The 72,089-nt window shown below is 30.4% G+C and overlaps 3 protein-coding genes across 3 annotated transcripts; all 3 read right to left on the reverse strand.

Moving 5' to 3' along the window:
- Positions 1-21,828: 21,828 nt before the first annotated feature.
- Positions 21,829-42,954, reverse strand: LOC145327643 (uncharacterized). The gene is made up of 15 exons (XM_080171181.1): positions 42,893-42,954; positions 42,031-42,120; positions 40,895-40,978; positions 36,408-36,470; positions 33,998-34,075; positions 31,873-31,920; positions 31,140-31,166; positions 29,928-29,986; positions 28,855-28,960; positions 28,362-28,429; positions 26,523-26,605; positions 25,538-25,584; positions 23,149-23,229; positions 22,599-22,653; positions 21,829-22,222 (listed from the first exon to the last, which is right to left on the reverse strand). The coding sequence occupies exons 1-15, from the start codon at positions 42,930-42,932 to the stop codon at positions 22,084-22,086; spliced, it is 1,068 nt and encodes a 355-aa protein (XP_080027307.1). The 5' UTR covers positions 42,933-42,954; the 3' UTR covers positions 21,829-22,083.
- Positions 42,955-54,460: 11,506 nt separating this feature from the next.
- Positions 54,461-57,379, reverse strand: LOC145327644 (uncharacterized). The gene is made up of 6 exons (XM_080171182.1): positions 57,247-57,379; positions 56,747-56,869; positions 56,375-56,413; positions 56,003-56,035; positions 55,793-55,905; positions 54,461-54,684 (listed from the first exon to the last, which is right to left on the reverse strand). Exons 2-6 carry the CDS (start codon positions 56,843-56,845, stop codon positions 54,621-54,623), a joined length of 348 nt encoding a protein of 115 aa, XP_080027308.1. The 5' UTR covers positions 56,846-56,869; positions 57,247-57,379; the 3' UTR covers positions 54,461-54,620.
- An 826-nt stretch (positions 57,380-58,205) lies between these two features.
- Positions 58,206-68,786, reverse strand: LOC145328383 (uncharacterized). The gene is made up of 12 exons (XM_080172017.1): positions 68,292-68,786; positions 64,538-64,550; positions 62,129-62,233; positions 61,618-61,729; positions 61,354-61,450; positions 60,839-60,948; positions 60,419-60,477; positions 59,169-59,252; positions 58,897-58,973; positions 58,726-58,814; positions 58,294-58,379; positions 58,206-58,210 (listed from the first exon to the last, which is right to left on the reverse strand). The coding sequence occupies exons 1-12, from the start codon at positions 68,784-68,786 to the stop codon at positions 58,206-58,208; spliced, it is 1,332 nt and encodes a 443-aa protein (XP_080028143.1).
- Positions 68,787-72,089: the final 3,303 nt, after the last annotated feature.

The following is a 72,089-nucleotide window of genomic DNA, read 5'->3' on the forward strand; positions in this document are numbered from 1 at the left end:
TGAAATTAACAACAAATGTTTATGTTATGTAATTCCCCGCGATTGATCCGGTCTTTTTACTGATTACTAGGACAACTAAGTACAATGTTATAAGAGAAGCATCTCTAAGTCCAAGAAATGTAGGTATGTTCTGTACATTATCCCATATTTAAACAGTTTTACCACAAATTTACTTAAAATTTTGTTTCAACCTTCATACATATTTTGGGTATAGTCCTTTCCACGACATCCCTCCATAAGGAGCGATTCTTCGTATTTTTAAAATGGCTTTTTATAGGTTATTTTAGGTTATGTAATTAGCCCTGCAGGGTTAGAGCCCCCCGCAGGGGCTAGAAATAGGAGAAAAGCTACTGTGAAAAATACGAAGAATCGCTCCTTATGGAGGGATGTCGTGGAAAGGACTATACCCCATATTTTTTCTGTTTTTTTGTCCTACCGTTTCAGAGCTTCGCTTTTATGGATGTTGTCATTCTTTTTAAATAGGAATCAAGTGAATAAGAAAAAGTAAATGGATACTGGACCTTCTTGTAACGATTATACAGTTGCTATGCTTTCTAAATCGTATCTAATTTTTAAATGAATTATCATCTTAAGTTTCAAATCTTTAGGCTAATTCTAACCTGTTTAAATCAACGAAAACAGCTAACTGTCACAGACACACAGACGGACGGAGGAACCATAGTTATAGAAAACTTTGCTTTGAAAAATTATAAAAGCTAACAATTATCGTCTATAATGAAATAATAACAACCAGGGATCTTCATTAGATACGACAGAAGTCGATAAATTAATTATTCACTGATTATATTATTAAATGCAATTTAAAACACTTTTAGAAAGAACCAATAAATTAATTTAACTACAAAAAGTATCAACAACAATACATAAATTTGAGAACGTGAATTTATATACAAGACTTCCATTTTTTAAATTAATTTTTTAATTATAATTAAAATGCTAAACAAAATATGTATGGTTACTGGCAACCTAAAAATATGACAAAGATGGGATTTTAATTTTGCTTCTCGGCAATGTAGTTAATTTTTAAAAATTTTCATAGAAGCATTGAAATTCTTTCAAAAATTCCATGTAACACAAAATGCCGTTTTAGAAGGTCCATAACTTTTTTGTTATTGAAGCTTGAGGCTTCAAATTTTGTGTATGGGGTCTACTTGTGGCTGTATTTCTTGCAGGCTTCCTTTAAGAACCATTGGTTTTAGGCAAGGAAAAGTGAATGTGATTCTGACAAACAATTCTGAGCGACAATTTTCATAAAACCCCTTCACATTTTAAAATACTTTCTTAACTTTAGGCAATTTCAAATGGAATTAATTGGCTGAATAGCAGTTCCTGGGTTTTAGGCCCTTTTTAACTTTGAAAAATTTAAATGTTTTTTTTTTTTATTTTTGAAGCTAAAAGAACCATATTAGAATTCTCTAAACAAAAATTTTGGTAGCAACAGCTGTACTTGGCAGGTCCAGCTGCAGCATTTAGTGGTCAGCAAGGAAACTTAAAATGTTATGTAAACTAAGGCTAAAGTTTAAAACTCAATGTCCTTAAATGAAAAATTACGTTCACAGGAGCTATGACCTCGAGAATTTGAACCTGCAGGATTTTACCTGGAACCTGAAATTGACTTGAATTCATATATTTGATAATGGGATGTCCATACAACCTTTTATCATTACAGCTTTGATTGGGACTGGAATTTTCTAGTCCAGGTCCATTCAAAAATTGTGTTCACAGGAGCCATGACATGTAGGATTAGGACCTGCAGGATTGCACCAGTAACCTGAAATTGACTTTAACTCATATATTTCATAATAGGATGTTCTATGCTTTCTTTTATCTTCAAAAACAAATGTGTGACAGCTTGGATTGTGATCAGAATTTTCTACTATTATCCTTCCACCATGTATATATCTGTTTACAATTCCTCTTTTTCTGTCCATCTTATAAATGGCTAGATATTTAGTTGTGAACATTTGTTTTATATAAATCAATGTGTCTAGGTTACACAGTACTTGACTGGGCAATTCGTGAAGGGAATACTGAAACTGCAGAAGTACTAAGAGAAAATGGTAAGTTTTAATAAAGTCCCACATTTCACATTTTTTGTTTTTACCCTAATACACTAGAAACTAAATGAGTTCCTAATCATTTGTAGAGGAAGAGAGGGGTAGGTCTAAAATGACAGTTGAGCTAAAGGGCTGAATGTGTATGTGCAGTTTCCTTTTTTATAGTTCTGACTTGCCTCCTTGCCCATACTATCTAGCAACCCTTATCTGTACATAAAGAAACCTATAAATTGTCTCCTGGTAGATAACAAATAACAAATTTTTTGTATGGTTTCTTAATTTTTAGAGAGACAGAGCAACAGATAGACAGATAAAAAAATAAAGTTGTTGAGGCTACAAATTTAAGATTGACATTGACAATCTTTTTTTTGTACTAAATTGCTATTTATTAATGTTTTTGAGACACTTTTGTAACTTAATTGGTCACAACATAACAGAACATAAACAGATATTCATTAATACATTTTAATTAATTTAAATATTTTAATTAATTAATTTAAATATTTCAGGAGCTAAGAGAGGAAGAGACGTTGAGTAAATGAGCAACAGTAAAAATAGGTAAAAAATTATATAAATTTGACATATGAAAACATGTAAAAAAATTAAACCCAAATGGTGAAATATTCTCTTTAAATCATTCAAGCTAAAATTCCTTACTATGTTTAAACAAAGATTAATATACCAAACTCGCAAACCTTTTTTCTTCATTTTCTGTTGTAAATATTTAAATCATTGAATAAGTTAAGCCCAGCAAATCTTTTTGTTTGTTGATTTATGTGTTATTTTCTAATGATATTTAAAGTTAATACTTCAGAATAAATATCAGCAGATAAAGATCCTTCACAGAACATATTTTTTTTTAATATATTACTATTTAATCAATTTATATCCAGTTACAAATATTGGACATACTCTCCCTTAATGCAATAATATTATTTTTCGCATCATATTATAAACAGCTTTCCACGGATATGAAATGTATCATTAAAAAACCAGTATGTATCAAACTGTATCAAAAAATGTATCAAACCAGTTTTTTAGCCTTAGATGTCAAAAGCATGGGATAAAAAAATGATTTTAATCTTATGATTGTGCATAATCTTAATAAACCGGATATAATATGTTGCTTGACATAATTTTTCAGTATGGCTGAGAACCAGAAAAAAACTATTAAACAACTGAATGTAATTAACCACCATTTGAGAAAAGATTTGTATATTGGTTATAATTTTGAATATTTTATCAAAAAAGGAAATAATTATATCTGCAAGGAGTTATCAAATAAACAATTTTATTAAATATATATGATCCATTTTTGGAATTTTTCTTTTTGTTCTAAAATTATTTCAAATTAAGTGAAATTACACGTAAGATTAAAACATCTCAAAAGACACAGTTTCAATATTTTAATCTATTGAAGATATTAATCTAGTTTACTGTCTAATTGGACTTTTATGACTTGTTGAATATCTTAATTACATTAAGGGACAGAGTGTCTAATATACATGGTATTTGGTGCAAAGTTTAAAATATATCTAAATTTCAAGGATTTTTACAAATATATTGGAAGATTTTTTTGTACATAATAATTAAAAATATTTTTTTATCATATATATTCAACAGTATCTTCAGTTTTAAGATGCAGTTTTTTTATCCAAATCTCCTTTATATGAAAACATTGGCATTTTTTTATACTAAAATTTGATATAAACTAAAAGTACTTTTAGCTAGACTAATCTTATTTTAAATATAAAAATACCTATTATTTCCTTTTTTCCAAATATCTTTAGACTATAAATATTTATTTGCTATTTTTTAAAATTTAACATTATATAGCTAGATATAATAATCAGATATAATAATCATTGTCACATATTAATTTAGTTTGTAACTTTATATTTTGTTAATTTGTATCAATTCAAATCTATAAATTTTTTTCTTATTAATTTGAAAAGTAATTTTTGATTCAAGTTTAATCTAAAGCAATTTTAGATTTGGATACTCTAAACTTTTTGATTATTAACATTTATTATAATGGATTAATTGTCCTTGATATATAACCAATAAAATTATTAGCATTCAATGTTTTTATTTAACCTTTTTATTACTTTGTATGTCTGTTATGAGTCTACTTTTTTATTATTCTGTTCATGTTATAGAAAGTTTTCTGCTTCCTCTTTATTTTACACTAGAGGCTTTGCCCCTAGGATTCTAGGAGCACTATTTATTTAGATATTAGAAATAAGTAAAAATTAAGGAGAACCTGATTGGTTCAGCGATTAGTAAGATCCTTTGGTACAAAGAAACAGACAGACAAACATTGTTCTACTTTGTATTATAGACTAGTGGCTATGCACCTAGAAGCCTCTAAGGACACTTAAAGTTGAGAAAACCTCCCCATAAATAGTTAAAAACCTTTTCTGAATATATTAGAATCTTTGTTGTTAAGGAGAACCATATCAGTTCAGTGGTTAGCAATATCCTTGGCTTCAGACAAAAAAGCTTACAACTTGAGATAATAGGATTATATTTCAAGAATATTGTTATTACATAAAAAATCTAACATAGTCATTAAATTAAATCTGAGTAAAATTGACATTAAAAATCATTAAACCTCTAAAAATAAAAAAATATTTTATGCCACACATAATTTAATTAATGGATTTAAGGCATATCCATTTAGTGCAGTCAATGATTTTTTTTTTGTGGAAAATGGTTGCAGCTACTTTAAAAAAGGTAGTTAAATAATAATTAGTTTATGAAAAAGTAATTTTATGGTTAAAGGTCTATCTAAATCACATTTGTAGTTCAAAAATTTTCTTAGAGTAAAATTTTCATTTCGAAGACGACATTATTATATTTATAATATACGCAGCATTTATAACAACTTTAAAATCATCGTTACGTGACAACCATTGGACGGATTTTAGATTTGAATTTATTACGACCAGGACTATTTTTTTGCCACCTTGGCCGACTAAATCGGCCAAGGAAGAACCGGCTACGGTATTTTTAAATTTTACTTCTATTTTATACAATTATTATCATGTCTACAACTTTAAAAACATTGTTACGCAACAACCAGTGGACGGATTTTAGATTGGTCAACGGATTTGAATTTATTACGACCAGGACTATTTTTTTGCCACCTTGGCCGACTAAATCGGCCAAGGAATAACCAGCTACGGTATTTTTAAATTTTACTTCTATTTTATGCAATTATTATCATGTCTACAACTTTAAAAACATCGTTACGTGACAACCAGTGAACGGATTTTAGATTGGTCAACGGATTTGAATTTATTACAACCAGGACTATTTTTTTGCTACCTTAGACGACTAAATCGGCTGAGGAATAGCCGAATACAATATTTTTAAACTTAACATGAAGAAAATTTGGGCCGATTATGTTAATCGGCCGAATCCGGCCGATAACAAAAACAGCTTGCTAATACTGTTCCAATTTGGTTACACTTTTAAGGGAAGGTTTATAAATGTCTTAGGGTTGGTTTTAGGCTTTGTTCCTGACCTCCATCAGACTCCCCAATAGGATAAGAATCAAACAACTAATATTCTAATATTATAGCTTCTAAAATCCTTATTTCTGAACCAATTTTTAAAAAATAAAGGTCTAGCAGCACAGTTATGGGACCTGGAAAAGATTAAAGCAATTGTTATATGCGTGGATTGAATCATAACAAAGATATTAAAAACCGCATGAAGATTTAGGGTTGGCAGAGTTATAAAATTAAAAAAAAATTTTAGCTCAAGGATATAAACTTTTCAGATAATTGGCAATTAAAATCCTTATTTGTATCATAAAAGGTAATAGCTCCACTATCATTCCAAATGTTATAGCCATTTTAGAGAATATTGACTGCACTTAATATCCATTCATTTATTACACTAGTCACCATAGTAAAGTTCAGTAATATAATATCTAATTAAAATAAATAGGTATTTAAAAATAGGGATATACAATTCAAATAAAAATGAAAATAAATTTGCTTTTCAATGGCTGATGTTCAATGTCGGACATACAGCAAGAATTCTAGAGAAGCTCCACTACTAAAACTAATATCTAGAAACATATAACTGTGAACAGCACTAGATCCAAATGTTTTAATCACCAAACCTTTGTCAAATTCATATGATTTTTCATAGATAAAAAGGATTAAATGGATAGATAGATAGATAGAAAGATAATAATTCTACCATTCATCCATTGTCATATCCCTATAGGGAGAAGGGGAGGGGGCATTAGACTTTAATTAAAGTATATAGTTAGATACAAATGAATTCTTAAGCTTTAGTTAGATAAATATATCATATATATATTAAACTGTTTTTAACCTATTTTTAAAACGTATATAAAAAATATACTATGATACAAGTAGAATCAGACTGCAGAGCCTAAATTTGAATTAAGTCCCCAATAAACTTTTTTTGGGGGATTTAAGTATTAATTTTTACTGTTGCCGTGATCATTTTGATCACAGCAAAAGGTCTTTTTTTATTTGGGTAAAATTCGTAGCTTCTAGAGTGTTTTGCTTCATAAATATTGTATTCTGGTATAGAGTAAAATTAGGCCTTATGATTTTACTATAAAAATTCACTAAAAAGTTAATTCTTTATAATATATCAATGAATTAACATTAACATGTTTGTGTTCTCTCTCTTATTTTAAAAACATAAAAAATGGCTGTAAAGGGTTAAATGACAACAAATGTTTATGCAATACAACAAATTTATTTTTGTCACATATACAAATGTGTTATAAAATAAGATTATTCAAACTAATTTTTTAAAATAATTTTAAAAAGTATGTATCTTTTATGTGCATGGTTTTCATTCTTTTCATTTTTATTAAATAAAAATTATTTAACTACATTGGAAATAAGTCACTTTGTGAAAACACTCTTTTTTTGAATTGAAAGAATTGAAATAGAACAAGTCTTCTTATTGGTTAGATTTCAGAATTATTTGTTTTATTGTAAATGTTAGATTTTTCAATGAAATTAATTGTTTCGGAAAAAAAATTGTTTCCAATGAACAGAGTAATGTTTTTTTATTGTATCAATATAAAGTTAATTATATAAAAATGTTCTGTAAGCCACAATATTACCCGAAGTAAGAAAAAGAGCTTTTGCTTCGGTCAAAATGATTACAGCAATACTAAAAATTAATTTTTAAATCCCCCAAAAAAAGTTTATTGGGGACTTAATTCAAATTTGGGCTCTGCAGTCTGATTCTATAGGTGTTCTAGTATATTTTTGACCCCCCATTCAAAAATAGGTTAAAAACAGTTTAACAAAAATATTTTAATCTCTAAAACTTTATCAAGTTTTTGGATTAATATTAGATAGATAGATAGATAGATATATAGTTGGATAGATAGATAGATAGATGGGTAGATTTTCATATCCCTATAGGGAGAAGGGAGGGGGTGGGCATTAGACTGTAATTAATGTAGATTGATACAAGATAGATAGATATATAGAAAGATAGACAGATATATAGATAGATAATAATTCTACCATTCATCCATTGTCATAGGGAGAAGAGGGGGTGGGGCAAATAGATAGATATATTATCGTATTATAAGATAGATAGATAAATGGATAGTTAGAAAGATAAATAGATGTTCAGTTCAAATAGCATGTGGAAAATACTATATATAATTTTTCAGTATGGTGGAGAACTGGTTCTAATCTAGAGTACACTATTCCATCCTGGGTAGGTTTATATTTGTTAAAATTATAATTTAAATATTTCTTATAAAATAGATTAAGTATGATGACATTTATCATTTACACAATTTTGGAATAAGGATGACAACATCCATAAAAGCAAAGCTCAAAAACAGATTACAAAAAACAGTGTCTGAACTGAATAAGTAGAATATATATGTATAAGTTGAAACAATATTTTAAGTAAATTTGTTGCAAAACTGAATAAATATATGGACATATATACATTTTTAGGACTAGATTATAGAGATGCCTTTTATTCATACCACAAATAATTCTAATGAAATTTTTAAAAGCAAAGCTTTTCTATAGTTAAGGTCGGTCAGTCCGTCCATAATGTTAAGCTCTAATTGTTGAATTAGGCATTTTAGAGTTATCCTATTGATTTCAAACTTTGCATGGTGATTCCTGTAGTAGTTAGGTACAATTTTGAGAGCATAGCAATTTTATAATCGTTACCAGAATGTCCATACGTCCATTTTAAACATTTTGAATTTTAACTGAAATAAAATGAAAATTAGGTTAGTAATTTTTAAAGAAACAGATGAATTGGAAATTAAAAGACAAAACAAAAATTAATTTTTTAAATTAACCTCTTTTAAATGGATGTATGGGTAGGTTTGTTAATCATCATTGGGGATGTATATTAATTTAGCGTCCCTTGTCTTATCCCTTAAGATACATGAATAAAATTCTTTTCTCTCTCTCTCTCTATCTTATATCAATCTATCTAAATATTTATCTTTCTCACTCTTTCTCAGTTTTCCTTCTTTTCTCTCTGTTTATCTCTCTCTCTCTCTCTGTTTCTCTCTCTCTGTTTCTCTCTCTTTCTCCTATCTTTCTCTCTCTCTCACTCTCTCTCTCTCAGAGTTACGTTTTTAAATCATTTATATTGAGAATACACGGCCTCCAAAAAAAGCTTATGGGGGGCCCCCCATACTCTTTTTCACTTCCCACTCCCCACCTCTCTTTTAAAGGCAGACGATAGGGAAATCAAAGAGGGAGGTGTGAGCAAGGGATATGAATAGGGAGAAAAGGGGCAGGCAGGCATGTAGGGCCAGTTTCTTGCCACAGGCAGGCAAGCGTGATGGGACACAGCATATGTTGATTGGGAAAGGGAGAAGGGAGGTGAAAGTAAGGAGCAAGGGATATGAAGTGGGAGAAAAGGGGTAAGCATTCAATAGTTGCCAATTAGAAATTACTTTTTTATAATAATGTAAAAGGATGTGGTATTAAAATATTACTCATAAGATATGATAGTAAAAGAAAGCTAGAAGGATTATAAAAAATATTAGAAATCTTATTTTTATTTTTAGTTGGCAACCATTACTAGTATTAATGGCACCTTCCCCTTTTCTCCCTGTGTATATCGCTTGCTCCTTACGTTCATCTCCCTTCTCTCTTTCCCAATCAACATATAATGTGTCCCAGCACGCTTGCCTGCCTGTGGCAAGAAACTGGCCCTACACGCCTCCCTGCTTGGCAAGAATATGAGATGGCACGTTTGACTATCCCTTTTCTCGCTGTTCAAATCCCTTGCTCCTTGTCTCCACCTCCCTTCTCCGTTTCCATATTCTCTGCCTCTAAAAAGAGATGGGGGGTTGAGGGGAGTAAAAAAGAGTATGGGGGGGCCCCCATACATTTTTTTGGGGGGGGCCGTGTATTAGGGCGGGTTCATATCGGAATTAGACAAAGAGGGGATATGCAACAGATAAAATTAACCTTTAAAACATTTCTGACCACTAAAAAATATATTTGATTACTTATTAATATGCAAAGACGACATTCAAAAAAAATTTTGAATCAGAACTATGGCTTCGTGGTGCTCCCTGAAAAGGCCTTGAGGAGCTAAATCAGGAACTTTTGTCCGTTTTAAAATATCTCGTTCCTAGTCTTAAAAATCACTAAAAAAACACATTTTTTAAAGGTCTATTGAGAATTGTCCAATTTGTAGAGGTTTTTTAGATTATCTCAGGCTAGGAACGATATTTTTTTTAAATGGTCAAAAGTTCCTGATTCTACTCCTCAATGCCTTTCCTGGGAGCACCATGAAGCCATAGTTCTGATTCAATAAATTTTTGACTCCCATTTACAAATAGCTATACAATTGAATGTCTGGTCGTCAGCGGTTTTGAGACTTAGGATAAATTTTAAATCATCCAAAGGTGTATTATACTCATACAAATCATTTGCAGATCCCCGCTTTGGCCTCAGAAAAAAATGTCCAAAATCGACCCACCCTACCGTGTATTCTCATTTTAAGCTATTTAAAAACTCCTCTCTGTTTCTCTCTCTCTCGTATCTACATTCTGGTGATTACAGGTGATGACAGGGTAGGTTTGAAGCTATTTTTAAGGTTTTACTTATAACTCTTCACTTGGCTATCCCAGAATCTTTGTAGAGGTCATTATGGAAATGGCGCAACATGTCCTCCAGCGACTTTTTAATGTACTAAAGTGAACCTGAATATTTCAATCATGAAACCTTTGTCAAATTTGTGTGATTGTTTGTAGATAGATACAAACAACCTTACAAATTGGGCCCCAATTCGCACTTTAATAAATTGGCGGAGTTGGGGTTGGGGGTTGGTATAATTATGCCCACTTTTCTCAGATGCTCAAAAATATATAAGTATTCACCATAAAAAAAATTAGGTCTCTATTTTAAATGTCATAATGTAGAAAAAATCCTCTAGGTATTTTTTTTCAATTTAAAAAATTTTTATACAAACTTTTATAAAAAAAATATTTTAATCACTAAACCTTTCTGAATTATTTGTAATAATGAAAATGACCACTGCGTCTACTCTATAAATAACCGTCAGTATGTCTGTAATGCTCTAGATGCAGAGAGAGAGAGGGGACAATGGGCTGTTCATTACACAAGTCCCCAATGTTTTATTTTTACGTTTTATTATTGGTTGGCTCAACAACTTTGGGGACTTTTGATTTATCAAGTTGAGTGTCCAAACGTTTCAACCACTAATTATAATCCAAAAAAAGGGTGATTTTGTGTAACATCATTGGTAATGTAAAACAATTTATCAGCCATTGTCTTATCCCTTAAGATCCTTATTTAGTATACAATATCTTTAAATTTGAATCACCAAAGCTTTCTAAAATGTTAGATTAATTTGTATAAAGCAAGTATATAATTGAGTACAAGATGAAATCAGACTATGGTAATAATTTTTGAAAATGTATGAAAGATAGATAGATAGATAAAAAGATAGATAAATATATAGATAGTTAGATAGATAAATAGATAGATAGTTAGACACACCCCACCCAAAGGCGCATTAGGTTAGAAAAAAAACCCCGCAGAAACGTTTTACACAGGATGTACTGGGACCTTATGGTGAGTTCAGAACATGCTTTCCCTAAATTGAGTTAGTACCTTCCCATAGTAGAAAATTTTAAAATTACTTTTGGTGATCAAATTTTACTTTTATTTTTAGACCACCTTCACCTAACCTGCTTTATTGTCTTATTTTGCCTTTCATGTTTATCATGCAAATTCGCTCACATTACAATTGAAATGACAGATATTGGAGCTTTCTAAAAAGGTCTCTAACATTTTTCTAGCTCTAATACTTTTTGAGATATCTTATTTCAAAGTATTGTTGTAAAAACATCTTTTACACAGCAAAAAGTTGAAATAAAAAATTTGTTATTTTAGAGAAAATTTAAGTATCTTCATGTAAATCTCTCTAATATTGCTCCAAATTGACCAAATTGGACAGTTAAGGTGCCTAAAACTATCTACATTCAATGGACAATCCAAATCCACACTTTTTAAGACTTTATAAGTCAACAGGAGCATGATGAAGTGAATTTTGAAAATGCTAAAGGAAAAAATATTTGCTGTTTATTTAAACAAATTGAAATTTAATCGACTTTAGCAAGGATTTTAAGATAAGTTATTGTGTATAAAGTTGTCACTTTGTAATGAGAAAGCCAATAAAACACAATCATATGATATTTTGAACAAATAGAAACATATCGTAAGAAAAATAGACATAATCATTGAAAATAAACAAAAAATTTGTTAGAATTTTAAGCATTTCCAAGCAGTTTACAAATGTAATCTACTAATTCTAGTAATTTTTTCTAAGAATAGTCGATTGGCCTTTTAAATTTTTTATAACCTTATGAAACAAAATTAGTTTTTGCCACCTTAAATAAGAAATCATAGTATTTTAAAGACTTTCATGGATGATCTCATATATAATAAAAGAAACAATTTATTCTTAAGCCACATTTTTTTTTGTCAATATACACTATTAGGTACTCTAAACTAATTCTGAGATTTTTTAAAATAATAAATTATAATCAATTATGAGTTTCTTGTACCTTAAAACACATTTTACATTATTAAAAATGCCTTAAAAGTGATTTATAATTAAAATTAAATTACATTTGTTTCTTTGATATTACATTTTAGCCTTCTCCTGTTCACTTATAAAGTCTCAAAAAGTGTGGATTTGGATTGTCCATTAAATGTAGATAGTTTTAGGCACCTTAACTGTCCAATTTGGTCAATTTGGAGCAAAATTAGAGAGATTTACATGAAGATACTTGAAATTTTCTCTAAAATAACTAATTTTTTATTTCAACTTTTTGCTGTGTAAAAGATGATTTTACAACAATACTTTGAAATAAGATATCTCAAAAAGTATTAGAGCAAGAAAAATGTTAGAGACCTTTTTAGAAAGCTCCAATATCTGTCATTTCAACTGTAATGTGAACGAGTTTGCATGATTAACATGAAAGACAAAATAAGACAATAAAGCAGGTTAGGTGAAGGTGGTCTAAAAGTAAAAGTAAAATTTGATCACCAAAAGTAATTTTAAAATTTTCTACTATGGGAAGGTACTAACTCAATTTAGGGAAAGCATGTTCTGAACTCACCATAAGGTCCCAGTACATCCTGTGTAAACCGTTTCTGCGGGTTTTTTTTTCTAACCTAACACGCCTTCGGGTGGGGTGTGTAGATGGATAAATAGATAGATAGTTAGATAGATAGTTAGATAGATAAATAGATAGATAAATATATACATAGATAGATAAGATAGATAAATTGATAGATAGTTAGATAGATAGATAGATAGATAGATAGATAGATAGATAAATAGATACATAGATAGGTAATAGGATAGATGAATAGATAGATATATAGGTAGATAGCCAAATAGATAGATAGATAGATAGATTTGACATCAAATTTGGGGTGCTTTTAGTTCTTTAAACTGGTACCCAAAGTATATTATTAAAATCAGACTTTGGGTTTTTTATTAGATTAGTTAGTACAAACTAACAGTGTTTACCTAAGCTTTGCACTAATTATTTTACCAAAGGGGTAATTTTGTGGATGATAATTGGAAGAGTTCACTTAAATAGTCATATTTATGTAGGGAGAGGGAGGGGACATTGGACTGTAATCTAAACTGGTACCCAAAGTTTTATAGACACATCCCATTTTTTACTTTGGGTACTTAATTGGTTGGTACAAAATATCAGTTTCCAAACTTTCCCCCTACTTATTCTATCATTTTTCATGGTAGGGTGTTTGTCCTCCTACCAATAAGAAGCTACATTGTAAAGGAGAACCATATCAGTCAAGTAGTTAGCAAGATCCATTTTACAACAGACAAACAACCTTACTACTTTATATATTAGGATATACATTTGAGACATTCTGACACTATCACCCTACCCTCCTTTATTTTGAAATAAATTGAAAATATTTGGGTGGTGGGGGGGGGGGTAGTTTTTCATTTGTTTATTTAATACTTTATATTAGGTTAGGTTGAGTACTGGGAAGCCTCGCAGGCAGGGTTAGAACAACACAGGTATAGGGCATCGGCCCTGTAGGGTTAGTTCATCCCATATATTTTAAGCTTCTCTGTCCCCTTCTTAATTTTACCAACAATGGGTGGATACATTCAGGGAGGGAAGAGACATTGGGATGTTAATTACAATGGTACACAAAGTTTAAAATAACGTTTCATTATTCATTGGCCTATAAACTTTGATAAGACAATGGCCGATAAATTAATGTACATCACAAATGATGAAATTCAAAATTACCCAATCTGTAGAATACAATTAATGGTTAAAATGCTTTGACACTCCACTTAAAACCAATTAAAATTCATTAAAAGTCCACAAAGTTATTATACCAACGTTATTATAAAACTTTGGAGACTAGTTTAACCCTTAACAGTCGGGCCCCTTGCCGCACCTTAATCAGTCGTGGAGGAGGGGGGGGCGTTCAACGCCCCCCCATATTATCTCAGTTCCTATTAGAGCTAGAGGGCTAAATAAAGTCCCCTGTGTTATGAAGAATTTCCGACCTTAAGTAAGTCAAAGTCAATTTTCGCTTCCTTCACCCTTTTATTTAACAACCTTTGTTTTAAGGTCCTTTTTTACTTAAAAATTTCAAACGGCTGTAATTTTTTTATTTTTGAAGCTAGAAGAAATTCTTTTTTGCAGAAAATGTTTATCTTTATATAAATTTTATATTTGAAATTTAAAAATATAAATTTCAGCGGCCACAGCTCTACTTGGCAGCTGCCAGCCGCCGCAGTCGGCGGTCGGCGGGAAAACGGCGGCGGATCTTTATGAAAGTTAAATACATTATGTAGACATGTAAGAAGGGCTTAAGTTTAAAATTTGAAGTCTCTAAGTCAAAAATTGCGGCCACAGGAGCCTTTTAAAGATTTCTGGAGACCTGGAGGATCAGGACCTGCAGGATCATAAGATAAAATGCTTTGTTTAAGTCAAAAATTTTTTTTGCTCTTTGCTTCCTAAGCTGAATACTTTGTGACTATCATGATCCTTGAAAATAAGTGGAATAGAATTTTTTTTTCAGTTTCCACTTCCTTAAAAATCATAGTAAGGGGGGATGGAGGGGTGTTAAAACTTTATGCAAGACAAAAATAAAAGGAAAAAACATGACTTTATTATAATGATTAAATAAAATACAGCCATCTTTAAAAAAACGAAAATATTATGATATTTGCTAAAAAAAATATGTTGTATCTTTTTAGATATCCTTTCTGGCTAGTTTATTTCCAGGTTATCGTTTATGTGGTTAAATTTACGTGCATTTTGATAGGTTTACCATTATTGTGACTTAAAAAATAAGAAAGTTAGGATTTTGAGCTTCTACACCAAAACAGCGAATTTTAGAGTAGCTGCTCGAAAATCAAAAAAAAAGGGGTAAATCAACCCGCCTTATTAATCATACCCTATATTCCTGGATAAATTGTTAACCTCTAATCACTGGCGTTCACAGGTTTTTGTCAGGGGAGTGCGTTCATATTGAGACTTCCTTTAAACAAAAATCAAGGGGGAGTTATACAGACATTTAATGTGATGTAAAAAAAAACAAATGGAAATTTTTATGAAAATGAAAGATTCTTATTTTGGCATACGAACCATTTTTCTTGTGACAACCTCCTTAATTTTACGGCAGGTTTGCAGGGACAAAAAAGGGTAAGACAATAAACAATAAATAAATAACAATGGCAGATAAATTGTTTAACATTCCCAATTATGGTACACAAAATTACTCCTTCTAATAGTGGTTGAAACGTTTGGACACTCAACTAGTTTAACCAACCAATTAGAATTCGATAAAAGTCACAAAACTGTGAAGCCATCTAATAAGAATGGTTTATTATAAAACGTGGGGACTAGTGTAATAAACAACCTAATATCACCTCCCTCCCTGGGAGGTTTAAATGTTTGTAACCTAACCCTCTAGAATTTTTAGGAGGGTGGATATGTTATCTGAGTACTCGCCCCTTCGGCACGTCACTGATTCTAATGTTTACTTTAAAGATAAAATAAAAATTTTAACACGAAAAACTCAAATTATAATTATAAGCAAAAATAAAAATTGCATGTTTTATTTTACTAAAGACAATTATGCCCATACTCAGATTTGAATTTCCGCTGGATTAGAACTGGTTCTGATCCATACTAAAAAACATGTATCATATTGTATTACAGACAAATTTCTCCAAGATTTTGGGCTACGGATAGACATCATTTTTCTTTTTTAAAAGCAAAGTTTTTCTATAAGTAGGGTCAGTCTGTTTGTCACGCGCTCACAGATAATAAGGTTAGTATTGTACAATCAATTTCAAACTTTGCATGATGATTTCTATAACAATTATGTACAATTTAGGAAGCGTAGCAACTCTTGGCCACTTTTATTGTAAAAAGGAGTTACAAAGGATAAAGATAAAGGAATATAGTCTAGTCTAGCCCTCCACTAAAAAAATAAGGATTTCAACTTCCATAAGTAGCGAAGCATAAAAATAATCATAGATAGGAATACGGATCAGGAGATTTAAAGAGCAAGAATATTTATATAAAGGGGGGAATAATTAGTAGCTTCGCTGATGGACTGACGGACGGACAGACAGAGTGATATATATATAAGGTTGCTTCACTACTAAAATAAGCCAATATACAAGTATATCATCGAGATTATTTTCTTTTTAAAGGGATAAATTAAACAATGAAATGATATAATATTACATTCTTTAAAAAACAGCTTCGCCCCTAGAGGCAGTATAGATAATGGGGTTGTCGATCCTGTAATTTTAATATTTACCTTTAGCAAAAGTTTTAATTTGGGAGGGGGGGAGGGGGCTATATTTTGTTGGGGCCGTTTCTCTTGGAAGGGTTGTGTTAAAACCTGCTAATAGATATAATATTTTTCTTCTTCTAAGCTATTAAATTAAACAAGGATGACAACATGTAGAGAGCTGAATAATCAGTATATAAATGTATAAAAGTTGAAACAAAAATTGTAAGTAAATTTGTTAAAAAACTACTGCTTAAATACATGATAATATTTAAGGACATGCATACAATTTTAGGATGCTTTGTGTATAATTTTGTACCTTGTTGTCCTATGAATCAGTATCTCAAAAATCAGATCAATCAGATAAATAAATCACATAAAAATTTGTTGTTAAAAAAATTAAAAATCAACATGACGTACGGATAATCTTGTAATGATTATAGAGTTGCTACGCTTTCTAAATCATACCTAACTACTACAGGAATCACAATGCAAAGTTATATATATGAAATCAATAGGACAATTCTAACATGCGTGTGTGTGTGTGTGTGTGTGTGTGTGTGTGTATGTGTATGTGTGTGTGAGTGTAAGTGTGTGTATGTGCGTATGTGTGTGTGAGTGTGTGTGTGTGTGCGTGTGTGTGTGAGTGTGTAGGTTTGATGGTTGTGTAATGCTGTAAAGCTCGTCAAATTTGGTTTACACGATGATTACATTTTTTAATTTAGTGTTTTTGCTTGAAAATAAAAATACAAAAACAACATCCAAAAAACAATCTTCTTAAATTCTAAATATTCAAAATGGTTAATGGACATGTGGACTATTACGTGAAGATATAAAATTGGAAAAAATTTTCGTCAATTTACTATTTTGATGGCTAATATGGATTTATTTTATTGGTCCCTTCGTTCATCCAGTAGCAGGGAAACTGATGGGTTTAAGGGGGTTGATTGGGGTTATCATTCTTTTAGCTTTTAGAGTATAACTTTATAAGAGTACATAAAATCTGGTCTAACATCCAAGTAATAGTATATCGATTATTAAAGTTCAAATAATTGTAATATTGTTTATTTTTAGTATTGAAGCTACTCTATTTATTAAAAGCTGCTATTAAAAATAGACGGCTTAATTTTGTTATAGATTATAAAAATAAAGTATCTTCTATAGAAATCACTTGGTACGTCAGTATTTTATGTCTTTTAAACATAAAACATCCATAAAGTGAAGAATTTTATCAGTATTTATTATTGGATAGACTTTCCAGTATGGCTTCAAAACCAATTCATATACGCAGGAATAGAACAGGTTCTCTGTAATCAAAAATCATATTAAATTATATACAATATTCCACTAATACTAAAATAAAAATTATAAATAAATACCAGTTTTGTTAGGCAGCGCCTTCAGCCTCTCGGGGGCTAACAAAACTGGTTTTAATTCTATAATTTCTACTTTTAATATCCGCGGAAAGCTGTCTATAATACGTTGCGATAAACTATTTCAGTATGGCTTCAAAACCGATTTAAATGATTATGTATTGCAGGTATATATTATACAAAATTTTAAATGCCAGTTTTGTTGACCACAAATGGCCCATATAATATATAGTCTTTTATTTATATGTTTCGCAACTTAAATTAATAGATGATGTCATCCTTGCTATAATATAATCTCTCTTTAAGTTAAGTTATTATTTCTTCATACTACAACATTTAAAACAGTTACCCTTATGTAAAAGTATCAGGATGTCTCTTGTGTGTGTGTTTGTGTTTGTGTGTATGTATGTGAGAGTGTATGTGTGTGTCGGTTTGACTGAAGAAACAAACTTAAAAAGAAATATAATAAGGGGTGAGGGCAACTTTTTCCTCCCCACTATAGAGGCCTCTAGAGGGCGTAGGCGCTAGTCCTTTTATAAAGTGAAATTTTAGGGGTTTCATTCTTTTTTAGTGTTTATTTTTTCTTAGAAGGGTAAATCTACCCTCCACCAAAATAGTTATCAATCTTTACAGGATCTACATTTGTAAATGAGAACCATATCAGTCCAGAGGTTAGCGAGATTAGTATACAAGACTGTTGCTTTTATATAAGGATTATCCTGTTCTATTGACTTAATTATGTGATACTTGTGTGATATTGAAGTTATAAACTATTCAGGGATCTATATGCCCAATGATGATACACTAAATTACCCTTCTATATATTATAAATAATTGATGAAACTTAATGAACCAACCAATCAAACACAATAAAACAATCTCAAAAAATATTGAGCCAAAAAATAAGAAAGCATTATTATAGAACTCCGGGGACTAGTGTAATAATTATCCCAATGTCCCCTCCCTCCCTGCTATAAACTGTTCAGGGATGAAGGAATGGCCAATGAAAGATACTTTTATCTCCATTCCAAAGATTTAAAGCTATAATTATAACATATAACATCTATATAACATTTGTATTATTAGCGGCTTGGCACCTGGAGGCCACTTAAGTAAGTAGGAGGGAAATTCATTCTTCCATTTTAAATTTTAGTTTTAAGAGAAACATAAAAAAAATTGAGGGTTGTCATTTTCTATGGGCGATTTGTCATGGGAGGATGTAGACATAAACCTTCCCTGGACCTTTAAAAAGCTTCTCTGAAAAGGAAAACAATATCTATACAGTGGTTAGCGAGATCTTTGCTACACACACACACAGACATATACTTTTTTATTAGAATGTAATTTTAATTTAATTAAGCAGTTTATTGTGCCTTATTAAAACGACGTCATACAATACAAATGACCAATGATAGGCCAGTAAAGCTATACATTTTACCATTGGTCAATTATAATGTATACTGGCCTATCATTGGTCATTACCCTTGATCTTGATAGGTTTGAATCTCGGTCCGACAACGCATCACAACTAAAGACATTAAAATATGGTTCCTACTGCTGCTATGTCAGATGTGCAACAAAGATTGTTAGAGCAGGTGAAATGCCTTTGTCCAAGACAGGCACAAAAGGTCGTGCAGTCAAAGGAATATTTGTCTGATTGGTGTTGGTTAGCCTAGGCAATTGTGCCTGTTACACAGCCATTCAAAATGCAGATTAAGGTTACATGGAGAGGACTTGTACCTGAAGCGTAACCCCTCCCCCCCAACCCTGTCAGCATCACCATCATTGATCATTTGTATTGTGTGACAACTTTTTATAAGCACTATAAGCTGCTTCTTTTTTAAATAATTAATATCCCTATATCTATGTCCCTGGAATTATTATGTTTACTTTTAGAGATAAGCAGAAAAATTTAACACCAAAAAATTTAAGGCAAAATTAAGAATGCATATTTTAACTATAAGGAGAACGATTGTGTCCAAAAGTATGGCAACAACCTTATTATTTTCTAGATACAAATTATTGGTTAAATAGTTAGGACACTATCAGAATTATCAAAATTCAATTAAGTATCCAAAGGTTCAGAAGATTATTTGGTTATGAAACTTTGGGTACCAACATAATTTACAGTCCAATGTCCACTCCCTCCATAAGTTTACCCCTCCATAATAAGCAGGATTAGTAATTTGTTTAAAATACTTTAGGAACTAACACATAGAAAACAAATCCTAATATATAAAGTATTCAGCTTTTATTGTCAGTAGCAAAGGATCACATGAACCGCTCAACAGATTAGGATATCATTTACAGTGAAGCTAAATGAAGGTCCAGAGAAGGTTTCTAACTATTTTTGGAGAGGATACATTTACCCTCCATCCTAGAGGCCTCTATATAGGGGTGTAGCCGCTATTGCAGAATATAGGAGAGGAGAGATTTCAAAATAAAATAAAAGGATATACTGGAAAAATTGAAGCTGTATTGCTGAATCCAGCTTAAGCTACGGTAATCGATATATTATTAAGTGGATGTTGCACCACATTTCCATGTACTCTGATAAAGAAATAATCGCAGCTGGCAAAAAAACAATACTTCTCATTCAACCCCTTTAATTCTATTCCCTCCCCTCCTAGTGGTTGATTGAACTGATTATATTATTTCATATTAGTAAGGAAAATAGTAAATTGACAACAAATTTTTCTCTGTCAATATATCAATTTATATGTTATATCCATTGCTACAGCTTCTATTAAACTGCTTAGGTAGGTTGCGGCTGGGGCTTAAAGCTATTGCTAGAAAAAGGTGACGTTGATTTTTGAGGCTTCTATTAGCTAAGTGGCTGAGGGTGGCTTCCAAGTAGCCAAAGTTTTTAAGTCAACAAATATACAAACCCAACCTGAAGGCTTGTTAGGTTAGAAGAAAAAACTGAAAACAGTTTACACAGGATGTATTTTTAGACTACCTTCACCTAACCTCCTTTATTGTCCTATTTTGTTTTTTTTTATTTTCATCATGCAAATCCGTTCACATTACAGTTGAATGGTCAAATATTGAAGCTTTCTAAAAATATATCTAACATTTTTCTACCTCTTATACTTTTTGAGCTATCTTATTTCAAATCATCTTTTTTACACAGCAAAAAGGTGAAACATAAAATTAGATATTTTAGAGAAAATTACAAATATCTTCATATACATCTATCTAATATTGCTACAAATTGACCAAATTGGACAGTTAAGGTGCCTAAAACTATCTACATGCAATGGACAATATAAAATTAGAGGGATTTATATGAAGATACTTGTAATTTTCTCAAATATGTCTCTATGTTTCACCTTTTTGCTGTGTAAAAGATGATTTTGCAGCAATACTTTGAAATAAGATATCTCAAAAAGTAATAATTTTTTGTGAATACATAAATTTATCTTCAATTAATTTTTCTCCAAGAAAGAACCATGAGTTTATTTATATTATGAATCTATTATAAGAATCTAAGTATGACTATGTTCTAAAGTAACTTAAAAAATAAAATAAAGGTTTCAAAAACAAGACTTATTATGCACTGAAAAATATACCTATTTAAATAGCAGCTGAGCTACTTGCAATAGTTGAGTAAGCACATATAATACTGATAAGCTAAACCTTTTTTCACTATCAAACATATCTATATATTATATATATAGAGTAATGGTGTTACAAATAATCATGGAGTTAATTATCAATTCTTATAACAGAACTCTCCATGTTCTGACAAATATATATAGCAGTGCTACAAGCAATAGTGGAGTAACTAGTAGTAATGCTCTGACAAATATGTCCATGTAAAGACCATGTAGCACTAACACAAATGTTGAGTTAAAAATTCTGACCAAACTATAATGAATTATTGAAAGCAAGGAAAAAAATTTAGTACTTCCAGCTATTTAAGAAAAAACTGTTTAAGCCAACACAACTCAAAATTGATTTCATGGACATACCACAGGATATAAAGTAGCAAAGCTGAAAACATATATAAAATCATAAAAAAAATTAAAATGCAAATTATTATATTTTGAAAAAAGATTATTAAATTACGAAGAACAATTAATTCACAAAATTTAGAAAAATTAATTGTGGCATAAGGCAATCACAAATTCCTTTTCAGTCCAGGTCAATTTTTAGAAAAGAAAATAATTATGATTTAAAAACCAAATCTATAATTTATCCTTAACATAGTTAATAAGAAAATCTAGATTTAATTGATTTAATCAATTGTCAATAAATCAAATCATTTTTTTTTTAAATTTAATTTTCAATACAATTTACAATACCAGAAAAACAAGAGTCACAGGAAGAGGCTTCAACATAGTCCTGAATGAGGTAGCATGTGCCAACTTGCTCTGGAGAGCTGGTGTTCTTGAATGTGTAGTAATTACACACAGGGCTAGAAAAAAAGATAAAGAATATAAATATTTTGGCTGAGGGATTTGATGATGAGTCAATGAATTTTTTTTTTATGGAAAGTAAGTCAGATAAGTGGTTAGCCATATCTCAATGGTCAGCAAAAGAAGATTTTACTACTGTATATAAGAATTTTAACTCTAGATAGCATGCGTTTTGGATATAATCACATTTGTTTTTATACATGGTTTTATTTAGGTTTTTTTTCTACCATATTTTCTATAATCTAACAACTTGCGTTTTTTTTCAAATAACAGTTAATGATCTTTCTATATACAAGCTACTTCAAATGCTATGCTGCTTACAAGCATATTTTCCTTTTTATTTATATTTGGGATCAAATTGTTGATTTAAAATACCTTGATAAGCATTGGAGCCAACAGTCTATCTCATTCTCAGTGTCAACATCCTCTCCTAAAAACAAGAATTGCAACATATTAACAAAAAATTTTAACATTGAAGAAGTTTCAACAAAATTCATTTTTAAAATTTTCACAAAATTGCTGCAATAAAGAATTCTTGAAATTATTTGTCTTAAGGTCCTAACAGTGTTTTGAAGTTATTGTGTTTATGAACAAAGAAAATATCCATACTATATACTAGTAATATCATGCTGAACTTAATAGATAATATTTTCAATAACTCAAGTATCATTTACTCCAAGATGTCCATGATACTGTTACTTTATATACAACTGGTTACCAAGATCTTAAGTTTCAGATGGACGGACAGACAGACATCAAGCTACTTTGTATTATAGACTACTAAGGAGTCTTAGGTCCAAACTCTTAGAAACTATTGCTAATCCAATTAACCAACAAAGGAGAGCAATATAGCTCTACATGTCCATTTGCATAATAATTATATTTGTGCTTTCCTACTCTTATTGTGACTTAACCATCATTCTACCTGTGTATCCAAACTTGACCAGGTCCAAATTTAAACGGTCAGGCAGATAGACACTTGAGCATTCATTACAATCTAGTCTATCTAAACACAGGCAAATTCTGATTAGAGATTTACTATGTTACGAGTCACACCCCACCCGAAGGCGTGTTAGGTTAGAAAAAAAAACCCGCAGAAACGGTTTACACAGGATGTACTGGGACCTTATGGTGGTTTCAGAACATGCTTTCCCTAAATTGAGTTAGTACCTTCCCATAGTTGAAAATTTTAAAATTACTTTTGGTGATTAAATATTACTTTTATTTTTAGACTAATAATTAACTTATTAACCTAACCTGCTTTATTGTCTTATTTTGTCTTTCATGTTTATCATGCAAATTCGCTGACATTGCAGTTGAAATGACAGATATTGGAGCTTTCTAAAAAGGTCTCTAACATTTTTCTAGCTCTAATACTTTTTTAGATATCTTATTTCAAAGTATTGCTGTAAAATCATCTTTTACACAGCAAAAAGTTGAAATATAAAATTAGTTATTTTAAAGTAAATTACATGTATCTTCATATAAATCACTATAATTTTGCTCCAAATTGACCAAATTGGACAGTTAAGGTGCCTAAAACTATCTACATTCAATGGACAATCCAAATACACACTTTTTGAGACTTTATAAGTCAACAGGAGAAGGCTAAAATGAAATATCAAAGAAACAAATGTAATTTAATTTTAATTAAAAATCACTATTAAGGCATTTTTAATAATGTAAAAGGAGTATTAAGGTACAAGAAACTCATAATTAATTATGATTTATTATTTTTAAAAACCTCAGCACTAGTTTAGAGTACCTAATAGTGTTTATCAACAAAAAAAATGTGGCCTAAGAATAAATTGTTTCTTTTATTATATGTGAGATCATCCATAAAAGTCTTTTAATTACTATGTTTTTTTTAGTTAAGATGGCAAAAACTAATTTTGTTTCATAAGGTTATAAAAAATCAAAAAAGCCAATCAACTATTCTTATAAAAAATTACTAGAATTAGTAGATTACATTTGTAACCTGCTTGGAAATGATTAAAATTCTAACCAATTTTTGGTTTTTTTTCAATGTTTATGTCTATTTTTCATAAGATATGTTTCTATTGGTTCAAAATATCAGATGATTGTGTTTTATTGGCTTTCTAATTACAAAGTGACAACTTTATACACCATAACTTACCTTAAAATCCTTTCTAAAGTGGATTAAATTTCAATTTATTTTAAAAAATAGGAAATATTTTGTTTCCTTTATCATTTTTAAAAATCATTTCAGCATGCTCCTATTGGCTTATATAGTCTTAAAAACTATGTATTTGGATTATCCATTGAAAGTAGATAGTTTTAGGCACCTTAACTGTCCAATTTGGTCAATTTGGAGCAATATTAGAAAGATTTACATGAAGATACTTGTAATTTTCTCTAAAATAACTAATTTCATATTTCAACTTTTTGCTGTATAAAAGATGATTTTACAGCAATACTTTGAAATAAGATATCTAAAAAAGTATTAGAGCTAGAAAAATGTTAGAGACCTTTTTAGAAAGCTCCAATATCTGACATTTCAACTGCAATGTCAGGGAATTTGCATGATAAACATGAAAGACAAAATAAGACAATAAAGCAGGTTAGGTGAAGGTAGTCTAAAAATAAAAGTAATATTTGATCACCAAAAGTAATTTTAAAATTTTCTACTATGGGAAGGTACTAACTCAATTTAGGGAAAGCATGTTCTGAAACCACCATAAGGTCCCAGTACATCCTGTGTAAACCGTTTCTGCGGGGGGTTTTTTCTAACCTAACAAGCCTTCGGGTGGGGTGTGGAGTAAAATAAGTAATGTATTCATTTAAAGTGTCTGTTAAAGCACTGTATGTCACTCTACCTTATTTTTGAAAAAGATAAAAAATTAAAGGGAAGAGGGGAGTAGTTTTTGTTTATGACTTTGGGGGTTAAGCATGCTACCACCCCCCCCCTCCACCTTATTTTAAATTTTTAAATTTGACACAAATAATTATTAAAAACCAGTAATTATTCAAAAGACGTTTCTTGTGAAAATAAGTCATACTGATAAAACATAACCATAATATAAGTTTATCTAAAAATGTAAGTATGTATAATTTTATTGTTAGCAATTATTATAACTTTTACTTCAGCAAGTTATTAATACATCAGATGAGGGGGAGGGGGCGGGAGGGTTTTGGGGCAAAAATGCCTACCCCTATCATCTTAGCTTCTATTATAGCTAGGGGACTGGTTTTCTTTTTGACAACTATAATTGAACAAGGATTTTTAAAAAAAGATTTATATTATTTTCTTCTAGAAAGCAGATGTTATTTGTGTTATAATTGTAGATGCTTACTTAGTGGTGCATGGTGAAGAATGCATTGCATGTGATTGAGGATAATATCCTGTAAATTTTATTTATCTATCATCTTATATGTGAAGTAAAAATTGATTTGAACCTGTAGCTTTAGTTTAAATAGATATTACTTTGTTGCTTATTTTCTAATTTGTAATTCTCATAAAATTTAATCTTGACCATCTAAAACCCTATATATTATACTAGCAGCTGTGCCCCCAGCATCTAGGGGATCTATATTGGAAGGAATATGGAAGGTCAGAAAAAAAGCTGAAATTCATACCTACCCAGACTTATAGAATAGATTAGCCTTAGACCACCTTGACCCCTATATTTAGCATCACTATTGTATAATTATTATTAAGAAAAGTAAAGAAGTAATTAACATGACCATCTATAATACAAAGTAGAATGATGTCTATCTGTCTGTCTGTCTGTCCGTCTGAAGCTTAAGATCTCAGTAACCGCTGAACCGATTGGGCTCTACTTTTCAGGGATTATACCTACTGGTCCTGTGATGGTTTTAAGCTATTTTCCTGGGGGTTGGGACACCCCCAACCCCCCAAAAACTAAAATCTCTTGGGGCAAAGCCACTAGTCCTATTATATAAAGTAGTAAGCATTTTTTGTCTGTCCTGAAGGATCTTGCTAACCACTGAACGAATATTACAGTGAATCTTCTTAGGCCCTGGGAAGGTTTAAAACTATTTTTTGGGAGGGTGTCTTCACCCCCCTTCCCCCCAAAAAATATTTTTTACTCTTTTGAACACAAATTTAAATTGGGATGAGGTCGAATTTTCTCCCTCATACCTTAAGTGCCCAAGATGCTTCTGGGGCCTAGCCGTTAGTCTTTTATAGAGTAGCTAATAAATTTTCCAATATATATTTTCTTCAAAATAGGCTTAGAACAAAAACGAAACATTGGACAAGATAGTCTGTTAGATATGGAGTAGTTGCACTATTAAAAAGATTATAAATGATAGATTTCCTTGAATAAGGAAACAGCATCACAACCCATGGTATCAAAACATTGTACAACACAGTCCATTCCATCTGAATCATCTATAACCTAAAAATCAAAATGTTTTTCTTTAATGCCTAATTGTCAGTCATTAAAGGACCTAGGAAATCTTCAGCAAATCCCGTATCCCTTATCCCTGTAATATGTTTGTACAATATATTTGTGAATTTTTTTATGTAGATTTCAAAAATGTTGTTAATTTTTTAAAATTTTGATTATTTGTATGCTTTTTTTAAACAAAAAATTTAATCAAAGAAAATTAACTATTTTCCGCTCTCTGGACAGTTATAGATATTTTACGATAGATAGGATGTCTAAATCCCCAATCACTTAATATGACCAATAGGAATAATACATAGACACAATCATATCACAAAAAAAATTTAATTGAGAGTTAACAATTTGACAGGTATTTTTGCAATAATTGATTAATACAACTTTCTTAAAATATTTGAATTTAGCTTCGGATAAAAGTTGTTTAGGGAAATTATGATGTCTAAAACTGTATTAGTTTATTAGGATTGTTTATCTAATAATAATAAACCCATTGTATTGAGAATATTTCAGCCAATTATCGCATCGTATCATAGTCATCTTTCCTCCTGTACAATCAAAAACATAACCGGTTCTAATCCACTGGATATTATTCAGTTTTGTAACCTTTACCCACCCTCCCTTTCTCTTGATTTCTCTCTTTCTCTGTCTGAAGGGGGTGATGTTTTGTAGATTTGATTTGCAATTTTATTATTTAAATTCGGTTAAAAATTACATACAGTAAAAAAAGGAAAATAAGAATGTAAATATAAAGTTTTTAAACTTTTAGATTTAGATAAAAAAGATTTATCTCCAAAATAAAACCATGTAGATTTGTAGATTACATAGTTGGTGGTGGGGGGGGGGGGTTGCAAGTTGGGGGAGTGTTCTATCTCACGGTTTTTTTCACTTTCTTGTCAAACAGCTAGCTTCAAATAGTAGATATGTATATATAAAATAACGTTTTTTTTATTTAAATACACTAAAACAATTTTTTATTTACAAAGCTACCTTTTCACTAGCAGAAAAAAAGAACAGATTTTGAACACTCCACCCCTTCTTTCTCTTTCTCCCTCTAAAACTCTTACACCTTTCCCCCTTTTCTATTCTCTCTCTGTCTCTCTCTCTCTCAATGCACTTTCTGAAATTTCTTAATATCTCAGAACACATGTAATAATTAGTTTTGCTACTTGTTCTGAAGAAGCGGTTTAAATCAAAAATTATCTATAGCTTTTTTTCCATAATGCGGAAACTTGTCAATATGTGTCGATTAAATTTTTGGATTAAAAAAAACATAGAAATAATAATTTTTTTTTAAAATCAACATTATTTTAGAAATCTACGTAAAAACTTTCTCAAATATATTATACAAACATGCAATCAGGGATAAGGGATAAGGGATTTGCAGAAGATTTCCTATGTCCTTTGTTACAGATATATATGATTATTTAATTTAGGCTTAATGAAACCTTCTTAATAATTTCAAACTTTGAATTATTATTCCTGTAACAGTTTAAACAGTTTACAAAGAGTAGTCAGTGTCAAAACTTCCACATTTTCATAATTGATTTTAGATGCAATTTAGTTGTCTTCCTATTACCAGAGTTTTTACAAAAGCTACCAATTTTTTTAATGTCTACAGTATGTTGCTGTATATTCCAGACTCAAACCTACAACACTCTGACAGACAGTGATACACTACGAAATGTGCTAATGCTGCAGGTTAGCCACCATCTGAATAACCAATAAGTTTGTTATGTTTTTTTATTACCTGCATTATTGTGTCTGTTTTCTCATTGTACTCCCAAATTCTTCCTTCCATGTAAGAGCAGTTTGTAGCTGCACCATTAAAAGAAATAGAACTATAACTAATTTTTTTTGAACAAGCAATTATAATTACTGTAAAAAATAAAAAGTTTGAAGACAGTCTAAGGCAAGAAAGCAAAGGCAGATTTTCAAAAATATGTGATGCAATATAAGCTTAAATTTTAAATTAACCAGAACGTATACTGTGATGTAATACTATAGAGATTTAATTATTAGATTCATTCTAATTGCTTTGTTTAAGTTAAAAGAAATTTATTGCTGGCATCCTGTTCCCATCTTGATAAAATATTAAAAAATTTCAACTCTCAGTATGTACACTATCACTTACATAGTAACATAATATATGCACAAGTTCTAATGCTGTATGTATATAATTCATCATTATTATGTCTTTATTGCAGTTTATTATTTTTTATTAAATTTTAATTTACAATTACCTGTTGTTGTTGTTGTCATTGTGGAAGTTGCTGTAGTGGTTGTTATCGTGGAAGTCAAAGTGGTAGTTGTCTTTGTAGAAGTTGTGCTAGTTGATATCAAGGGTTTCTAAAATAGAAAGAAACAATTGATTTAATCCTACCAATAATACAAGACTTAATGAAGCTATAAACCCAAAATATAAGACATATAATGGAAAATTCAGATAAATTCACAAAAAAATTTACTTATTAATTAAGGAAATTTTAAAGGAAGTATATTATTTTGACTTAGGGGCATTGGTGAGAAAACCACCACAATTTTTTAACCTTACAACAGTATTAAATATAAATGAAATGAATTTGTTAACATTACTAAGAATATTTTGCAATGGAGATGGATAAATCCCTCCTTGGAAATGGTCCATCTTAGTTGTTTACATCTTATGAAATGTATGTCTTCTTAATTGTTTGTGTATACATGTATAAGATTTTGTATGTTTGTGTATATATTTATTATGCTTGTGTTACTTGGTGCTTTCCCTAAAAATGCTTAGCAAGCACAATAAATCCCTACTACCTTTTTTTAAACAAGAAATTTTTTTTGCAGTGCCTCTAGGTGCAGTACCCTTCCTCTGATAGTCTACCCTTTATTCAATATATCCTGACCAAAAGTGAAAAACATTTTATTTAATAAAAGGGTGGTTGGTGGTTTCTGTGCAAGCCAGGAACTTTAAGGGAAATTAGTGACTATGCCCCTAGAGGCCTCTAATTTTTTTTTTTATTTTAAATATCTAATTTGAGAACAATTTTGTCTATTTCAAGACCACCTTTTTTTATTCATGTTTCTATGACACTAGCACCACCCTGCAATTTAAAATTTTTCATATTTTTTGACAATTTCTCTTGGGAGGGAGGTGGTATCCTACTACAAAGTAGTTATAAACCTTCCCAGGACCTATGAGAAGCCTGTAAAGAAGAACTATTTTGGTTCAGCAGTAATTGAGATCCTTTGGTACACACAGACAGAAAAAAACATTCTGTTTCACAATAAATGGGTTTTAGTTTTTTTCATACTTTGGATTATTATTTTTTACCTTGCAATAAGAAGAATCCATGTCCTTATCACAATACCAATGAGTGTTTGGTACCCAGGCTAAACAAAAATTACTAATGCTACAAATTTAATAACATATGTTAAAAGTATTCATTTTAATGAATGTATAAAAAAGTTTTATCCATGACAGCTCTGACAGTTAGGTAGTTGAAATTAATCCTGTCTGAATCTGATTTATGTGTATTGTATAAATCTTATCTGAGCTGGATCTTTAAATCGTTTAGTGGTGCGCTAAATTGAGGCGATCTAGTTTGGCGCACCTAGATATTATTAGATTTCAATCTTTAAATCAAAATGGCATGGGCAAATGGACAACGATTTAAAGATCCAGCTCTAGAAAAATTTAACTGTATTTACATATCATCATAAAAGTCATTAATCCAATCCTCAGGCTCATTATGAAAAGTTAAACCGCTACTGTTTTACAGTAACCCCCATCCCCTTCTTATAATGAAATAGATTGGAAAAAATGGGAAAGGGTATTACTTTTTATGTCTAATTGAGTTTTTTAAAAATTTACACCTGCTTTTCCAATAATTTTATTTAGATAATAATTGAGAGGAGGGGGTTATGATAACCACTAAAGGCACTTTAGGGAAAACCAACATCAAATGTTTAAGTTTTATTAATGTATCTATGGTCAAAGGCAATGGGATATAAGGCAGTTATTGGCAAGAACATCTTTATAATACCTAATCTTTGTTCCATCTGTCTTTCTTTACTAATTATTTAACTATCTACTGCACCCTAGCATCTAGAGGCTGTATATTCGAAGGAATATAGCAGATAAATATTTGAAAACCATACCCCAGCTTTAAAAAAGAAAGAAAATAGCCTTAAACCATCCCAGGACCTAAAAGAAGCTTTACTGTAAAGGAGGACCATATTGGTTCACTGGTTAGCAAGATCCTTTACTACAGATAAAAAAAGCTTACTACTTCATATAATAGGATAGTGAAATATGCATGGTGTTGATTATTGTGTAGATCATTCTTAGTCTACTATGTCTGTCCGGCTACATTACTAATAGAAATTGGGTATGGTGTATAGATAAGGTTTTTTAATAAAAGATTCTAAAAATATATGCCATAATTAATTTCAATTAATTTTGTGAACTTTGCTTTTATGATTGTTTACATTCACTATCAAGCTTAAAAGTATAATATAATCTAAATAGAATATAAAACGTTACCTTGTCCTTCAAAACACCAATTCTCCCCTAATAATAATTATAATTAGGTATGCAATGTTAAAATTAATTCTTTTAAAGCATTTAATATCAGACTTTATATCTTATATAAGTTAAAATACTGAAGCTACTCCAAAACGGCTATATAAAATAGTAGAATAATATGACTAAAACTAAGAATGGCTTGTCCATACAAACATAGAAATACAGATCAGATAACAATCTTTGGTCAAGCATTACCATAAACAATTTAGATACATTGATTTTATATTTATGTATCTTGCATATTATTGGAAATTGTGAGAATTATATTATATTGTTTCATCTATTTAAATCTTTACTTTACTTCTATTACAAACAGGATTACATACACACAGGCACTACCACTCACACACACACTACAACATACACACATACACATGCACTACAACACACATACGCACTACCACACACACACACACTTTGACATTATGTTTAGTTTGTTGAATGCATAAGTTCACATAGAGACACATACTCTTAAGCAGGGCATTCTTTATTTGTTACATAAACTTATATCATTTAATGTTCTTTGTTTTTTTTTCTTCATATTGTTGCTGTGCTATACTAATGTATAAAGAAATATTATATAATTTATGTTTCTAAAATACATCTGTTAGTTTGATTGTTATGATGATTGTTATGATGTAATAAGATTTGTACAAAGTGGAAAAGATTAGATTTAGAAATAATAACTTACTTATATAGACTTTACCAGCATTACACCACCATCTACCACAACAATCACCTGAATAAAAATAGCAGGATCTTAACACTGGAACATAGAATAAATTTTTCTCATTATTTTGCATAATCCTTTTAAATAAAAATAATAAGGTATTTTCTCGTATTCATTTGAAACAGATTATTATCCCATGGATTAGAACCAGTTCTCATCCATATGAGAAAAAATATGTCTAGCATTGTATTATAATCAGTTTTCTACCAAGGTAATAATGTAAATACAATCATGAGATTAAAACCAGTTTTTTAGCCTGTGCCTTAAGCATCTGGGGCTAAAAAACTGGTTTTAATCTTATAATTGTACATTTTATATCTGCAGAAAGGTATTTATATTACAAAGCGCGAAAAAACTATTTTAATTTCTCTTTAAAAATATTTGTATGGGCTAATAGACTTTCATATTTAAGGGAAGCTATACAAACTCCTGAAAAGGTTTTAGGCAAATCTATAATCTTTGTTTAGTCTTGGAATGGTTTCAAGCTCTTTTTAAAAGCAAAGCTTTTCTATAATTAGGGTCGGTTCGTCCGTCCGTCCATCCGTACGTCTGAGACAGATAGCTTTTTTTGTTAACTTAGGCATGTTAGAATTGTCCTATCAATTTCAAACTTTTCATGGGGATTCCTGTAGTAGTAAGGTATGATTTAGAAAGCGTAGCAACTCTATAATCATTACCAGAATGTCCGTACGTCCATTTTAAACATGTTGATTTTTTACTTTTTTAACAAAAATTTTTTATGTGATTTAATTATCCGAATTTTCTGATTTTCGGTATACTGATTCATGGGACAACAAAGTACAATATTATAAGCAAAGCAACTCTATAATCAAGTCCTACAAAATGTAAGTATGTCCATAAACATTTTACTGTATCAAGAAGTTTTTCAACAAATTTACTCACAATTTTGCTTTGACTCTTATTCATTTATATTCTTATTATTCAGTTCTGACACTATACAAGTGTTAATGTCCGTGTGTCCCATTGTTTCAAAGCTTTGCTTTTATGGATGTTGTCATCCTTGTTTTTATGCGCAGCCAATAGTTAAACATAAAAGAGACATGCCTATTTAAACTATTGTTTGATATTTTACTTGCAAAAAAATAATCTTTATCTTGTCATGTTTTTATTAGTCCATTGTGTTTTTTTAGGTTTCAGCTATGGTAGTGGTTATGTATTATGTTAATTTTTTCTAGAAAATAAGCACAAAAGCTGGAAATTTCATTTGAAAAGTTGTATTGATATTTTAGAAAGCATATTATTGGCAAATTAGCAGGCGGATATGCAGATAAATAATCAGGCATTTATAACACATTTTAACTTATTATAATCCATACAACAATGTATTTTCTTTATGATATACTAGTAAATTTGCACTAGACACTGCATCTATAGGGGAAGGTGTACGATAGGATTGTTACTCTTTTCTCCACTTTCAAAACATGGAGGATTTTTTCTATTGGGTTTCACTACATACATCTTCTTTTTATTATAGACAGATGCGCCTCTAGACTCAAATGGCTCTACAATGGGTATGAAAATTGCTTAAAACCACCCTAAGAAATACATACATGAGGCTTCTCTAAAAGCATGCCTCATAAAGATACATTAATGTGATCATCTGACTGACTTACAACCTTACTACTTTAAACCATAGACCAATAACTTTGCTTCAATTCTATAGGAAATATACATTTAGAGGTTTTTTTTCAAGAAAATATCCTAAAACCATTTGATGACACATTAAAAGCATTTCTATGAAGTACAACAAAATGATGAACATGTTAAGGAGATCTTTGGCTTTAAACAAAAATAATAGAGTAGCTTATCATCTAAAAAAGACAAATAATGTTTACTTTGTTGTAAAAGTTGCTTTGCCCCTAGCCACTATAAAAATGTGTTGGAGGGAAAAACTGTAACTTATAACTATACCAAGACATTTATAAAGCTTTCCCTTAGAGCAATTCCAGATATCTTTAGCTCTATACAAACTGTATACTACTACTTTATATTATAAGATGCTGCCTAACAACAATGAAAAAAACAGAAAGTTAAAGTTTAAACTAATGAAACTAAATAAACTCACATGGAAGGGGAAACCAATCAGAATATCCATCTTGAAATGTTGTGCAGTTTCCAATGGTGGGTAATTCACAATTTTCATCTAAATACATGAATATATAATTTGTCTATATCTACTTCCTGAATCAAGAATAATACAAAACATAGAATATATAATGATATCGTAATTCACTTTATAAATAAACAATGATGATAACATCTCTAAAAGCTAAGTACAAAAATCTAAAAATCTAACAATTTTGTATCCAATTTGTACCTAGCTGTCATTGGAATCATCATGCAAAATTAGAAATTAATAGGTTAATTCTAACACATCTATTTTAATAATTATATCATACAAAAAATGTTGTTAAAAGGTTAAAAATCAGTATGTTTTAAATGGAATTACAGACTTTCTGGAAGCAATTATAGTGTTGCTATGCTTTCTAATTCGTAACTAACTGTTATAGGAATCATTATCAAGTTTGAAATTGATAGGAAAGTTCTAACATGCCTGAAAAGTGCTAAAAGTTATAGATGGACCAACCCTAATTATAGAAAAGCTTTAAAGTTAATATTAATTTCATGATTAAATATTGAACTCTCATTTGATATGAAGCTGATTGGATTCAGAATTAATGCTAGTTATAAAATACTAAAAATTCTAAAATTGGTGATTTATGCCTATTTAAGAAAATTTTAAAACTTTAAGTTCATAAAACAAGTATCTCATTTAACAAGGATGAAAACACGCTATAAAATCATTCATAATTTTAAACTAAACTGCCTATGAATTTATAATATAGCTTTATGTTTAGATTTTAGAAATGCCTCACATATTAAATTATACTTCAGATGAATAGGATAATTAAAGCAATGAAAAAAGTTAATATATCATGTTTTAATTGGAGATACAGACTTTCTGGTAACAACTATAGAGTTACTTTGCTTTCTTTATCGTAATCTTTAAAAGGAATCATCATGAAATGTATAGCACAATTCTAAAATGCCAAAATCAACAATAAGAGCTGCCCAATATAAACAGACAAATGGCCGGACAGACCCTAATAATAGAAAGGCTTTGTTTTAAAAAATGGTATATCACAAGATCAAACATCATTATCTTTAGATATATGTTTGGTTAAGATGGTATTGTGATAAATATGTGCAGTATTGAAATACTTTATTTCTAAAAAATAGTTTTAAAAACAAGGATGAAAACATTCATAAATGCAAAGCTCTGAAAAGCAAACAAACAAAAACTAACACTTGTAGAGTGTAAGAATTTAAAAAGTAGAAAATGTATAAATCTAAACAATATATCAAATGAATTAGTTGCAAAACTGTGTAAATGTGGGATATTGTTTAAGGACATACTTACATTTTTAGGACTAGATTAAAGAGATGTTTCACTTATAATATTGTAATCATATGAATAGGATAATATATACCTTAAAAAAAATTTCTAAATCTGTTAAAATGCATAATATTTTAAATGGACTTTTTCGTAGTGATTATGGAGTAGCTAAGATTCCATACTTGTACATAACTTTTATATCATGCAAAGTTTAAAATTGATAAGTCAATTCTAATATGGGAAAATCAACAAAAAGAGCTGGACAAACGGATGTAGAGACCAACTGTCTCTAATTATAGAAAAACTTTCCTTGAAAAACATTTTAACAAAGGTTTGCCTACTAAAATTGAAAAAAACTTAATTTATCATTCGATTTTTCAACTCAGTCATTTTGCGTTACAAGGGTAACACTTGAGATAAAATCCAAATTAGTTTAAGATCTTTTTTATTGAACTTTGAAATTGCAGCCTAATTTTATAGCGATTTTTTTAGTGTAATCTATTATATGTACTGCATAACAAACTTTTAGGAAGGAGGTAAAAATTTAGCATTTTAAACAAGAAAAACAGAATATAAGTAAAATTATGCATGTCAAAATAAAACAATTATATTGTTTTAAATTTATAAGCCTTATTTACTTATTCACCGAATAATTATATTATTATTTAGCTCATGCTGTGTCATATATATACCCAATGCAGGGTAACAATTCCATGTAGATTTATTCTAATACTTTTCAAAAAATAAGTACAAAGTACAAACTAACGTTTATACACTACCCACTTAGAATTGTATCGTACTTGATGCAAATTTATGCCAAATTATTAATTAGAAAATTAATTTTCATGGATATTAAGGGATAAGACAGTGAATAATAAATATATGTAAACCCCTAATGATAATCAATTAAAGTCCCACTTTTGTAGATTAAAATGAGTAATAGAAACGTTTTTAAAATGCTACCCAGTACTAACCAATCAAGATTTATTAAGGCTACAAAAGTTCTAATATGAAAATACGTTTATTTAACTTTAGAGCCTAATGTCCCTTTCTTTCCTGGTGAAAGTAAATTTTTTACCTGTTTTACAGATATCCCAGGGAATGTCAGCTACATTCACACACCATCCAACAAGATGCACATCTAATTAAAAAACAAAACATATTTAATGTTTAAATTCTAAATAATTACTAGGACATATAAAGTGATAAAAATTATTTTATACTTATTATTGTCTTATGTTTGTATTTGTCAATGAAGATTTGGCTTAAATGAATTAAAATATAATAAATTTTTAGACTTAATTCAGATAAAAAACACAATGTTTATCACTATCATTTTTCTTTTAAAATATAGATAAGCAGACATGCTCTAATTGTATAGTAACCTGTAACAAATGTGTAGGGAGAGTTTGACATTTGTATTAGAAGGATAGGGGTTACATTTGAATAAGAAACTAATTTTCAAAAGCAAAGATTTCTTTTCTTATTATACTAGTGGATATGCCCCTATAAGTCTTCAGGGGCACTTGAGGAGGGTGGAGTTGAATCCAAAAACACATTTTTAAAAATTTAGATTTAGAAAAAAGAAAAAAAAATTAAAATTTATGTTTATTTTGGTTTTAAATTTATTTTATATTTTGTAGGGTGTATTTTTCTTTTGAGTGCGGGGGTAGCCCCCTCCAAAATAGTTATAAATTTTCCTGGGACTGAAAAGCTACCCTGTTAAAGAGAACTAAATTGGTTCAGGGTTAGTGGTTGGTGCAGACAGACAAATACACAAACAAACAACCTTTTTGATATTTAAAATTTAAGCTAATAGGATAAATATATAATTTAAATATTTTGTAAGAACAGTAAAATTAGTATGCAATATTTGAAATGAATAGGACTTAGGATGTATAATAGATATAGGAATGTCTATAATCGTGCAATAAAAACAGCTAAAAAATTGTATTATTGTAATGAGCTAAAAAAATGTAAATCTGACTTGAGGAAAACTTGGGATATTATTAGAGATGCAATCCGAAAAACAAAAGATAAAGCAACATGTATCAATGAATTGAAGTTTAATGATGCTATATATTTAGATAATGCAGAAATTTCTGAGAAATTGAATGAACACTTCACTTCTGTAGCAAGCAAGATATCATCTAAAATAAATCCTTCTAACATTGATCCGTGTAGCTATATACCTAATTATAATTCCAGTTTTAAAATGCATACAATAAACCCAAATATAGTTATAGATATTGTTAAAAAAATGGGAAATAAACAAAGTATGGACATTTTTGGCCTGTCAAATTCTTTTTTAAAGAAAATAATTTCTGTCATTGCCCTTCCTCTCTCTCATGTCATTAACCAAACTATTTAAACTGGAAAAATACCTTCTGAATTAAAAATCGCAAAAGTTATACCTATTTTTAAGTTAAAAGGGAATAATTCTAATGAAAAAGCTGATCCATCAAACTATAGGCCGATAAGTTTATTAGCTATTTCCTCAAAAGTTTTAGAAAAAGTCATTTATCAACAACTGTCATGCTATTTGATTAGAAATAATATCATTTTTGAACATCAGTATGGATTTCAATCAAAAAAGTCTACAATACACCCTGTGATACACCTCTTAAATTATATAGCTGAAGCAAAAAACGATAATAAAACTGTAATTGGAGTCTTCTGTGATCTTGCAAAATGTTTTGATACAATTCCACACTCTATTTTAATTAAAAAGTTGTCAAAAATTGGCATTAATGGCGTTGAACTTGAATGGTTTAAAATTTTTTTAAGTAATAGACAGCAATTTGTACATGTAAACAACACTGACTCAACAAAGCTGAACATAGATAGAGGTGTCCCACAGGGCTCTATTTTAGGACCAATTCTATTTTTAATCTACATAAATGATCTTAAAAACTGTACTAATTTATTTACCCTATTATTTGCTGATGACAGTAATTTTTTAATTTCTGGTAAAAACTTTACAGAGATAAAACTGAAATTAAACAATGAACTTAAAAAGATATCTGATTGGTTTAGGAGTAATCAAATGAGCTTAAATCCTGATAAAACTAAAATCATGATATTTAATAAAATGAAAATACTATTGATTGAAATGCTCTTAATATTAAGCTAAACTTTAACAATGAAAATGAGTTTGATCCTGAGAAAATAAAAATCTTAAATTATGTCAATTCAAGTAGCAATATTCCTGCAATTAAATTCCTAGGTGTATTTATAGATCCTTCTTTAAATTTTAAATATCATGTAGAACATTTACGTGAAAAGATTTCTAGTTCCTTATTTCTTATAAATAGAGCTAAACATATACTGAATTTAGATAGCAAAAAAAATGCTTTTTCACTCACTTATAAATAGTCATTTACTTTACTGTTTACCTGTCGGGAGTTGTGGTCTTAAATCTACTATGGACCCATTAATTAAATTGCAAAAAAAGGCAATAAGAATTGTTTTTAGTAAGAAACACATCTCACACACAATGCCTTTATTTAAAAAAATGAATGTCCTTCCTTTACATGAATCAGCTAATTATTTGAAATTATTATTTATGTATGATTTTATAAACAGTAAGCTACCAAGTTCCTTTCAAGGTACATGGCTTTGCCGTAATCAATTACATACCAGAAATCTTAGAAACTCTAATATGTTTGATGTTAAAAAACCGAAGTTTAAATCTATTGAAAGATTACCTAAGTATCATTTCCAAGAACTATGGAATAACCATTGTAATAATGATTTATTAACCCACAATCAATCAAGAAAAAAATTTATAAAAAATCTAAAAGAATCTTTGTTATCAAGCTTAACTTTAGTGTGTAACAACCCATTATGTTAAGAATGTAGATAAAATTATATTTCTTTTCAATATTGTTTGAAATCTTATAAATCAATCAAAATCTATTTGTTGAAATTTTTTTTTTAATTTCTATTATTGCAATAATGGTGTGAGACTTGTATTACTAATCAATCCTTCCTATTATAATTCTTTCCTCTCCAATATGATTTTATTTATTGCTTATTATCTTTTTTTCTATTTTTTTGTCTTATTTATATGGCCTGTATGAAAACAATGTGTGAATACACATTACTGCATACTTCCTAGTTTTTAGGAAACTGCCATCTGGGAAGACATTTTTTTTATAAATTAACCATATCAATAAAATTTGACTGTATATATAAATGTATATAATATTCATTTATTATTTTTTTTTTTTTTCTATGTATGTACACCCAAGAATAATAAATCTAATCTAATCTAATCTACAAACAGGCTTAGGGTTACAGAATATTAGCTGTTTTATCCTCAGTAAATGCTCAATATTGGGATTAAAAAAAATTGTAGAAATATATAAAAATAATGAAAAATAGGATTTAATGATGATAATGTAAGCCCCGCAACAACATTGCAGCTTTTATATTGAAAGATTGTTCTAATAAATAATAATATTATATTAAACAAATCTACAAAAATTTATCTTATTTAAGAGTTTAAATATTATTATGTAAAAAGTATGTTAATAGGAAACATTCAACAAATAATCTCCACCCTTCCCCCATTAATACTCTCTATCTATCTAAGTCCCCCTCTCTCACTCTTGTCGCTAGGTATAAAATAGTACATTATATTATATCTATCTATTACATAAGCAATAAATTATGTCTTGATTATATTAATAGAAGAATAATAAAGACAGCTACCTGAATCAAATAGCAGAAATCCTTTTCATCTGCTAGCAATTTTTTTTTGTTCTTTTGTAGGGACTCAGCTGTGTTTATATTTCTGAAGCTATCAACTGATTTAAGAGACCAAATACAAATTCGGGACAGGGTACATGTCCTAAGGGGAGAGTCACATATAGCTTATGCCCCCTATATACATTTACTTTAATGCTTAATCTGTTAGTCATTAATTAACTTTTACTCATACTAACTGATGTTGCCAGATTTTATAAATATTAATTTAAGTGAATATAAAAGTTAACATGAGAACCTTCCAGTTGAGAAGTCAATTACCCCTTCCCTCCCCACCAGAAAGAAAATTACCTTACTCCCCCTCCCCTGCCATATCCTGATTTAGAAACCCTTATTATAGATTTAGACTCCCTATTTTAATCTATTACAGTAGAAGGAGGGAAGGGTATAGTATATTATATAGAAGCGTTTCATAAGACAAAAATATTATCAAAAAATCCTCTAAATAAAGTTACTCTCTGACACAATTATCCCAAGTAAAATGCTATCAAATGGTGTTTTAGGGGAACATTAACCACCCTTATTTGTTTTTAATTAAAAAAATTTGGGGACATTTTTTGTTTGGGGGTGAGGCTGAGGGTATCCCATCCTCACAGAAAATATTTCAAAACCACCCCAGGAACAGTAAGTTTAATTCCATAAGAGTAGAACCCAATTAGTTGAGCAGTTACCAAGATCTTAAGCTTAAGACAAACAAACAGATGTTCAATCAGACATCATTCTACTTTGTTTTATAGATAAATATTAACAGAAACACATTTCTATTTAAAACTTGTATAAATAAAGTATTGTTACATGTTTCTGTTCCATCATTATATGGTGTACAGATGTCAGTCTGAAGTTTTCCATCCTCACACCACCAGACTTTCTGACAATCACCTTTAAATAAAAATTATAAATTATTTAATAGTTCAAATATTAGATCTTGAATAATTAAGCAACTGTGCAATCATTAAGGGATCTTGTGGGATAGGACAAAGAATGTAAATTGATCCCATATGATTAAAAATAAATCAACCAATCAAAATTGAATTAAAAGTACCAAAGATTATTTTAGCCAATGAATAAGAAAGCGTTTTTTCAAAACTTTGTGGACCAGTTCTATTTATAATCCAAATCCCTCCTTCCCTAGAAGTAAGTAGTAGAATATTGTTAGGTTGATAAAATGTCAGCCATGGCCACTATTTTAAACTCCATACAATTGATAAAAGTAACTAATGGCATTTGAAAAAAGTTCATGTCAATAATATGTCAGTCCTGGCCTTTAACCATTTTAATTAGATAATTTTGTGCTTAATTTGACATAGCACAAAAATACATCCTGTTTGTAGTGTAAGCTCTTTCCTACCCTTGGACCGTTATGGTTCTCCTTTGCAATAAAGCTTTATACAGGTCATTGAATGTTTTATAACCATTTTGGGGGCAGGTTCCTTCACTTTCCTAAGAGGAATCGCCCTCAACAATTATTTTTTTTATTTTCATTAAAAAACAAAAGTAAAAGTGAATGCAAAAAAACCACTCCTCCCTCCCTCCTCCATCTTCCCTTTTTTGCTCCTAGAAGCCACTAGTGATGTGCCTAAAATGCATAAAATGATTTTTATAAGCTGGTTGTAAAAGACAAAGACAATGCATTTTCCAGTTTATGAGACAACCAGAAGGAAGACTAAGAATAAACTTATTTAGCTTTTTATTTTCATGAATATAACAAATTTTTATGAAAGTAATGTTTCATAATCAAAAGTGTTTCATTGATCCAAAGAAGCTTTACTGTAAGACATATTGGTCTGTAGTTTAAAAACTATTTTTACACACAAAGGCACACAGACAAACTAATATCAAGCCATCCTTTCTCCTTTATATTATAATATGAAAATTTGAATATATCTTAGCAAGTTTGTTTTAAATTTTCATAATTAATTTATAACTCTTACATGGCCATCTGTTGATGAGTGGATAACCTTCAATAATGTCCACAACATCTTGGCAATTAGCATCCGTAGGAGCTTGACAATACTCTGAACCTGAATTTTAAAAATTATAATCATATCTAAAGATTCAAAGACATTAGCTTATAAAGAATATAATTGTATCAGTGCTTAATTTTAATACCTTTCTGCAAGGACTTTTTAATTAAGAAATGGGGATTGCTACTTTTGCCCCCCTAAAAACCTTTTAAACACGTGGTTCACAGTTCACAAGTCAGATATTTTTTTTACATTAATCTGAGGGGTTTAACCTCCACCCCCAATATTGTTTTACAAAGCCCCTTGTTTATGTAAATTTGCATATGCAATGGAAAAAAAAATAAAAAGCTGGTAAATTTTTTAAGAAATGCTTAAATTAAAAGTAGATACTTTTTTTATATAACTTTAATTTCCTTATTGATCAATGAAATTATTCATTTAAAATTTAGTATCTGAGGTGTATTTTTTGTGTGTGAAATTTATCATATTATGAAAAAATGCTGAATGAAAATTATTATTCTGCAACACTAACACTAGACCTAGATAATCTTATCTACTACTATGATCTTTTTTTCACAAATATGAAATAGTTTCTCATGACAATGGAATAATCACTAATTGAAAATAAAATTTTAGAAAACATTCTCTGAAAAAATCTTTAAAAATTAGAGAAAGAAACATTTCATAAAACATGAAAAATTTCATCAGATTTTTTTCATAACTAAAAAATATTTAGAAGTTGGTAGTAGAGGTGTTGCCATTACCCACCCCCCCCCCCCCCTCCTAGTCAAACCAAAGCCCTTGGGCTAATAAAGGTTAAGACTTTTACCTGTTACAAAACTAATTAACAGGAATAGTAGGAAAACCATCTTGAATGGCTAAATAACTACTAACTAAAATTTTCTTAAATATTTTCTTTATCTCTTGTGCATGCTGTTTGTTATAATAATTTTATAAGTTATCAAGGATGATAAATTATGTTAAAGCACTTATGTAAACACTAATAATCTTAAAAGTAAAGTTTAACAGTTATGAATCTATCTCAACCATAATATTTAAAATTAGTAACTACTGTTGCTTCATAATAAAATATATTCCAAAGAAAAATCTTCATTATCAATGGCCTTTCTTAGTGAAGCAAATGTAGCTTAGTCATTTTAGATGAACCATTTAGAATTTTAAAGATGTAAATAGATTATTAATATTGAAAATTAGTAACAAAAAAGATAAAATAAACTCAATCAAAAGGAAAAGGAACAGACTTACATCTAAAACATAAAAATGATATTGGAGAAGTAGGAACATATCTTAAATGTTAAAAACCTTTGCCTTTAGGAATAATCATTGTTTACACACAACATATAGAAATCTGAAGGATTTAACAAGAACAACATCTTTCCATAAGTAGCTAAGCTTATAATTTTAAAAATTGCAGATACAAAAAATCAGGTGATATAAGTTAAATCTTGCAAATCACAAGCAATATATAAACAAAAAAATGTATTTTTGATGATTATTTTATGTTAGGGTAGGGTGAGCCAAGGTTGGAAGATCCCCAAAGTTTTGTTTGGCTAGGACCCTGTTTTCTCATAGCCTATAAATATGTTTTTGGAAAACTTAAAATAAAAACTAGTTATTTTGTAAAACAGATTATTATCATTGATAATAATTCTAACCAACTATCATAAATAACAACTAATAAAAACATATTCATATTTTTGAAATAATTAGACATACAGATATTTATGTAATAGAGTAGCTTTATAACCAGGTAGAATTATGTTTAATTAACGTAAGCATAAGATAAGAAAATTCTTGGAAACTAGAGTTATAAATTATCTTCATAAAATTTATTAGAATATTTTCATATTTTTATGTATAATGTAGCGCAGCTACTTCATAAACAGGGATTTTACACTTATGGATATTTTGAACCAACCAATCAAAATTTAATAAAAACTACCTAAACTTTTAAACAAATAATTGTGAGACCAAGTTCATAAAACCATTGCAATTTAGAGTCAATTGGCTTTTTTTATATCTAGAAGGATTTTATCAATGAATTAGAGAATGCATACAAATGGGTTATATAAATTGTAGGATTAGTCTGGCTTAGGGCGTCTGCAAGGTCTGTTTTTAAGTGTCTTATTTAAGTTTGTTATATACGGATATATTAATCTTTAAATAAAATATGTTTGTTTGTCTGTTTGTGTCCTGTTAACTCTAGGACCCATATGGCTCTACTTTGCAGTGAAGCTTCTTTAAGGTTAAACTTTTCACCATTTTACTTTTTTCTTTCGTCTACTCAAATGTTTATTTACGTTCTCTACCAGTTCTACAGTTTTCCACCCAACAATTTTGACAACCCTTTTAAACAAAAGTCTATGGCGGGGGGGTATATCATGCAATAAAAAGGATAATATTAATAGGTTATGAGGGTGACTAAACCCCCCTAAATGGCGATGACACTCTCCTTCCTTGGCTGTTGTTTGAGGGTGAGGGGGGTGGGGATCTGTATCAGAAGCATTTAGACCCTTATCAAGGGGGGTACAGAGGGGTGAATATCTAGAGGTTATATCCACACCCTTCTACACTTCATGCCTTTAACTTTATGTAAGGATAAGCTATGCTTGGTTTGTATGTTGTCATACTTGTTTAGATAATTCATAATTTTTTTTTTGATATATACACAATTTTTATAATGTTTTCTCCTCCACACTTAATATGAAAAATAACAAGGACAATGAAATACAACAGTAATCAATAAATTATTACTTGGATGCTGCACTAGATTTTCATGTACTCTAATAAAGTAAAACTCGCAGCTGGCTAAAATAACGATTCCCTATCCACCTTCTTTACCCTTTTCCCTTGCCTCCTACTGGATGAAAGAACTGACCAATAGTGGAGTTCCATCAAGCAAAATTGACGACAAATTTCCCGCTGTCATAATATCCACAAATTCCAATTATTATTATATAAACAGAAGTAAAATAAGAGATGGGAGGATGTAATTTTTTGTAAACCTAACCCCTTCAGGATTCCCTTATCCTTAGGGTTGCCTATACCTGTGGCGCCTTAACCTGCAGGGCTAACTAGAAACTAATAGAACCTAACCTAACCAAACCTTAAATAATAAACAAACAATGAAAAACTACCCCAACCCTTTATTTTTAATTTTAAAAATTTAGATTGCTGGTTTCACTGTTTAACTTAAAGTCTTGGGATGGTTTAAAGCTATTATCTTTTCATATTTAGGAACAGTTTATAAACAAGATAATCTGTGGGAAAGTGCCACCGAAAAGAAAAACTGAAAGTAATTGAAGAAACAAAAATAAATTCCCAATAGTATATTATTAATATTATCCTCAATAACTTATAAAATGAATGTACACTTTTAGTTTTATAATCTTTAATTATACAAGTAAACAATTACACAATAAAATATTTTTTATCATTATACACTAGAAATTTTCTATTGATGTCATCATGTCAAGGTAAGTCCTGTTTATTCTTACTTGCGGCAGCGCCCCTAGAGGCTTATAATGTAACTTGAGGGGGGGGGGATTGAAATGACCTATCCAATTTTTTATTTCAATTTTAAAAAGTAAAAGTAAAATTACAATATTTTTTGGGAGAATAGTTCTTTTCTAGGGGTGTAACCCTCTCCAAAAATAGTCATAAACCTTCCCAGGACCAATGTGAAGCTAGATTTGAAGAAGAACATTATGGTTCAGCAGTTTTTAAGATACTTTTGTACACACACACAGATCCTTTTACTTTATTATCAGGATATAAAAGTAAAAGGAATTGTGTCTGTCTGTCTTTCTGTATGTTTGTGTAACTGTCTGTACAGAAGGAACTTTAAACCAATATGGTTCTCTATTACAGTGTAACTTTTCATAAGTCCTTAGAAGGTTTATAACTACTTTGGGTTACCAATAACCTTCAATAGAAAAATAATTACCCCCAACCATCCAATTTTTTCGAAGTTTACAATTGTAAGTGTGGGTTGACCACACCTCCACCTCTCAAGGCCCGCTAGAGCCCTCTAGGGGCGTAGCCGCTAGTATTTACTAAAGTAACTGGATAATTGTATAATAGCCAATAATATCTCGTAAACAGCTGCAAATTATTTTACAATTTATAGGGAAGTATTTAATCCATCCAGGAAATATTTAACAGGGTTTGGAAATCTGTCTCCTAAAGGCAACGCTCCTCACTATTGTATATTTAAATTATATTTTCCCTGAACGTTTTCCGACAATTATACAGATGAATTACACAATGTAGTTTATATACCTAAAAATCCTAATATTAAAGCTAGTAAGATAAAGAAAAATAAGGCAAACAAATTAAAAGAACAAATTATGCGGTATAATAAACTCAAAAACAACCCATGTGACGTCATAAAAATGAGGGAATATCCCTCTCTTTTTCAGGGGTTTTCTTTCCCACTTCTCCTCTCATCTCTAACATTTTCATGACGTCACATGGCTGATTTTTGCGTCACTTTGTCCACATTAATACTTTTTATACTACAGGGTGTTTTATGAGAAATGTTTTTTAAAAAACTTAATTATGGTTAGAAAAAAATAATTCAATAAAATGCGCTATATACTAGGAAAGCCTGTTTTGGTACATTTATGTTTCAAATAAATTTTAAAAAAAAGATTATTTCAATAAATTGATAATAGTTTTTTTTCTTTGCTTAATGCTTATGTTTTTTAAACAAGGATGACAACATCCATAAAAGTGAGGCTCTAAAACGGTAGGACAAACACACATTAACACTTGAAGAGTGTCAGAACTGAATAATCAATTTAAATGTATAAAAGTCAAAACAAAATTGTAAAGTTAAATTTGTTGAAAAACTGCTTAAATAAACGATTAAGGTTAAAGACATACTCACATTTTTAGGACTTTATTTTATAGATGCTTCGCTTTTGTTGTCCTAGGAATCAGTACTCTGGTAACGATTAAAAAGTTGCTACGCTCTAAAAATTGTACCTAACTGTTATAAGAATCACCATGAAAAGTTTGAAAACGATAGGACAATTCTAACATGCCTAAATTAAAGACGGATGGACGGACCGACCCTAATTTTAGAAAAGCTTCGCTTTTAAAAAGACATTTCTCTTGAAACACCTGTAGTATCAGCGAAGGAGAGCTAAAGAGCGCGATAGAGAGAAGGGGAGCTAATAAGCGCCAGATAGAGAGAGAGAGAGAGTGTGTTTGTGTGAGAGAGAGAGAATGAGAGAGAGAGAGAGAGAGAGAGAGAGAAAGAGTGATATATAGAGAAAAGAGATAACAGAAAATCGAGAGATTTTAGGCTTCACATTCTATCTTATGTATAATTTCAGTAAAATTAAGAATAAAAGCAACCAAAGAAGCGAAGTCAAATATATCAAACAATACAATGAAACAAACAATCATTTACATTTATTAGAAACTACAAGGATGACAACATCCATAAGTAGCGAAGCACAAAAAATCGTAGATGGGAATACGAACAGGTAGATTTAAAAGGTTTTTACTAAAATTAAGAATAGATTTATTGGATAAGATAAATATGAAACCTTGTTTTATTTTGTATAATGACGATGGTCAAAGTAAATTATATTAAAGATGCTCATAAAAATGGGAAAAATTATTTTGATACTGATATCCCATAAAAGTTTGAAAATTGGATCAAAATAAACAAAGATCTTGGGAAATATGTAAAACATATAAAAATAGCCAAAAACCTGATAAAAGGCAGTCTGGCCGCCATGGTTGTTTTCTTGAAACGACAAAAAAATTTAATTTTTAAATCCTTAAAAACTTTAAAAATTTGGAAAATCATATACACTGAAGATATGGAAAAAAGTGTTAAAAAAATTTATAAATAGCCTAAAACCTGCCAAAAAGGCAGTCTGGCCGTCATGGTTATTTCCTTTAAAGAAGGGAAATTTAATTTTGATATCTACAACTGAAATTTTGAAAATCGGACTATAAACACTGAAGATATGGAGCAGCCTAAAACCTGCTGAAAAGGCAGTCTGGCCGTCATGGTTGTCTTTTTTAAAAGACGGGAAATTTAATTTTGATATCTATAACTGAAAAAATTTTGAAAATCGGACCATACACTGAAGATATGGAGAAAAATGTGAAAAATATAAAAATAGCCTAAAACCTGCTAAAAAGGCAGTCTGGCCTTCATGATTGTTTCTTTAAACGACAGGAAATTTAATTTTGATATCTGTAACTGAAAAAATTTTGAAAATCGGACCATAAACACTGAAGATATGGAGAAAAATATAAAAATAGCCTAAAACCTGCTAAAAAGGCAGTCTGGCCTACATGATTGTTTCTTTAAACGACAGGAAATTTAATTTTGATATCTATAACTGAAAAAATTTTGAAAATCGGACCATAAACACTGAAGATATGGAGAAAACTGTGAAAAATATAAAATAGCCTAAAACCTGCTAAAAATCGGTTTGACCGCAAATGATGTTTTATAGTCAATTGTGCTCCTTAATAATGGGAATTCTATCTTTTATAGGAGCTGAGTAAATCCCATTTCCCCCATAGCGTTACGGACTGACTGACTGACGGACAAAGTGAATTATAGAGTACAGCTTCGCTACTAATAAAAAAAACTCATGTTACAAATAACATTTTGTACCAAATTCGGACTGAAAAAAACCCAATTATTTTTACAATAAATATTTTGGCATTCTAATAAGGATTTTTGTGTAGTTGCCACGTTTTTTTCAGATTGTTAGTAAGTGGTAATTTTACAAATATGTTAGATTCAATAGGACTATTCTACCAAACCCAAATCAACAATCAATTATGGAAGCTGGAGGGAGAAGCTTTATTTTTAAACAAGGATGATAACATCCCCCAAAAGTGGGGCGGCGTATTCTTTTTAAGTGCCTATTGACAGAGAGACTTTGGGGACTTATGATTGGTTGGTTTATTAAGTTAAGTGTCTATACATTTCAACCACTAATAGTTATCTACAGAATGGGTAATTTTGTGTATTAGCATTGGGGATGTGCATCAATTTATCAGCCATTGTCTTAGCACCTTTAAATTAATATGCCGATTTTTAACTTTTTTTGATTTTTGGAATAATTATTCCTAGGTTTATAAGGTACAATTTTTTAAACGATGCATCTTGATAATAAAATCCTAAAAATGTAAATACATCCTTTTTCTGTATCCTGCAATTATGCAACAAATTTATGTACAAGTTTTTATTAAGTTTAAACACTCTACAAGAGCTATTTTTAAATTTTCCTTCTGATTTTAAAGCTTCGCTTTTATGGATGTTGACATCCTTGTTTTGATATTAAATGACCTTCCCTGCATATTTAATGTACAATTTTTCTTTTCTTATCTTCGTGTTTTGTAACATAGTTCACGTTTTTTTGCCGGATGCATAATTTCATCAATGTTTTGTTTTATCCTCAACAGTAGAGGCTTCGCCCGTATAGGCCTCTAGGAACATTAAAAAAAGGTATGTGGAAGGGGGTGGGTAAGTTGAGATAGTACAGATGTAAATACAGATAACTACTTCCTCCTCCCCTTTTTCGATGACCTTTTTCATCTGCTAGTTTTTGTTTTCTGCTTCTTGGCTGTGTTGATATTCCCGTTACGCTTGGTTGATTTTCAAAGACCCAATTGAGAGTTATTATACAGTTATTTAACCCTTTCTCTCTCTAATATTTTACTCTAATGTTGAGATTTATTTCCTTGCTTTCAAGTAGATTTTTTCTTTGGAGGGGGGGAGGGGTAATTTTCTTATATCATGAAATTTAAGGTGTCATCCCCAAAAATAGCTAAAAACCATCCTAGGATTAGTAAGAAGCTTTAATCTAAAACAGAGCCATAACAAAATCGAAGTTTTCAATTCAAACAAACAAATTACCCTATTACTTTTATACAGACTTCAACGTAACCTTCATCTCTGAATCACACACCAAATAGCCTAAAACCTGCTTATGACCATACCCACAATTCCCTAAACAGCGTGGATTGATCGATCCAGCAGTTTACAAGACTTTACTGGACATACACTCTAAAAGTTTAATTAATATTTTAATGTCAAAATCTCAGTGTTTTGTATATTTTAATGAAACTGTACAAAAACGGACTCTGAATTTACCCATCATCAATAAATTATTTGTGTAAAAAAGTCCAATATGCTGCATGCATAAAACTTGAACTTTAACGTGACCAGTTATTTGTAATAAATAATATTAATTAATTATAAAACGTAGTTAAAAATGAATAAGCCAGGTTATGTAAAGATAACAAGAAATGTTTTAAACATTAATTGAAATTTTATTATATGGATGTCGCACCAGATTTTCATGATAAAGAAATGCTCATCTTTCAGCTGGCTAAAATAATATTACCCACCATCAAACCCTTTACCCCATACCCTCTCCTCCTACTAGAAAAAACGAACTGACCAATAAATGAGGTCCATATTAGCAAGCTAAATTGACGACAAATTTACCTAGTGGCTTCGCCCATATAGGCCTCTAGGAACACTTTAAAGAGGGTATAAGGAGGGGGGGTGGATAAGTTGAGATAACAAATCTATAGTATAGGTGTATGTCCAGATAACTACTTCCCTCCCTTTTTTCAATGACCTTTTTTGTCTGCTAGCATATTCTGCTTCTTGACTGTGTTGATATTCTCGTTACCATTGCATTGGTTGATTTTAAGAAACATTTGAGATCAACCAATGCAAGTCAGCACAAGGTCATTGCAATAGGGAAATACAGTTATTTAACCCTTTCTCTCTCTACAAGTGTTTTATTCTAATGTTAATATTGATTCCCTTGCTTTTAAGTATATAATTTTTTTAGGGGGGGGGGGGTTATTTTCTCATATCACTCTCATGAAATCGATGGTATCCTGTCCAAACATAGTTAAAAACCATCCTGGGATCTATAAAAAGCTTCACTGTAAAACAGAGCAATATCAGAATAGAAGTTTTCAATGCAGATAAACAAAAAGTTACATTAATACTTTTATAAAAAACAATAACGTAACCTCCACCCGTCAGTCACACACCAAAAAGCCTAAAACCATCTAATGACCATACCCACATTTCCATAAACACCATGGATTGATCGTTCCAGCAGTTTACAAGACTTTACTGGACATACACTCTAAAAGTTAAATCAATATTTTAATGTCAAAATCTCTGTGTTTTGTACATTTTAATGAAACTGTACAAAAACGGACTCTGAATTTACCCATCATCAATAAATTATTCGTGTGAAAAAGGCCACATTATTACAATAATTATCTATAATACAAAGCAGAACAATGTCTGTCTGTCTGTCTGAAGCTTAAGATCTTTTATAATCGCTGAATCGCTATAAGCCGCTAGTCCTGTTATATAAAATAGTAAACTTTTTTGTCTAAAGCAAAGGATCTCCCTAACCGCTGAACCTATATGGTACCCCTTCACAGTGTAGCTTGTCTTTGGAAGGTTTATAACTACTTTGGGGGAGAGTACCAACCCCCTCCAAAGAAAAAAATGACCTACTATATTTTTTTTGCTTAAATTTAATTGAAAATTAGTGAATGTCAACCCCCACTCCCACTTCAAGTGCCCCTAGAGTCCTTGAGGGGCCTAGCCACTATTCTATAATACAAAGTAGTACGATGTCTGTCTGAAGCTTAAGATCTCAGTAACCACTAAACCGATTGGGCTCTACTCTTCAGGGAATATACCTACTGATCCTGGGATGGTTTTAAGCTATTTTATTGGGGGGTGGGACAACCCCAAACCCACCCAAAAAATGAAAAATACCCCCTATCCAAAAAAAATATTTTTTTTACTTTTTCTTTTAATATCTAAATAACACAAAAATAGGTTGATTAAACCTCTTGGGGCAAAGCTACTAGAGGCTAGGGGCGAAGGCGCTAGTTTAGTTATAAAACGTAATTAGAAATTCTAATTAAAGAGCAAGGTTATGCAAAGATAACAAAAAAAATGCTACGTGTATAACACTTGAACTTTAATGTGACCACGTGTATCTATAATACAAAGTAGAATGATGTCTGTCTGTCTGTCGTTCTGTCCGTCTGTCCGTTTGTCCATCTGTCTGTCTGTCTGAATCTTAACATCTCAGTAACCACTAAAACGATGGGGCTCTACTCTTCAGGGCATATACCTACTGGGCCTGTGATGGTTTTAAGCTATTTTCTTTATCCCCCTTTCACCTTAATTTCTTCTAGGGTCGTAGCCGCTAGTTAGTAATACATAATATTTATTAGTTATAAAATGTAGTTAGAAATCCCAGTGTCAGATAACAAAAAAGCATTGCTTCGTGTATAAAACTTGAATTGATCTATTATTACATGGATATTGCACCATATATTTCATGTACTCTGAAAAAGCAATGCTCTCAGCTGGCTAAAATAATAATACAATATCCCCCATCAACCCTTCTTTACCACATCCCCACCCCCTACTGAATGAGCGAACTGACTAATGAATGAAATCCATACCTGCAAGCTAAATTGACGAGAAATTTACCCCTGTCAATATATTCATGTATATTATATATCCAATTAAACATGAATTGAAAATGGAATGGAAATTTCCTAAGAAAAAGTATTCTGTTAAAATGTTTATTTATAAATATAAAGGTCATTTTAATTCTCAAACAAACATCCTTTTAAAAAAAGTATTTTTATTTTATTTATGCAGCTTAAAATTTAAAAGGATATTGAACTGATTGAGTTCTTTATTTTAAGGAAACTTCCAATAGGTTCTGGAATGGTTTCAGTCTATTTTTATTTTTTTTTGCTTTTCCCTATGCATACCCTATCAAATACTTTGCCCCTTGTTACTGGAGTCGCAGCCGCTAGTCAATTATAAAGTATTCTTCTGTATAACTCAATTTTGTACATCCATCAGTCAGTCTGTCTGTCTGTCCATCAGTCTGTCTGTCTGTCTCTCTGTTGAATATGTATTGAAAGTCAATCTAATCCTTATAATATATTAACAAGATGTTTGTTTGGTTGAACTGAAGGATCTCGCTAACCGCTGGAACGATATGGTTCTCCTTTACAGGATAGCTTCCCATAGGTCCTGGAAAGGTTTATAACTATTTTGGGGGAGGGTATCACCACCCTCCCTCGAGAAATCGCACCTAGAAAAAAATAACCCCTCTCAAAATTTTTTATTTATTTTTCTTTTCAAATCTAAAATAAAAAAATGAGATATCATATTCCCTTTCATCAATTGCCCCAAGAGACCTCTAGGGGCGTAGGTGCTGGTATAAACTTAAATAATATTAAGGCCTTTTCCAGTATGGCTACCAAACCGATTAATATCTGCTGGATTATGACCGCTCTGGAGAATCATGTATTATATCGAACTATACCCAGTTTTCTACGAATATGAAAATGAATATCATAATAGTGATACTAGTTTTGATATCCCAGGCCTTTGTCCAACGTAGGTAAAACAATACTGGTTTTAATCTTATAACTTAATATCAGCAGACAGCTGTCTATAATAAGATATGATAAATAATTAAATATTAATGCGATCATTAGCTTTAAAATGCAGGGAGGGGGGGGGGGGGCTTGGGCTGTTTATTACACTAGTTCTCAACAACTTAAAATAATGTTTTTCTATTGCCTTAACAACCTTTGGGACTTTTACGAATTTTACGCTTTTATGAATATTGTCATCCTTGTTTTTAAAGGGATTACAATCAATGTGCAATAAGTGAGTTGTAGCCCTCTATCTCTCACATATCCTTATACTAAAGTAACAGGATGTTTGTGTGTCTGTGTATCTGTGTGTCTGTGTGTCTGTACTAAAGGATCTCGCTAACCGCTGAACCGATTGGGTTCTCCTTAACAGGGTAGATTCTCATATGGCCCGGGAAGGTTTTTAACTATATTGGGGGAGGGTACCACCACTCTCCCAAGAGAAATCACAATAAAATATAAAAAAATTTAAATATTTCTGCCGCATAGTGTCGCTAGCGTAGTCTCGCCAGCGTAGTCGCGCTGCATAGAAGCAAGAATTTAACAGCTAATAACATAGACAAATTATTTCTCAAATTAAACATCTAAAATAAAAAAAAAACATTTAAATGCCACTAGAGGCCTCTAGGGGCGTAGCTGCTAGTCTATAATATAAAGTAGAATGATGTCTGTCTGTCTGTTTGTGTGTCTGTTTGTTTATAGCAAAGGATCTCGCTAACCACTGAACCGATCGGGTTCTCCTTTACAGGGTAGCTTCTCATAGGTTCTGGGAAGGTTTATAACTATTTTCTTGGTGGGTAGGACACCCCCAACCCCCCCCCCCCAAAAAAAAAAAATATTCTTTTTAAAACAACATATAAAACAAGATAGAAAAAAAACGACTTCATACTACATTTCAAATTTGTAAACCATTTTTTTTATAAATTATTTACAGCAGGAGAGCATACAAAACGTATTGTGTTACATGTAAGGTTTTTTATTAAAGAATAATACTCATGAATACAAGCTATTAGTTTTTCTATTCTTGAATCTCTCTAATAACAATGTTGCCAGGAAGGATTCCAACACCAAGCTGACAGTTTCAAAACATCATTGTGCCTGCATAGTTTTAAGGTTATTAAATTTCAATAAAAATGTAGTTGAATCAATATTTTAAAAAAAGGATGACACCATACTTAAAAGCAAAACACTGAAACGGTAGGACAAACGGATATTAACACTTGTATAGTGTCAGAATTGAATAATCAGAATATAAATGTATAAGAGTCGAACCAAAATTATAAGTAAATTTGTTGAAAAACTGCTGGATACAGGATAATGTTTATGGACAAACTTACATTTTTAGGACTTGATTATAGAATTGCTTTGCTTATAACATTATACTTTGTTGTCCCAGGAATCAACATACCAAAAATCAGATCAATCGGATGATTAGATCACATGAAAGTTTGTTGTTAAAAAAGTAAAAAAATCTACATGTTTAAAATGAACGTTCGGGCATTCTGGTAATGATTATAGAGTTGCTAAAAAAATCACCATGCAAAGTTTGAAATCGATAGGACAATTCTAACATGCCTAAATTAATTAAAAAAGCTATCAGTTACAGACGTACGGATGGACGTACGGACGGACCAACCCTAATTGTAGAAAAGCTGCGCTTTTAAAAACAAGGATGACAACATCCATAAGAAGCAAAGCACAAAAAATCATGGAATGGACAGACAGACAAAGTAAGTTCTTCAACAAATGTTCAGTTCTCATAATGCTGAAAAAAAGATAATTTGCAAAAATCCAACAAAAACTGTAAAAGCTTTTACATCTTTTAAAGCATAACCAGAAGGCAGACAGACAAAACAATATATTGATTAAATCTTCATAAAAAATTTCAGCTGTCAACTCTTAACAGCAGCCAAAAAAAAACACATTTCCTCTGTTAACTATTTTTAATATAAGAAATGCTTTCAGTATGGCTTTGAAATTAATAATATCCACAGGATTAGAACAGATTCTCAGCCATACTGGAAAGTCAAATATAGCATTATATTACAGATAATTTTCCAGGAATTACAATATTAATAACAGCCCTTGGGGCTAAAAAACTGGTTAAATCCTTTATTTTTTCATTTTGATATTCCCAAAAAGCTATCTACAATATGATAGGATAATTAAGTATTTTTATTTTATTTCAGATAATGGACAAATATACCTTAGAATATAGATGAAAGGGTTATATCCAGTATGATGCTCTATCAGGGGCTTTGTTAGGCATGTGTTGTAGCTCAGAATATTAGGTTGGTAATCATATTCAGCTCTTTTTACCTGTCAATAAGAATTAGTTATACAAATCTAAATATAAAGTAATAAATTAAAAATTAAATTTATTTTAAAAATTATTTGAAACAACAAACACACATACCAGAAGGTTGTACTGACATGGAAGAACATAAACCTTTAAAAATGAAATATATAAAAAAAAACTAAGGTGATGGTAATGGAAGTAATACACCTTCACTAACTCTGGGTAGGGTTAAACCACTTAAAACTTTTAAAATTATCTAAATTTGAAATTAGGGGATATTCAACATTAAAGTTGTGAAGTGTTTTATAAAATTTGGTTAGTTTTAGGTAATATACTGAAAAATTAAGGAGTAATATTTTTATTGCAAATAATCCAATCTTTAGAATACATTAACTTTAGATTAAAATATTTTCAAAGGATATCATCAAAACTTAGATGGTCACATGAAGTTTTATTTCAATGTCTAACTGGTTCTTTCTTGGAACTTACCAGTTTCGGATGCTTGTATTGAAGAAGATGAAAGGCACCCTTAAAAAAATATTAGATCACATAACTTTATTATTTAGCCCTTCTTTGGGGGATGGGTGGCTAAAACCCCAACTTACAGTTTTATGTCTCTCATTTTAATTTTGTGAACGATAGGGTTACAACATATTACAACATATGCAATTTTTTTCCCTCAAACTTTGCTTTTGAGTTTTTCTTGATATTTATTTTAGTTTCTTGATATTTTCTTTTAGATAGAATGTAATGGGGGGGGGGATTTTATATTCTCCCCTCCCAGTGTTTAGTGAGATCCTCTGGAACAAACATACAAACAGACATTCTGTTACTGTTATTACTGAGCAACCTGTGGTATACCTGGTCTGTATGAGGTGCATATTTAAACTCCTCTTTTAGCTGTGCAATGTGTTTAGCTGAAACAAGGTCTGGTTGTGCCCTCAATCTCTCAACATTCATTAAGATAACTCCACCATTTAGTGCCTACAATGAATATCATCTTCCATGCCTGTGATATTTTCATGATTTTAATCAATGAGAAATTATATCCATTATCATGAAATCTTTTATATTCATAAGAGATTTTTTCTGGTTAGGAATACCAAAATATAGATTGAAAAAAATCTGGAGAATGAAAAAAAATCAAGTTTTATCCTTGCAATTAATGCAGCATATTTTCTTCCTGAATTCCTTTGGTTTGTGTGAGGGTAGGATTATAAAAACAATTGTATATAAAGATTTTACATCCTCTCTAAAAAAAGGATGGAATTTCCAAGATTATCTACAACCTCCACTATTAGATCAATTTAATGTGATGTAACTAGAGCAAAAAAAAGATTTTATGAAACATAATCTTTAACCTGAAATTGTCCAATCTTTCCCAGTGTTGCAAGAGGATTTTCATGTAGATATCTCCATGCTGAAACTTCATGTGATTCATTTAGGTCTTTTCCCAAAGCAAAAATCTCCTTGCTTAAAAAGGTGTTAGCAATACTGTTTTAATACTAAGTTTCTAGGGATTTATCTATGATACAAAGTATCCATCTGTCTGTCTGTCCGTCCGTCCATCCCTTCTTGGTAACCACTGAACCAATTGGATTCTGCTCTTCAGGGAATATACCTATTGGTCCTGTGGTGGTTGTAGGCTATTATATTGGGGGGTGGGACACCCCCAATCCCCCAAAAAACAAAAAAGAAATGATTAAAAGATTAAAAAGAAAGCGTTATGGGGAATTCATGACACACAGAAAACTGTTCCGAATTTGTATTAATTTTGAGGAACAAGACTCCAGTTACGTCATATTTTTCTTTCCTGAAAAAGGGAAGGGGGAAAGAAAAAAAGGGAAGGGGGGAAAAAAAGAGATGGGAGAAAAGGGGGTTTTCCCCATCTCTTTTGAAGAGATTTTCTTCCCCCCTTCCCTTTTTTAGGAAAGAAAAATATGACGTCACTGGAGTCTTGTTCCTCAAAATTAATACAAATTCGGGACAGTTTTCTGTGTGTCGGAATTCATAATTAATGATTTGCAGCGCCAAAATGTTTTTTTAAAATATGTTCAAAATAAGTGGTTACATCTCCATTTTTTTTAATTACCTCTTGGGGCAAAGCCCCTAGAGACTAGGGACAAAGCCGCTAGTACAATATATAATGATGTTTTTGTTTATCTCCTGTGTAAAGGAATATAAATTTAAACTTAACTTCAAACAAACATTTAACAAACAATTAATCTATAACCAAATTACTCCTTTTATTATTTTGTTTTAATTACTTTAAAAAAAGTTATTCTGCTTTCGAAAATGTTACAAAATTAAAGAAATTGATCTAATCTAAAAATTTTTTATTGGATGTTTTTGATGAAACCTATTAAAAATATTTTGGGTAATTTCAACAAATGCAGCTGCATAGTTACATGAATTTAAATTAATTGATGTTAAAAAGTATTTTACATACCTAGTCATTTGATAAAAGAAGTCAAATAATTGACCAATATCTATCCTAAATATATAAACCTTATTAATTTCAAAGAAAAAAAATCAAGATTATAAGGAAAATTCATGTATAAAAATGAACAAAAGAAAACTATAACTATACTTTATATCATTTTAAGAAGTTTCTCAGGAATATCTACATTTAGTATTTAACAAACTCTGTTTTTAGATTCTTTTTTAACCAAAAATTTTAAACTCTAAAAAGTTTAATTCTCCAAATTGTGGTTACAGGAGCCATTTAAAGATTTCTGGAGACTCTGTAATCACCATATATAAAAAAGTTACTAGTTTAATCCCATATCTTACACACAGAGAAAATAAAGATAACAACATTTAAGGATTAATTAAATTACCTAAGTCTGAGATCTGTATCTAGTAGAATTAACTTCTTAATAAAAGGTGGTAGTTCATGCACCAACAGAAAATTAACATACATAAAGTCCTATATTAAAGTGTTTATCATTGATAAACTGCTGAATGATGGCAAAACAAATAATTGCAGGAAAACAAAAAAACAATATTACCATAGCGTATCTTTCTTCACACTTGTAGTAAATAGTGTTGTTATTTTTATTTGTTATTTCTTCAATATCTGGTACATCTAAAAAAAACAATTTTACCATTTTAAGAAAGTAACAGGATCTCGTTGTCTGTCTGTACAAATTAATGTACATTGCAGGTTTGTAACTATTTGGTGATGGGCACAAACACCCCCCCCCCCCCCCCAGATCATGTGAGCTAAGAGGCCTGTAGTAGGGGAGTAGCCACTAGTTATGAAGAGAGTAATAACTTTAACCTGAATTGAGATCAGACCAAAATTGAACATCAACTACAGGAATACTGTAATAGTTTTTACTGCATAAAATTGAAGTAAATTCATCTAAAATATATCAATCATATTATTGTACTTCTACAACTTTATGTATTTATATGAATCACAAAATTTTTAAAAGGAATTTTAGCTAAAGAAGGTGTATCAACTTTTTTTTTTATAGCTAGCCGGTTCTTTTAGTAAGTAGTAGATGTAAAATTTTTCATAGAATTCAGATATGCAATCGTTTTTTTTGTAGACCTCTTATTTTTTAAGTAATTTAAGTTTTTTAAAAAATAATTAAGTCGGTTTTAAGGTACTAAAACGCAACAAAATAAAAGAAGAAAATGGCCAGTAAGAACAAAAATAGTAAGATCTTTAATTTGACACCTTACTTTTAAAATTCTGTTGAGTAATTATTGAAAAAATCTATTTTTTTAACCTTGGTTTAATAAAAACTTTAGACCTAAATATTTTCTCAAACAGACATAAAAAACATGGGTTCATATATACCTTTAGAATCAGAAAAATATTAAGAATCCATTGTAAGCAAAATTGAAAAAAAGTAAAATAATTAAAAAATTAAAAAATGTCCAATTGTATTTTTTGTTCTGGCAACACTATTGTCTTCCCTTTTTTACCCCCTCTTTACCCCCTCTATACCCCCTTCCCATTTTTATACTCAATTCAAAAGTTAAGACGTTGCCTGTACAATATAATATGATATTTTCATATAATTCCTTTTATTGTAGTTTATATACTATATTGAGAACTTTTTTTTTCAATTTTGCTTACAATGGATTCGTAATATTTTTCTGATTCTAAAGGTATATATGAACCCATATTTTTTTACTTGTGAAATGATAAAATTGAGTTCAAAGTTTTTATTCTCGTGGGTTTAAAAAATCGATTTTTTCAATAATTACCTGACAGAATTGAAAAAGTAAGGTGTCAAATTAAAGATCTTACTATTTTTGTTCATAATGGCCATTTTCTTTCTTTTTTTTGTTGCATTTTAGTACCTTAAAATCGACTTAATTTTTTTTTAAAAAAACTTAAATTACTTTAAAAATAAGAGGTCTACAAAAAAACCGATTGCATATCTGAATTCTATGAAAAATTTTACATCTACTACTTACTAAAAGGACCGGCTAGCTATAAAAAAAAAGTTGATACAACTTCTTTCAAAATTTTATTAAGTGATTGTTAATTTCTATATTTATTATTTTATTTACCTAATTCTTTTCTGTATTTATGCTGAAAGAAGTGGTAGGACACATATTGAACCACAAATCTAACAAAGGTATTTAACTTTATTCCAGGGAGGCTTCAAATAATCACTATCAAGTGGGAGGGAGGGGGCATTAGAAAGTATGAGAGAATATAGAAAGAATTAAATTTAAAGCTGTTATTAAAATTCAGGAAGATTGAAATCAATTTCACTACCACAGCATTATAATTATCCTTTTGCCCTTAAAAATATTGTTAAGTTCGTCTAGGTGGCGTAGAATACATGAAAGAAAAAAAAACAGCTGATGTGACCTAGACAAAATTATTACTCAACAGAGATACTCAAACAGAAAACTTTTTAAAGTTACACTAGAATTTTCATGAGGTGAAGCCACTAATTATTAATAAACTGAGAAATATTGCACCTTGGAAAAACCCAAGAACTTGAATTACTTTCATTTCTCTGCTTATTATAGAATAATTTTCTGTTAAGGATCATCCCAATAGCTTTTCTAAATGTGCCATCTAAAAAATCCTAAATAATATAAAAATAATAGATTACAATATAATTTTTTTCAGTATTGCTTCAAAACAGATTGATATCCACTAGATGAGAATCAGTTCTGATTAATAAATATAAATCATGTATATCATCATATAAAAGACATTTTTCCATAAATTCTAGTTTTATTGATTCTTATGATTTCAAATTTTAATGTCTATAATTTGATGCAATAAGTAACTATTCCTTCATTAATTTAATAGTAAAGTAAATGTTTGTCAAATCCAAATGTCCTACAATGCTCTATTTCGACTTAGAAATGCCCAAAATTCAGACCTGGTTTTCTTTAAATCTCTAAATGTTTAAGTTATATATGACTTTAGACAACTTGGCTACTATTTGAAATACATGTCCCTGTTTGATAAATAAAAATCTTACTTTACTTCTTAGATCTGTGAGAAAAATAAAATTTATAGGAGTTCCTTTGCTCTCTGAGAAGATAGAGCATAAAAATCTGTGTAAGCGAGACTGTTGCCTAAATAATAAATAGTTCAAACACGTTATTATTCAAAAGATGATTATTGGTACCTAAATGGAACAACGCTTCAAATAAAGTTTCTATCAATGCTATGTTTAGCGAGAATTACTCATTGCCTACTAATTTTATACAAGAATAGATTTTTTTCAACAAAATAAATTTACTTATCAACTAATTGCTGATCAGCATCTTGGGGAAGAATGAACTTGATAAACAAGTGCACAAACTCCTGTCCTGGATCTTTCAAATCTTTTGGCTCAATTAAATCTTCAGTACCTTTCAAAATGAATTTGAGTTTATAACCATAGAATTAAGTTCATTTCATATCTAAATAACTTTCTGTTGGGGCAGGATTTAAGTAATCATCTAGACAACCCAAGAGCATCATCTGCTTTCCATAAAACGCAATACTTTAATGCCCACTATAGGATATTAAGTACAGTAACATCCAACAGATAACAAATCTTTTGAATGCACAACATTTATCTGGAAGTCCTAACTGTGTAAATTGCACCTTTTTAAAGGCCAAGATTTTCCGCCTACTATTACTGTAAATTTCAAGTGCCTGACATTGCAGCAGTAGGTACCATTTCTAACATCTCTTGTATGACACAATGCGATCCAGACTCAAACCCAACAACTCTCCAACTATTTTAGAAAAATACTGATATTTACGAGACTGATTACTGTACAAGACAGAATGTCTCTTTTCTTCTGAACATTCCCCCAATGTCATCCAAAGACAGCAAAATAAATAAATTATGTTCATTTTCATTATATCTGAAATTTTATGTATTATTTTAAAATTAAAAGTATTGTCTAATTAAATCCTTGACATGAAGGGTTTACATGGGAGTTGGCACAGATCAACTATTTGGCTTAAGAATTACTAATTCTGTATTCTTATACATTTTGTTCTCTTACAAAATTTCAAAACCTAAATAAAAAAATAATAGTTTTTAGTTTTATAAAACATAGAATCAGCCAACGAATAAGAAAACATTATCATAAAACTTTGGAAACATGTGTAATATTTTACTAGTGTTAACTCCCTACTGTTGAAAACAATTGTAAAAGTAAAACAAACGCCCCCCCCATCTGGTTTTTTCTATCTCATTTTCTGTGTGTGGGAGATAAAGATCCCAAACTGCGTGACTTTTTAAGTTTGGGTATGACACATAACTGAGAGTTGGAATTTTTTTAATATCTCCATCCTGGCGGGCACAGGATGCCAGCAAACCTGGCAGGGTCATCCAGGTAAAGAGCAAAAATATTTTTTTGACTTAAACAAAGCATTTTATCTTACAAAAATACTAAAATATCCTCTAGTAGTACATACTCATATGAAATATATGTGTTCAAGTCAATTTCAGGTTCCAGGTATGATCCTGCATGTCCTGATCCTCCAGGTCTCCAGAAATCTTTAAAAGGCTCCTGTGGCCGCAATTTTTGACTTAGAGACGTCAAATTTTAAACTTAAGCTTTGCTTACATGTCTACATAACGCATTAAAATTTTATAAAGATCCGCCGCCGTTTTCCCGCCGACCGCCGACTGCGACGGCTGGCAGCTGCCATGTACAGCTGCGGCCACTGAAATTAATACTTTGATATTTTTAATATAAAATTTACATAAAGATAATTATTTTGTTCTTCTAGCTTCAAAAATAAGAAAATTACAGCCGTTTGAAATTTTTAGGTAAAGAAAGGACCTAAAAACAAAGGTTGTTAAATGAAAGGGTGAAGGAAGCAAAAATTGACTTTGACTTACAAAAGGTCGGAAATTAATTATCAAACAGGGGACTTGCACAAAAAAATTTAGCCCTCTAGCTTTAATAGGAACTGAGATAATAGGGGGGGGAGCGTTGAACGCCCCCCCCCCCCCCCTGACCGATTAAAGTGCGGCAAGGGGCCCGACTGTTAACAGAAACACCTCTGAATGTTTAAATTAGTATATTATATTTATTTTCTTAAGAAGAAGTGGCCGTATTAGGTAAAATATTTTAAACTTGAAGAATTTTATTATTTTAAATGAAGGCTGAAGTCACATAGTAGCAATTTATGAAGATTATAAAATTTTGAAGATGAAGGGTTGTTATTGGATATGGGTTTGTAGCTATTATCACTTAAATCCATTTTTGGTTGTAGATTCTAGAAGTTTTGTCGTGGAATAAATATTTTTATATAACTAAAGTTTATTTTAAATTTTTTTGTGTGAAATTACTTACTTAAGTCACAAGTGAGTTTATTGCAGCTTTCTCATTGTGCATGCGACTGTATGCTCTAAGAGCTTACACTAAACTAACCTAACTTTTATAGGAATAAACATGCAGAGTTTTAAATTAATAGGACAATTTTAACATGCCTAAATTAACAAAAAAAGCTATTCGTTACTGACCGAACCCAATTATAGAAATGCTTTGCTTTTAAAAAGAAGGTTAGTTGCTGACGTTTCTCCAAAATACTCCTAGAGTAAGACGGGGGGGGGGGGGAAATGCTTAATTTGACAGTATAAAAAGTTTGCAGTGAAAATGTGCTTAATCATTATGTATGTAAGTACTATTGCTCAGGGAAAAAGGACATTTAAATAATCCCTTCCTCTCCTTCCACCCCTTCCCCCCACTTTATAACAAGCTAACAATGGCAGAATTACACATGTAAGAATTGGGGGAAGATATGATATGATATGATATGATTTATTAGCAGTAAATTACAGATTACTTTTACAAATAATTTAATACATTTTAAATTACATCAATTTTCATAGATATATTTATTTACATTGACATAATTAGGGTAACTGTACTACAGGGCCTTTAAAGTCAATCTTGACTGTCCTTCGGCCCAATTTTCATTTAATTTTTAAAAAATATTTACAAGTTTCACAAATAATATAAAATAATATTAGCTATTTACAGGGTATGGGTTTAAAGTAGCTTACTGGTTGCGATATTTAAATTATATTTATATTTTTCCACAGGGATAACACTTTCTCTCCCTGCATTGAAATGTTTTGTACTTTGATATACACTTATTTTTTACATATTTTTTAACAGCTTTGGATGAATTTAATGATCTTAGCTCACCTGCCCAACTATTCTAAATTTTCGGGATTTTTACTGAAGGGAAAGTTTCATAGATTTTATAATTTGGCTTCTCTACTCTAAGACATTTTGATCTAGTATTTTGCAATGGTGTTAGAAAATTAAGCATACATTTGGGAAGTTTGTTTTCTAAATATTTAGAGACAAATTCAACTACATTTGCATCCCTTAGGTCAAAAATGTTAAGAATATCTAGTTTTCCCATCAGGGGCTCGGCATGCACATTGTACTTAGCATTTAAAACATTTCTTACAGCTTTCTTCTGTAGGTTATGAATTTTTGTGATATGCTCATCCTTTGCCGCCCCCCAAACAATTAAGCTATACTCTATGTGGGGCTTAGCAAGGCTGTTGTAAATTGTTTTTAAAGTAGTGGTTGGAAAGAGCTTTTTTGTTTGGGATAGGGCATAGACTGAGCTTGCTATTTTATTTTCTACATAGTTTATATGTTTGTCCCACTTTAGTTCATCATCTATAAGAACACCAACAAACTTGAAAAATTTAGTATTACAATCTCTGCCAATTCTTTCAATTTTTTCCCCTCCTATTTTCAATGTGCATAACTCTGGATCAAATGGCTTTTTATGTGGGCGAAAAATCATATATATCAGTTTTTGATACATTTAAGGCTAGTTTATTTGCTCTAAACCAATTTTTTGCTTTATCGAGTTCTAAATTAGAATCTGCAATTAAATCATTTAAGTTGTTGTTTGATTTGTTAAAAGTAGTATCATCAGCAAATAAATTTGTTAAAAAAGATGTTGCATTTGGTAAATCATTTATGTATAGAATGAATAAGAGGGGGCCTAAAATACTTCCCTGTGGAACCCCTGTTTGAATGATTTTTTTAGCTGAATTTACACCATTGATTGTAACAAACTGTTGCCGTCCTATTAAATAGTTTTCAAACCATTTCAAGGTATTTTTAAAACCATAGTGTTCGAGTTTGTTTAAAAGAATTTTTATATTTAGGACATCAAAGGCTTTTGAAAGATCTAAGAAAATGTTTATTGTATATTCAGGGTTCTTTTTATTTAGATTTTCATAGATATGCTTAAGTAAATTTAATAAAGGCTGTGTTGTGTTATGATTAGGACAAAACCCATATTGATATTTATATAGGATATTACAGTCAGATAAAAATTTGATCATTTGTAATGCAACAACTTTTTCTAAAATTTTGATAAATGCTGAAAGAATAGAAATTGGACGATAATTAGTAAACTTATTTCTTTCCCCTGCTTTAAAAATAGGTACTACACGAGCAATTTTGTAATTTTGTGGTATGAATCCTGTTTTTAATGATAAATTAAATAGGTATACTAACGGATCAATAATTTCATTTATAACTTCTTTGATAAGAAAGATTGAGATGTTATCCTCCCCACAACTCTTTTTGCTTTTAAGTTTATTTAGAGCATACAACAAGTTCTTTTTAGTTACAATACCAAAATTGAAATTAGTTTCATTTTTCTCCCCAAGAAAGCTATGAAAATTAGATTCAGAATTTGGTATATTTTCTGCAATTTTAGACCCAATACTTGAAAAAAAGTCGTTGAAACCATCAGCTATTGACTTTGCCTTTTAGAGGGCTAAATTTTTTTGTGCAAGTCCCCTGTTTGATAATGAATTTCCGACCTTTTATAAGTCTAAGTCAATTTTCGCTTCCTTCACCCTTTTATTTAACAACCTTTGTTTTTAGGTCTTTTTTTATTTAAAAATTTCAAAGGGCTGTAATTTTTTTATTTTTGAAGCTAGAAGAAAAATTTTTTCCCAGAAAATGTTTATTTTTATGTAAATTTTACATTAGAAATATCAAAATATAAATTTCAGCGGCCGCAGCTGTACTTGGCAGCTGCCAGCCGCCGCAGTCGGCGGTCGGCGGGAAAACGGCGGCGGATCTTCATGAAATTTTAATACGTTATGTAGGCATGTAAGAAAAGCTTAAGTTTAAAATTTGAAGTCTCTAAGTCAAAAATTGCGGCCACAGGAGCCTTTTAAAGATTTCTGGAGACCTGGAGGATCAGGACCTGCAGGATCATACCTGGAACCTGAAAGTGACTTGAAAACCTGTATTTCATATAAGGATGTACTACTAGAGGATTTTTTAGTATTTTGGTATGATAAAATGCTTTGTTTTAGTCAAAAAAATATTTTTGCTCTTTACCTGGATGACCCTGCCAGGTTTGCTGGCATCCTGTGCCCGCCAGGATGGAGATATTCAAAAAATTCCAACTCTCAGTTGTGTGTCATACCCATACTTAAAAATTCAAGCAGTTTGGGCTCTTTATCTTTCACACGCAGAAAATGAGATAGAAAAAAACGGATGGAGGGGCGTTCAACGCCCACCCCCCCCGACCGTTAAGGGTTAATTTATTTTGGTAAAGCCGATTTAAGTCCCTCCAATCCTTAAAAATAGTTTCATTAGGGCATTTTATGCGTTTTTTAAATAACTTATCTTTTTGTCTTCTGATAAAAAGTAGTTCTTGTGTCATCCATGGATTTTGGGGGTGTTTTTTTCGATTTTTTCTTCTGTTTGAGAAGGGAAAACTTTCATTAAATTCCTTTTCTATTTTATTCTGGAATGACTCAAAAGCTACTTCCGGCCTAGTTTCATTCATAACACTGTCCCAATTGGATTTTGCTAATTTTTCTTTAAACATATTAATATTTTTCTTAGACATACTTCTGACTTTATCTTCACTTATCCCTTTCCTCCTTCCCCTCACATGTGTGTGCTAAAAAGACAGGTAAATGGTCTGTAATATGTTCTAATATTAACCCACTTTGAAAATTTAAATTTTGTTTGTTAGAAAATATATTGTCAATGCAAGTGGCTGTGTTTTCACTTATTCTGGATGGTAAAGTTATAGTAGGCATTAAGGAATGGGTAAGCATCAATGATAAAAATCTATTTGTAGGGGCATGATTTAGATGTGATAAAACATTAATGTTGAAATCTCCAGAAATTAAAATTTCCTCTGCATTTTTAAATTCCTTACAGTCAAGCTTTTTATCATGCTCTCAAGAAACCCCTCTTTAAAGACATTTAAATCCCTTAATTCCTGAAAATTTAGTCCCTCCCTTATTAAGAATCCGACACCGCCCCCTTTTTCCCCTCACTCCCTTTGTATACTATAGTTTGATTAATGTGAATATTAACATCCTGACTATTCTTTATGGCCCACAATTCTTGAAGTGAAATAACAGAGAAATTAAATTTTTCATTTGCTAAATTTTTTAAAAGACTTTCTAGGCTTTTACAATTTTTTGTAAGACTTCTTATATTATATGATAATAAGGAGCAAAAATTTCTGTCTTTTCCTTATACAGATCATTAAATTCTTCCAAGCTGAAGTAAGAACATTTAAAAAGATTTTCATCTACAAAATTATCAATCATTTTCAATATGAGACCAATAAGCTAAGTTTAATGCTACGAGAATTAAAGAAAATATGAGAATCATAGTCCTGATTAATGTGTAAAGTTATATATACAGGCGAATTATTTCAGTTGACAGATATTTAATACTTTTAAAAGTAAAGATAATTTTAACCATATTGATAGAAATAGAAAGTTAATGAAATGAACCTTAAAAAAAATTGATTTCAATCTATAAGTATGAAGCAGTGTTAATAAGATTTAAATGGCATTAAAAAAATATTTTCTTTGAAAGTGCAACGAACTTTTTAGTTTTTGATTTCTTCCTTTTAAACTTTTTTTACTAATTGATCTACCTCTATTTCAGTTAGGGTGCATTTGCTTTCGTCGTCTCCAAACTGCTTTGTGATGGGTTCCCAGGCATCGTCCCGCTTCACCTGCATGTAGATGGTCCCGTTCTGGTCTGAGCTGAAGTTGTTGATATCTTCATTTCTTTTGAGCTTCTTCAGGTGTTGAACCAGCATGCCCCGACGCTTTGTCAGATGGAAACAGATAAAAAAGTTGGGGAGTTTGATGTGTGCCATTTCTTCTTTGGATTTAGCTTTTCTCCTTTCTTCTCCTTTTAGCCCACCTCGTTTTATGGCCTTGACCAGGCTGCTATAGGCACTATCATTGCAGCGGTTGTTGAATTTAACCAGAATAGAACCCGGCCCTTTCAGTCTGTGGCAGGCAGCTAAGTCGCTGTCTGGAATTTCGATGCCATAATGCTCTAGGATAAGTTCCTTGGAATGCTCTTGGATGGTTTTATTTTCTTTTTTCACAGTCTCGTCCGATTTGAGTATCATTATCATCTTTCAGGCCTCTTATTTGTTGCTTTGTGTCTTCTTGTTCATCTGGATGAAAGTCCTTCTCACGCTGCTCAAAGATGGTTTCAAGGGCACAAATAATTCCTTCAAAAGCTTGGTTGCCATTACTTATTTCTTTTTTCAGACCAAATTTTAGAAGAATATTTGACAGTCTAGTTAATTGATCTTCACTATTAGTTACTTTTGAAGCTGGCATTTTGGCTGTCACTTGGAAAAAATTCGCTGTATCTGAGTCTAACCTTTAACACATATGTGGTAGTTTAACCTTTACACCGGAAGTTCACTGCTCGCCAATCAAACTATAACTATGTTTTAATATCCATTGTTCCATCCCTGTATTCCTGATTCATTTGTAATGTAGTGGCCAATTTATCAGGGATCTAAATGGATAAAACAATGGCCAATAAATTGATGTACATCCCCAGTGATGATATACAAAATTACAACCCTTGTAGATTACAATTAGTGATTGAAATGTTTGGACACTCAACTTATCTAACACAAAATTCAATTATGTTGAGCTAACGAATAAGAAAATATTTTTATAAAACTTTGGGGACTTTGGTGTAATAAAAACCTGTTAAATGGCAGTCTGACCGCCATGTTTGTTTTCTTAAAACAACAGGAAATTTAATTTTGATATCTATAACTGAAAATTGGACCATAAACACGAAAAAACATGAAAAAACATGAAAAAAAATGTGAAACATATAAACTGCAAAAAGGCAGGCGGACCGTCATGGCTGTTTTTTTTAATCGATGGGAAATTCAATTTTGATATCTGTAACTAAAAAAATTTTGAAAATCGGACCATAAACACCAAAGATATGAAGAAAAATATGAAACAAATAAAAAATAGCCTAAAGCCTGCTAAAAAGCGGTCTGACCGCCATTGAAGTTTCATAGTTAATTGTGCTCCCTAATGTTGGGAATGTTGTCAAAAAGTTTCAGCATTCTATCTTTTATAGGAGCTGAGTAAATCCTATTTCCCCCATAGCGTTACGGACTGACTAACGGACTGACGGACAAAGTGAATTATAGATTAGCTTCGCTACTAAAAACTTTATTTAAAGGGACTAGCGGCTTTGCCCTAGCATCTAGGTTCTCTATTATGAATATAAAGGGATAGAGAAGAGAAGAATAATAGCCTAAAACTACCCAAGACTTAAATCTAAAAAATTAAATATCTGAAAACCTCTCTGGGATCATTGTGAAGCTTCCCTGAAATGGATGTAATAAGTCCGCTAATGATGGTAACAAAATAATTTTCTTCTATATTATATTTCAGTGTAATCTATTTAATGGTTATAATCTAACTTCACAAATACAAAATATTATAATAATACATCACATTTTTACAAGTGTGGTTAATATCTATTATTTACGTCATAGAGATTAAATTTTATTTAATTCACAACGATTATCTACAATTTTAATACTTAAATTTTATTACTTTTAATTAAAAAGTGTTACAGTCTGCCCTCAAAAAGCTAAAAATTTCTTTTAATTAGGTAAAACAAAATTTTAATTAGACTGTTTGATAAAAAAAAAATTTCTGAATAAACTTGAATATTTGAATGTAAATAAAAAAAAAATTTACTTTTCTAATTGCTTTACTTAATATTAAAAATTTCAAAATCATACTGTAGTTTTGCTTTATTTAAAGGAAAAAGGGAATTTTAGCTCGTATTTAGAACTCAAAATTGTAGAAATTTAAACACATTTTGGAAATATTAAGATTAATAAGGGATTCATCTGATGGCGGCTGCTGTTTCAGTAATTCTAGTTGTAGGCACTCCTGGCTGGATGTGTGGTTGCGGATCATCAGCTCCTGATAATTTGATAATTCCAATTATCCAATGTATACATTCTCCATATTTCAGGGAGAGAAGGATGTGCATGTTGTCTCAGCAGATGTGTGAATTCTCTGCTCTTGTTTGTCAGACTCGTACCCGGAATGACTTGTTGACTCATCAGTCAGGTATAAGTGATTTCCCTTTAATTTTTTTTTTTTTTGTATCAATAATAATTCCAAAAGCGATATATAAAAAAAAATTTTTTAAGTTCTAATTGCTAATCAAAAAATAAAAATATTTTAATTTGCTTATTCATAATATTCAAATGATTAAAATGGAAAAAAATTTTCTTCTGTAATTTTACTTTTCAACAACAAAAAAATCTTTATTTGCTTTTTACTTTTCATAAAATTTTACTGAAAACTTTCTGGGGAGACCTTAACATAATTTGTAAAAATTTCTTTACTAATAAAATTTTCTATTTTTCATAAAAAGGAAAATAAACCACTACTTTTACATTTAATTTGCAATAAAAAATTAAGTAAGAAATCACTTTACTATCTCTATATCCTTGTTAGTTTTGGCTTCTTTAATTTCAGGTTTTTGTTGTTACTGGTTTCAACCCAATTTCCTATAATGTTTTAATGATTAGTTTTACAGTGGCCAGTGATCTATACACGTCTACTAGAATTTATCATTTTTACTTTCAATTTTTATAAAATTATCTTTTAAACTTTTAATAACTTTGTATGGTTATCATAAATCTTCCAAAAGTAATATTTTTTTTAATACTTTTTATAAATTATAAGATTATCTTTTAAACTTTCAATAACTTTGCATGGTTATCATAAATCTTCCAAGAAAAGTAATATCTTTTAATATTTTTTATAGATATTTTCTAAAATGAACTGTAGTAACACCATTTACCTTCAGTTTACCAAACTCATGTCTGTGTTTACTGTGGCGCAGGCATTTAAATTTCTGGTTAATGAACCGGTCAGCGCCATTTCATTCTTGTCAGGGTCTGTTGACCTATCTTTGGATACCTTAAAAGTAAACAGAATTTTATTTTAATGAATTTTTCAACTATCATTTAGTTTACACTTTTAAATTAAATATCTTAAAATTTTCTTTAGGCATTTTCTCGCATAATTTTCCTTTAACCATTTTATCTTTCTATTTAAATTATCGTATTAAAATTATCATTCTAATATTTCTATCCAGGATTATCATAAAATTGTCTTATCTTTTTTATTTTTTATTTAGGATAAAATACAGTACCTGGATGAGATGGATCTTTCCTCCATTAATTTCTCTGGCGCTGTACTATGGACATCTTTAATTTTCAGCATCCTGCTGAATCTTTTCTTATTGTGTCTCACAGGTATTATCTAAAATTAATTTATATATGAGTTAGGGTGCTGTGGGATTAAACTGAATACGCCTTTGGTTTCTAGCTGGTCTAACCATAGGTCTATTTTCTTCATTTACA

Source organism: Acartia tonsa, chromosome 9 (assembly GCF_053477335.1).
Source record: "Acartia tonsa isolate MP-2025a chromosome 9, ASM5347733v1, whole genome shotgun sequence".
NCBI lineage: Eukaryota > Metazoa > Arthropoda > Copepoda > Calanoida > Acartiidae > Acartia > Acartia tonsa.

Coding starts and splice junctions, on each gene's coding strand:
- LOC145327643 (XM_080171181.1), bottom strand. CDS start 42,932: ATGGTTTTCCTACTATTCCTGTTAATTAGTTTTGTAACAG. Junction 31,921..33,997: donor TGATTGGTTTCCCCTTCCAT/GTGAGTTTATTT, acceptor ATTTTTATTCAG/GTGATTGTTGTGGTAGATGG. Junction 25,585..26,522: donor GCTGTTTCCTTATTCAAGGA/AATCTATCATTT, acceptor AAATTTACAGGA/TATTATCCTCAATCACATGC.
- LOC145327644 (XM_080171182.1), bottom strand. CDS start 56,845: ATGAATGTTGAGAGATTGAGGGCACAACCAGACCTTGTTTCAGCTAAA. Junction 56,414..56,746: donor ATGCACCTCATACAGACCAG/GTATACCACAGG, acceptor TATTTTTTTAAG/GGTGCCTTTCATCTTCTTCA. Junction 55,906..56,002: donor CATGTCAGTACAACCTTCTG/GTATGTGTGTTT, acceptor TCTTATTGACAG/GTAAAAAGAGCTGAATATGA.
- LOC145328383 (XM_080172017.1), bottom strand. CDS start 68,786: ATGATAATGATACTCAAATCGGACGAGACTGTGAAAAAAGAAAATAAA. Junction 60,949..61,353: donor TCACAGATCTAAGAAGTAAA/GTAAGATTTTTA, acceptor TATATTATTTAG/GATTTTTTAGATGGCACATT. Junction 60,478..60,838: donor AGTTCTTGGGTTTTTCCAAG/GTGCAATATTTC, acceptor TACCTTTGTTAG/ATTTGTGGTTCAATATGTGT.